The sequence below is a fragment of the Nymphaea colorata genome, chromosome 10, assembly GCF_008831285.2.
Source record: "Nymphaea colorata isolate Beijing-Zhang1983 chromosome 10, ASM883128v2, whole genome shotgun sequence".
NCBI classification, from domain to species: Eukaryota; Viridiplantae; Streptophyta; class Magnoliopsida; order Nymphaeales; family Nymphaeaceae; genus Nymphaea; species Nymphaea colorata.
The window spans coordinates 10,179,302-10,241,255 of NC_045147.1; the positions used below are offsets into that span (position 1 = coordinate 10,179,302).

The window sequence follows — 61,954 nt, forward strand, 5'->3', positions numbered from 1 at the left end:
TTGATCATCGGTGGAATTATGGTGAGGAGCCACTTGATATGCTTTTGGTGCTGGTGGAGGATTGTTTTGAGCATAGGAGACAAGTTGATAGCATGTGTGCGTAGAGTGGACAGGTTTTTTGCTGATTTGGCAAGTAATGCGATGTTTATCATTTTGAGATATGCCTCCATGGCCTCTAAAGTTGCTACGATTTCCTCTTCCACCACGATAAACTAATCCTTCATGTTTTTGATTTTAAGAATTGAAATTAGTCTTGTTTGTCAAATTAATAGAAACATCCAGCTGATTCAACATCATATCTTTCTATCATGTTACATTTTTGAGTCGAGCAGACCATGAAGCTCTTCCAAAGTTACTGGTGTAGATCAGGTCTCCATGGAAACCCTGAAGGCATGATACTTATTTGGTAATTCTTCCAACAAATGCACGACAAGATCATCCTCATCAACAGGTTTAGACGCAACAGTTAATTGATATCCAATAGATTTTGCATATTGAAAATATTCATCTACTATCTTGTTTTCTTTTTTTCATATTCTGAAGTTGGCCTCTAAAATGAATTATGGGTGAACGAGAATGAGAAGCATATGATTTCTTTAATGATGACGAAACTTAATATGCAGTTTCCAAACCAATAACTTAACTCAAGACAGTTTCACTCAACGAGATAATAGTCAACTCAAAACAAACTGATCATGCTTCAACCATAAGATGTAATCAAGATTAACATCATCAGAGTTTCCAACAATTCATGAACCCATAACTAATCAACAACAATTTTGGATGGACAGGGGTTCGTCCCATCAATATAACCCATGAACCCATAACTAATCAACAACAATTTTGGATGGACAGGGGTTCATCCCATCAATATAACCCATGAACCCATAACTAATCAAGATAGACTTCAATTGAGCAGTCCAAAGCAGATAATTGTCAACTGATAATAGTTTGATGACACCTAGTTAAAGTTGAAGCTGGCGCTCAGAAATCTGTTTGACATTGAAGAAGTTGACGATGAAGAAGATGCTGCCATGGATGCTGGATGATGCCAGATGATCAACAGTGCTGCACTGATACCATACTAGAAAATGAACAAAAAAAGAACAATTAACGAGTTGCGATGCTGAAACCACCTACGTCTTTGAATTTTTCCATCCTCTCATCAACATCTTAGCGAGAGGTAGAGCTCCACTATTTAGAGAATATCAATTACAACTTCAACTCCTAAAATGACGGACTTGATTTTTACAAATAATTTCTTCACAGAAATTGCCTCTACTTGTGTTGCCTATTTTATCTTTTTCCTTAGATAAAGAGATTTGGGTGATATTCTCTTCAACGGTACCATCTTTTGATTTCACGGCAGCATCCTCTGATTTCTTGCCAACAAAATTCTTTGCCTTATTCCTATGGCCGTCCTTCACTGCATAAGCTGGTTCTCTACGAGGCTCTTGGCGTATGCCAGTGTTAAGGCTGGATTTGGTGTCGACCTTCCTTTGCTGTAAGTACGTTCATTTCGTTTCAATAAAGGGAGGAAGCCTAACTCCCAAGCAAGGGTCATACTTCAATTATCAAGTAAAATGTACCAGAAGCTTCGACTCATATGATTCAAAAATATAAAACCCGTGACTTATCCATGCTCCAAATTAATGCAAACATATATATGCAAATGTGTATGTTATGTAAAGGAGACTTGATTCATGAAGTGGACGGCGTCAGCTAATAAGAATCCGGCTGAAAAGCACATTTCTATTACATTTTTTTAAAGAGTACTTTGAACTAATTAAAGGAATCGAAAATAAGAAAGAGAGCGCATGATTCGTCTTGACCTATTTCGGTCTCGTTAAGCCGATCATACATTGAAATCAGTCTTCAGACATTCATTGCATTTTTTGGCTTCCTTCTGTCAACAGTACTCGTTCTCAATTGGATTAATATAAAAGAAAATACAACCGATTATGCATTCTTTTTCACGTTGGCCATATCCGTAAAGTACAAATTTGAAGCCAGAGTTCCATTGAAGATGAAAGATAATTATAATTCCTATAAGATCACGTAATGGACTTGACATCAGTACAAGTTCATCGAGTTTATCTGTGCGTATACTATGCATGACATACATGCATCATGCATCTAGTGAACCATCTCCATGTTCTTGGTCATCATCACCATGAATTCTTGAATATCAACCTTGCCATCCCCATCTTTGTCAACACCCTTCACCATCCTCTTACATTCCTCCAAGCTGCATCTCTCCCCAAGCCTCTTCAGAACCTGGAACACCTCCTCCCCACTGATCTTCCCATCCCCATCCACATCAAACACATGGAATGCACTCTGCATATCACTCTCCTTCACCCCACCCCCCTTCCCAACCACCGCCATGAATTCATTGAAATCAATGAACCCATCATTATCTGTGTCTGCAACCCTCATCATGCTCATCACCTCTGCCTGTGAGTTGTCCCTCCCAAGAGCTTTGAGCACACGCCCAAGCTCCTCTGCAGATAGTTTCCCATCTTTGTTGGCATCAAATTTTGCGAAGACTCGCCTCATTTCCTCATTGTTAGATTGAAACAGCTTAGTGGCACCAGAAATCGTGCCATTTTGCCTGGAAGACTTCCTGGAGAAGGGCTTCATGCTCCTAAAATGAGAAAAGAAAGAGAGTCTTGCCATTTCTGACTTGAGATGAAAAGGAAAGGCGTCCTGTAGTTGATTGTTAAGGTGATAAAAACTGAGATGGGATTCGAAGAAGGGTGGAAACATAATTTATAGATGTTTGTGGTGCACCTGATTCCAGATTGAGGAATAAAGGTAAGGATTCAAAGCAGTTGAGCGGAAGGCGGTGGATGCCTTTCTAATACATGCATGACATCTTCTTTCATTTGCTTGGTGTCTGTTAATTTATATGCTTAGCAACGTCGGTGAATGCCTTTCTGACACATAACCTCCTCTTTCATTTGTTTAATGTGTGTTAATCAATATGTTAAGCATCTTGGAAAGGGAGAAGAAATGAGCCCAACTATAAAAGCCAGCATCCAGCACAATCACTTTATGGAAAAAGAAACTTTCCGGCCAGCCTGTTAAAATTTAAAAAGCAACGTGCATCCACAGTTTTCTGGCCAGTTTTACAAGTGGTTTAATTTGTAGTCATTCGCTTCTTGGCGCAATTTTTTTTTTTTCTTTCTGGTCAACATAGCAGTAGTGGAATGGAACATGTTTAACAAGATACACGAGGTAAAGGTGAACAGAATTTATTCTTCAAAACGAAGTGGAATCAAAATTCTTTTAATTTAACTTCATTTAGACAGGTAAGCGACCATTAGGAAAACCATCCTGGCACTTATTGTAGATTATCACGGCCTCTTTCGTTGTTAAAAGTTTGGAGGTCGGTCTTCCCGACTCTCCAGCTTCTGCCTTATGGTGATGGCTGCATGTTTGCAAAATTTAAGGGGCGCACGGCACCAAGAATACTAACATAGTGTTTCATGAATCTATCTCCAAGATTAAAGTAGATTTATGAAATACTAGAACACATTGTTTCATAAATTTACTCTAATCTTATAAACATATTTATAAAACATTATTATACTGTTTTTGTTGCCAAAGGACCCGCAGATCATTTGACAGTAGCCACACTATTTAAGCGTCTCATGAATATGCAAAAAAAAATTGAGGCAGATTCATAAAACACATTAGAACTAATGCTTCATGAATCTGCTCAAATACTTAGGACATAATCATAAGAAACTCAAAATTTTTTCCTGCCGCCAGCCAAACGACCCTTAAAGTCGTTTTATGTTTTAGTTTGCTAGAAACATGTGCACCTGTCCTCTGTTTGGTGACTGGAGGCCGCCTGCACCTGCAACTTTGCCCATTCGAAGTGGGGACTCATAGTCCTTGGCCTTCATCCTCGAGTACCACATTCCCCTGAACCTAAAGTGAAGAATTGAGGATTAAAAGTAGCCTGCTTGGACATGTCTAAGAAAGGTTAAACAAGTATCATTGTGAAGGCGATGGGGAGACTCTTTGGGTGGGCAAGGAAGGAGGACCATCTACGGTTTTACGGGAAGCCACGGCCAAAAAACAGGGACTAGTAATATTCGATTCATAGGCCGGAAAGCCTACTGCACACTCAAAAGGTAGGCACCTTCCTCCTTCCTTGCCAAGAGGGAAAAAACAAAGATGATAACTCATGACATGCATCTTTCTGAATGCTTTCTCATGTCACGCAGGCAGCCTTGTTCATCAATTGATTAGACATGAATCTAGCTGCAGCCTTGTACATCAATTGATTATACATAAATCTATCTAGCTGTATAGTTGGCAAATTCACCGGGTTGACTTGAGAATAACCAGAGTCAGCCCAGATCACTAAAAAACCCAGGTTGACTCACCCCTGACTCACCCTTGACTCAGCTCGACACGGCCCGACTTGCCCTTGACTCGGCCCAACTCACCCCTACCTGACTTGCCCGATTCAACTGCACTGATTTACATTCAGCTCGCTGACCTGGTGACCTGGTCATCTGCCAATTTGAGTCTTGAGTCATGGGTTTGCCAATTATGTCTAACTGCATATGGGTGGTACTATTATATTATAAGCTGCCTTAGCCAGCAAGTTCCCCTTGCAGCCGTGTTTTTGTCCTCGAGTGTAATGTTTCAGTTCAGTGCCCAGCACAGGATTAGAAAACTTTGCTACATCATTCTTTTTTCTTTTTTCCGGCGTGAGAGGTCATTTTTCCACGGGACCACTGCCCCAAGAGGCCATAGCTCCTTCCTTGCCTCTCACTCTTGGGGTTCACAGAGCATGTTTCAAGACAGTTTTACAGTCCAATAAGGTACTGCACTGGGTTGTGACAGCGACCATGGGCTTTGTAACACAAACTCTTTTTGGAGTCGACTGCCCCAGTTACGCTAATCCCTTCAAGGCAAGTGGCTGTGCCGCTTACCTACAGATTTATACGCACAAATACAAACCTGTCTGATATGATCTTACTGTAATTCAATCTATCTTGTTCACAAAAGAACTTTCTGAAAGTTGTTGCAGATCTTTGAAATCGACAACTTTGCTAGAAGCATTGGCCATATATAGCTAAGAGGATCACTTCTCATAGGATTTGTGGTCGCACAAATATTTTCCCTGAAAGGAGGGCATGAGCTAGTTCGCACATCCTCTGATTGCACTGAAAAATTTAAAAAGCAAAGAACCATCAGCATCACACGAATAACATATTATATACATACATAAACATGATCTATATGCGCGTGTGATGTAAGTGACGAAACATAACATCTGCAATCAGGGATGATTGGCCATTTCTATTGCCTAGAAAAGAATGTTTTACTAATTACAGTCTGGATTATGAGTTTTTGACATTTTCCAGAAGGGCTATGGTTTGAACCATAAAATTATTTATATACGGTTTTGTTAATGGTAAAACCAACTATACTAACAAGAGCAAAAGTATATGATCCAATAAGTCACAAACTACTGAGATCTAAGGGAAATTAATGAGTTTCTTAGAAAGAAAATGTCAAGTTAAGTGCAAATTAGCACAAGTATGCAATAAATAAGGGAAAAGGAAAGGTTACCCCTCTGATTCTTCTATCACATAAAAACCATGAAACGATCATATGGACAAGGTTTTGAGATTTTGTTTTGCTTTTTTGTTGTTACCAACTCTTTTTTGTGCCTCAGAATTGTGAGACATATTGATTGTAGATTTTGTTATTTAATTTACAAAAAAAAAACTTAACTTTCAATAAAGGTTGAAAAATATGCAGTCGCAGACATCTGGATATAAGTAACAATAGAAACTGTGAACTAAAAGAAAACTAATCCACCTATTCCAGTTATGCAAGAAAAAAGTAGGAATACTCTGATTACAGCATTATAGTAATACAATTGTGATAAAATAACAAAAAAAATTGCAAAATATTTTATTTGAAATTAAGGTGATATTGTGTTCGCCTTTTAATAATGACACAATTTTTTCAATGTTGTGAAGCATCTGCTGGAAGGAGACTTTTGTCATAGCTATTCTCCTACCTAAGCTTCTGAGGGAATTCATGAACATGGGGGTATAGGAGTGTAATCAATATGAACTATAAGAGCAAATTAGCATGTGAATCAAGAAGTGAAAACTATGAAACTCATGAGAGTTGAGAATACCAACTGTAATTTTGTTGAAGACGGCCCAGCAAGAGCAGCTGCCAATCCTGTCGCCTTTCTGATCTGCTACCCAAACATGTCTCCCCACCGCCACAGTACATAATGGCTGTTGAGTTTTTTCTTCTATGATAACCACTCTATTTGCAGTGCATGCTAATCATTGCAAGAATGTTCTCTCTCTCTCTCTCTCTCTCTCTCTCTCTCTCTCTCTCTGCCACTGAACCTTTCTGCTATAAAGTCAAATGGGTGCCTCATATTTCTGATTTTCTTGATACATATGTTTCTCATTTTTCGGAAAACTGAAGCTAAAAGGAGAACATACTCTTGTATCATATCTCAGGTTACAACATTGACTAGAATGATAACAAGACCTTATGCTTTTGGCACTAATACTTCTGATTAATATTCCAAAAGTGAGGCACATGTGAGGAAAAAGGAAGCAAGTTAAGCCTATTTTCACGATTATCAGACATGGTGGGCATATAATAAAAAGGAAGTGTTCGCATTTCGTTCTTGCTTGTCTCCCGGAATCGTTGCCCTTTGCAATAATGCTGCATGACAATTCGTTGTGGCAATTTTCTTTTGGTACTGGAATTGTGTTAAAAATTAAGAACACATCACTAAAGCCGTTGAAGAACTTGACTCTAAAATGATCAATAAAATTTTTGTTTCCTATATATATTATATTATATTATAAGAGTCACTCAACTCACTTATAAGGGTTAAGGGTTGTTCATTATCCATGATAATGGATGGTGAAAAGAAAAATAAAGAGAAAAAGGTGTAAACTAAAAATATTAGTTATCTTTTTCTCATTGTTTTTTGTACGATTGACCAACAGCCTTTATGAGTGAGCTGGATAGTCATAGTCACTATTCAACGCACTCTTTCCAATCCAATAAAACACACCCCCCTATATTCACTGCTAAGATTAAAAAACAAACCCTTGATTATATCATAGATGCAATAAGACATGAGAGTGGTGATTAAAAGGTGAAAATGGATATTAAGTTGCAAAAAAGTAGGAAGTTGAGGGCTAAGTTCGATGGCATCAATGCTTTCTGTTATTTGTATGTCTTTTGCTAAAGGAAGGAATATGTCATCCATTGATTACTTGCAAAGCAGAGCAAGTAGTTCTTGTGCTAAAGAGATCAGGTTTTGGGGAATAAATTGTACAGGCATCAATTCTTTGTAAAGAAAAAGTGTAAAAAGAAGTTCCTTTCTTTACTTCATTTAGGCCACGATTCCACTGTAAAAGTGGAATTGAGACTCCAAAACCTTGGAAAGTTATATGGCATAACAAACATGATACATTAATCTGGTATGTTTTTCCTCAGTTCTGGAATTTTTGTTCTAACAAAAAAGTTCCACCTAAATAAGTAGAGCTTTTGAAACAGAGAGATGTGGTCATTAAAGTTCCACCTAAACAAGTGGAACAAAAGTTCCAAGTCACCACACAAGATGTGATAGGTGGAACCTGAAACTTTTGTTCCACCTCATAACTACTCGGTACTAAATGCTTGGCATCTTATTGCTGGACATTTTAATACCATATATCCAACCTGACCTTATAGTATCAAATTACATAGCAAAGAAATGTATAGGTTTACAAGTTACAACTCAAACGCACTCCAAGCTTGGCTTCCCTGCAATCATGCGGACGTGGTCAGGTCTACATCTACTATGTGAAAGTAATACAAGGTTATTCTCTATTCTGGCCTGTATCTGTTCTGTGAAAGTAATACGACATTACTCTCACACGATAGACATAGACCTGATCGCATTTACATCATACATCACTACCTTTGAAATTCTTGTACGGATATTGCGTACTTGTTTTATGATTCACAATAATGTTGCCAGCATAAAGTGAGTAATATCTTTTACTGTACAAATCACCAAGAGTTCAATCTGTTTTAGGGAGGTAGACTCAAAGTGCTAAAAAATTTAATCAATTCAATAATATCAATTTGAAGTTTTGAACTATTCTAGGATTTGGTCGCGTCAAAAGCTATGTTTGAGTTCTTATAGCCCTCTTCAATACAGGCTTTTTCACTTTGCAAGTGCTTTGTTGCTTCGCGAGTGCGTGTACAAGACTCTTTTAGAGTGGTACATCAAATTCCTGAAATCCAATCCGCTGATTGCATCTTCTTTAACAAGAAGACCTCTCCAAAGCTGACCTAACATCAAGAAAGGTCAACCACCATTTCCAGGGGAAACGGAATTACCAAGTCTGCATTAATTAGGGTTAGCTAGTTATGCTAACTTAAAAGATATTTCGATGAACCCGTCCTCAGTACATCATGTTTGAGTTGCTCATTATTATCTTCGGTTCTTTAGACATCCCAAAACCGGTCTAGTGAGAATGGTTAAACTGTTGCTACAAGTTTTTAGCGATTGATTTTGTTTGGGTTTTTACCAACGGATCGTATTCTCTTGTAGTGCAATAACATATTGGGGTTTGGATTTTAATCTTACAAGTGAATATATTTTCAGGAAAATGTAATTAAAACACAAGTATAGCAACAATTGCTGTCAAGATACGCTTTTCAAATTCACCGATGGAGATGTCAATTTTGAATACCAATTGGCATCCCAGGCATGTTTATGAGAACTTGTGTATGGCATTTTTTGTTAGAATGGTATCATGAGGTGGCTTGGCTTGACCAGGAGATGAGTTATTGCTTACTCTGGCAAAATCTCAAGAGTAAATGGTCAGAACGAGAACTGCAGAATAGGAGACCACCTTATAGTTTTATGTATATAAAGACTGCAATGGACGAACAAGCAGGAAGGAATATGACCCAGCAAAAGTATCAACAGCTTGGTTTTGAAATTTATGACAACCAAGTTTTTTATAATAAAACTTTTAATAATTTGCAGATGATTGGTCAGACTCTCAAACGATTCATGAACAAAATTTACTCAGGCACAATATATATTTCCTTGAAGCTCTAAGAAACAATACTATTTTTAGATCCATTTCGGAAGCTAAATGTAAATCTGCAGCCAAGACTGCAGCAGAACTGCACAAACATGTGAACGTAGATGTTCATTTTTATGATCGAACCACCAAATACAAACTTCAAGTCAATCATCCGGAGTGTATGCTACAACTTGCTGATGCCTTCCTAAACCATCAATACAAACCTGGTTTGAATATGTTAGATATATACAAACTCAGTATTCTTCCAGGAATCATTGGGTTGCAGGGGAATGATAAATAAATATAAGCAGGACACAGAATCAACAGCCATATGGACAATAGAAGAAAGTTAACTGCAATAGATATTCAAATCTCGAGGGTCCCTGTTTACATAGATTCGTTCATAGGTGCAACAGTTTTTGTTGCAATTGTTATGTTTTCAATTTCACAAAAACCGTTTTCTATGATATTGAGAACTGACACAATTTTCTCATATGAAAATGTGAATTTTTTAACTGACTGTTGTTTTAAACAAGAGAGTTAATTTTCATAAGATCATGTTACGAATCACATTTTATTTAGCAACTTGTGACCCTGCGCAATTGGGGGAATAACTCTAAGCAGCTGCACAAATGCTATAAAGATAATGCTGGGTATTTCCACTTTTTTTTTTTTTCCTGTAGTTAGATGCAAGTGAGGTTTAGATTTCTGGCTCCAGCCTCCGCCGGAATATATGGTAGATACAGTTCTCTGCCAAATTTATGCTTGTGCATGTGTATTAATCTAATGCACGATTTCTCTTCTTACATAGGACACGCTAGCACATCTACAAGCTTACACTGGAATAAACGGCTAGGCAAAATTCGATGTCAAGTAACAAATGAAACCACGTATTATTAAGGACATGCTGAAGGGCAAAAGAAATAGCCTTACATTAAAACAAAAAATCCAAGCAAATGTCTATATCGGCTGCATTCTTCATAAGCATCCGCTGCTGCTACGCAGCAAGACAAATAATCAAGTATCAGGGAAAAAATAACCAGAAAAACAAAAAAAGAATTGAAGACAACAATCCAATGGCATGCATATGCATATGAGTTCCAGAACAGCATATGAGCGCACAGAGTAAGCAGAAAGAGAATCAACACTAACAAAGCAAAATTTCTTAGCAGCTACCCATCTCAAGCCTTTGATTTCTTGAGAACTTTGACGGTCTCCCATGTGAAATCTGGGTCGTCCCTGCCAAAATGCCCATAAGCAGCAGTCTTCTGAAACCTGAAATTGCCCCCTCTCTTGAGGTCCAGATTGATAGAGATCATCCCTGGCCTGAAATCGAAACTCTCCTTGATCAGCTTCAATATCTCCTTGTCAGGAACCTTCCCCGTTTTATACGTATCAACAAAAACAGACAGTGGCTCTGGCACACCAATTGCATAAGAAACCTGGACCAGGCAGCGCCGAGCTAGGCCGGACGCAACCACACTCTTAGCAGCCTGCCTCACTATGTAAGCACCACTTCTGTCAACCTTGGTCGGATCCTTCCCTGAAAATGCACCACCACCATGGGCACCCCACCCCCCATACGTATCAATAATGATCTTCCGGCCGGTGAGCCCCGCGTCGCCGTGCGGCCCGCCGATAACAAACCGGCCGGACGGATTCAGGTGGAATATGGTCTTCTCATCAAGGTACTTTGAAGGGATCACCGGCTTTATGACATGTTCCATTAGGTCGGCTGCGATCTTGTCATTAGTAACTGTTTCATCATGTTGGGTAGAGATCAGCACAGTATGGACCCTAAGCGGGATCATAGCTCCACCATCATTTCTGTACTCAACAGTCACCTGGGTCTTGCCGTCAGGCCTGAGCCATGCGCAGGTCCCATTTTTCCTTACCTGGGTGAGCCTGGCACCCAGCTTGGTTGCTAGCACATGGGTGAGGGGCATCAGCTCAGGAGTTTCGTCTGTGGCATACCCAAACATGTGGCCTTGGTCTCCTGCTCCGATCTCTTCCGGCTTCTTGGTCAGGTGCCCGTGCACGCCTTGGGCAATGTCAGGACTCTGCTGCTCAATGTTCACCAGGACCTTGCATTTGTCGGCGTCCAAGCCGACGTCGGCGGAGGTGAAGCCGATTCCCCGGCAAGTGTCCCTGACAATTTTCTCATAGTTAACTTTGGCCTTAGTGGTGATCTCCCCAAAGACCATCACCATGTCTGTCTTGGTGCAGGTCTCACAGGCGACTTTGCTTTCAGGGTCTTGTTCCAAGCAAGCGTCAAGAATGGCATCAGAGACTTGATCGCAGAGCTTGTCAGGGTGACCTTCATTGACGGACTCGGATGTGAAGAGAAAAGTATCCATCTGAAGCGATCACAACAGCTAGAAGTTTGAGAGGGAACCTACATAAGGCATAATTCAGTTGCTCTATACGGTTAAAAATGAACTTGAATTGGCTGATTATATGCTGAGGGTCACGGTAATTCAGTATTTCTTCTGCAAATTTTACACTATCAACCAGTTCCTTATAATGAACCATTCTTGCAACATTTTTGGTTTGCGATTGTCGATCTAAAATATTCGTGAGGAGTTTCAGCGCTTCATGTTTAATTGCCATAAAAACTTATATTTGATCACAATCAAGCCGCAAAAGTGCTAATTTTGATGTAATTGTGTATTCTAAGGAAAAAGAGACAGTATTTGAATAAGATACTGCTGCTGCTGCAGATGAATAAGATCACCTACCGACAAAGAACAAGGTGAACGAATATAAGACAACTTGGAGATTTTCGCCTCATTCTGTAATAAGACTTCTAGAAATTGAGAAACTTTCTTCCCTCTCGTGGGAAAGCACTTGGCTCTAAAGAGAAACTTCTTGAGAACGCTTACCAGTTGAAGCATTGGAATCTAACCTTTCTTTCTTAAAAGGAGGAACATTTGGCAGAATTGAATCATGGTTTCTAAAACATACCTCGTGAAGGAAGAAGAAGATCAGAAGGCCAAAGGGGAGATCCTGCTGCTACTGTTCTAAAAGGAAAGGAGAGTAAATATGAGGGAACTTGGTGATTTATATAACACTATTTTCTATTGGCCCGAAAGTTTTTAGTTGTCTGAATTGTTCAACCATCCCGATGTGAACGGATCGCCTCGTTCCCCACCTAAAAATGGAGACATTTCCTCCACGGTCTTAGAGGAAAGCCCTTAGTTTCAGGGAAGTGAAGCAAACGTGGCACTCGAACGGAATGTTCAGGTGATTGCCCGTCCATCTGACTGTGCCATGTGTTCCGAAGGCGGAGGAGCCAATCCAAAAATTCACGAGACAAGAGGGGTCCGTCCGTTCGAGTATGAAAGGGACAAGGAACGAAGTAAATTTTCACAAGTGAATGTTTATTACTTTTATGTTGGGACGCTCCGTAACCTGATGGAAGAAATCAGTTTATCTTTTGTGCATTTTTTCCATTTGCCTAAAGAATTTAATAGAGTTAGTTTTTTATTTGAATCTGTCACCGTTATTTGGAGTTCGTGTCCATGACTAGGGATGTCAATGTGAATAGTTTATTATTTTAACTATATCTGCTGTTTTTTCAGATGTTTACATATTATTTGGATTCGATTACCAATGAAGAAAAGTCGAGCTCAAATTCAAAGTCCTATTTTACAATGTGAATTTGACCTAAATTTGACATTATTTAAATTCACTTCTGAATCTGAATTTTAAATTGAGTCCATGTGACTTTAAAATTGTGATGGCATTGGTAAAGCCTTCCAATTTCTTTTTTTTCATAAATTTGTGAAAAAATCAAAAAGTTCATCTGTAGTGCCTGATTTAGGTTAAAATGGCATTTATGTAGTATCATATATAGATTAATTTTACCTGCATGTATGTGTAAATTCTAGAAATTTAACTAAAGCCTGCATAACTAATAAGGACATAACTAGAGTAGGTTATATTTTATGGCCCATAACTAAGAATCATGTGTTATGAGTTAACATTACCAAAATACCCCTCTTTGGTTTTGTGTTAATAGCATAGCAAAAAAGTCACCTTCAACCCTTGTGAAGCTTAAATTAGTGGTTGAATTTGTGCAGTTTGGGTCCACAGCCCCACGAAACCCAAGTCACCATGGTTAATTGAAAATTTGTTAACTAATAGATCCCCGTTAAAAGAAATCTGGACTGTGGGTCTAAGATTACTTGTAGGGAGAGAAAAGTTAAAAAACTTACTGAAACCTCTCATATTTTACCAGCCAATATCCCCATGTTACTATTTCGTCTAAAACGAATCTAAGTTGATATTATACCTACAGTCTCCCTACTTCATGTGAGTGCACGCGCACACACATACATACACAAACAAATAAAGTGATTTGACATCTTAGAACCCAAACTTTAGTACTCAAGGCCCACAAGGTTTGGGGCAGCGAGGTTACTTCCATGGTGGTGAAGGAATGGGTCCTTGTGGCCTCTTGTGGCCTCCATATTAAGGACATCAATAGATCGAGTCAAAAATTTTATTTGAGAGGTCATTTGGTAGAAAAAAACATTGAGAGAGTACCGAATAAACCAACCTCAAATATTGCAGAAAATTTGTACAATACTACTTTTAGTGTTATACAAATATACTCCATCCACTTCAATATTTAGGCAGATTCAGTCACTAACTACCAAGTGGAATAGTTTGTACATGCTCTATGAATTTGTTCTAAAATTTTGGTTTAGGTCTATATTACTTGTTAAGATATTCAGTGAATCTCTGCTTACATATTCAGTAACATACTGTTTTGTTTTTCAAATAGACCATAAAGGTAAGGTCTATTTGAAAATACACATTATGTTATTGTATGTATCTAATCCAAAAATTAGTTAGATTTATTGGACATTTTAAAAAGTGTGTTATGAATCTGTTATATTTTTTGAGGTAATACATGAAACAGTAACATACTGTTATTATCCTCAAACAGCTTCTAAAGGGAGATGTCAGTGGAAGTGGAGCTGTCAAAGTAAACAAAAACAAGATAAATGAAGAAGGACATAAAAAACTGTCTATGCCATATATCAAAAAGTTTGTGTTAAACCCGATGATAGTTGCACCAACTCGAGCCTCAATTTTATTTGAGCAATGAATTAGATCATTGTCCAAATACCCTATATCTCTTGAGAATGCAGTTGTCTATGAGCCAACTTGCCAACTTCAAGACAAATAAAGTCTCCTTGAGCTTGGCTTGGGTCCTTACATGGCCTGAACCCACCGTCAACCAACAATGGAAGATACCGAGGACACCAAAGAGGAACACTGACATAATGACAAGTTAAGCCTGAGCATCGGGCCAGTCTGGCCCGATTAAATTAAAAAAAAATATATATTTTTTAATACAAAATAATATATAAATATAATTAATCATAATAAAAATATTATATATATATATATAAATTAATAAAATAAATATAAAAAAAAACATTATTGGCCTCACCCGAGCTTACCGAGCCAGCCCGATAAGGAATCAGGCCAGCCTAGTACCCCTTTTTTCGGTCTCGAGCCAAGACCAGAGTCAAGCCGGGTACGGGGTACCCACCGACAGCCCGACCCGATGCTAAGCCTTAACAAGGAGTGTATTGGAGCTCTTCTTAGTCAAACCTTGGTAACTCAACTAAACTTAAATTAAGTGAGCTCATCTTTTCACTCGAGCCAACAATTTGACCAATGAGTGGCGCATATACAAATTGGTCTCAAGTTAGTCAACCATTTGTAATCTTGAGTCGGGTTGGGTACCGGGCCTAACAGGAATGTTAGTATAAACTGCTTTTCTTCTCTCTGCCGCTTTGGGATATGAGTAGAAAGTTGAGAACATTGTACAACCCTAATCGAGAAAGCTCATAAAGAAGCAAAGTGTGAGACTTGTGTCACTCTGTTACGGTGACCTTCTCTATGTTTGAAACTAAATGGGTGTCCCTTCGAAACTAGAATGGATGAACTAGCTAACTTCTTCGGCTCGATTTAACTTGATAAACTGAACTTCGAGAATTGGTTACTATTTAATCAATCTTGCCTTTCGATAACAAAGTTTTAACTGGGCGGTAGTACAAGTAGAAAATCACACACCTAAGATGAGAAAAATTTGCACTTTTTCTTTAGGCAAAGCGGGATCTTGTATACTTTCCAGCTAAATACATAGCTTTCATCGATGTTATACCATTCTTAGGAAATATTCAAAAGGTAAATCACGCTATTCTCATAAAGAAAAGGCTTGGATGATACGACTTTAACAATAGAAGGTGACTTTATCCAACAGAAATAAAATGATACCCCAATAATTTCCTGGTTTTTTAGGTTTCACTGACTCAAGATATCACCAGAACAAGGCTGTAGGGTGAGAGCAGTGACCGCTTAGGGCAGCTTCCATTTTGAATTGAATTTCGCCCCTCCCCATATTCCCTTCTTCTTCCAATTTCCCTCAAATCCCAGAAACCAAACGCCTCGGGGGGTAAAAGTAAAACAAAAAGAGAAGGGAAAACCAGAAAAGAGAAAGACTCCAAAAATCCAGATATTGTCCAAAAGAAAGAAAGGAAATGCAGAAGGCTTCTTCGTTCCCTCTCTCGGCTATGGATTCCCGCAAAACCCCGAAAGCATCATCTTCATCCCCTTCGTCGTCACCGCAACCGTTTCCTCATTTTATTTCTTCTATCTCTGGCTTCATCCAGCTCTCCCTTTCCAGAGTATTCTCTCTGTCTCTTCTCTGTCTCCGTCTTAATTTTTCTCTCTGGTTTTCTCTGATTGTTGTTCTTCTTTTGTTTGGCAAGTGCAGTTTCGCGAGCAATGGATGCAATGCGAAGCGGAGGCGTGTTGCAGAATCGAAGAAGGCAAGAGGCGGATTGGGAGTATGGTGGGGAATCTGCCCATCGGTCGGAGACCTGTGCGACCGTTTGCTGCAATTTCCCATGAGCAATTCCAGCCGAAGCGCGCTTTTGATATAGCTCTAAGCACCGAGGAGGTCGCCAAGACACTCGCCGGCACTGCGGTATACACGGTGAGCAATGCCAACAACGAGTTCGTCCTCGTTTCGGACCCCAACGGACAGAGGTCTCTTGGGTTACTGTGTTTTAGGCAGGAGGATGCCGAATCCCTTCTTGCTCAGGTGACCCATTTCTCCTTTTCGCTCCCTCTCTTCACTTCTTCTCTGTTTCTTTTTATTCGTCCTCTTGTCTGTTTTGGATTCTCTAACATTCCCATATAAATTCATGATTGGATGGGAAATATGGCTGTCTCTTGCAGGTTCAATTGCGCCAACCGGTTTTAGGAAAGGGTGCAAGGGTGGTGCCCATCACGCTTGACCAGGTAGGCCAGCATTGCTTCAGGTGTCTGTAAAATTTAATTTTATATGTCTACTAATCTGAAAAAAAAAAAAAAAGATATGCTGGTGAATTTTGATGGAAATGGAATCGTTTCAAGTTTAATTTTGTCTCATTTAACTGTGGATTGAAATTTGGAGCATTATTAAGAGAATCACGTCGTTGGAGTCTGCTAGGTTCCAGATGGGTAGGAAGCAATCAGGAATTGTAACTCTATCCTCAGTAATGTCTATTTATCAAGTTCAGAGTATTCAGACGTTTTTGTTGCCAAGAATATGTAAATTCACGATTTCACATCCATCTATTACAAAGATTATGAAGTTTAAGCTTTAAACTACATTCTGTGGGAACTTTTTATATGTTGGTTTAGTTAATGATGTTGTGCGTGGCTTAGCTGTTTGTGTTAAATGTGCCAACTTGTGTTGCTGAAGAATGTGTTCTTGATTGAAAACTTGAAGTTACTGCAGTCTTGGCTGGTTGTCCTAGATTAGGTAAATGGCAATAACCAGTTTTTGGATACCACCAATTATTTTTGGAAAAAAGGAAACTCCCTTTCTGCTTTTTGATTAGGCGTTCTCTTGCAAATGTGCATGTTTCATTTCTTGTTACCGACTGGTTGTACACTAAGCAGGTAGCATGCAACAAGATTGTTGTCGGTTGTTACCGCTAGAAGCAACAAATATTTGCTTGTGGCATTAACAATACCTTTCATTCTTCAATGAGAAATGAAAAATATTAACTTCCTCATAAAGCGTGAGAGTACTCCTTGCACATGCAAGAACCTTGCGTTGTTTAGTCCTAACATCTTTGAGAGTGTGCATTTATATAATTATGATATGAAATGAGTATATATATCTTGTGGATAGGAGTGAACTTGGAAATGATAACAAACTAGTGTTGCTATTATTACTGTTGTCATTATTGTCGTTGTTGTTGTACTTTTCTTTGCCTCTTCTTCAAAATAGAAAATATCATGTAACATTTTTAGGTCGGAGCTGTAGTGAAACAAGTAACATCTTATATTTGTGTGTAAATGTATTTGTGCATGTAATGATGTTCCAACGTCCTAATGTTTGTAGCTGCCATCCAGATCAAGCATATCTTTATTTTGCCTCATTCTCTTGTTTGAACTTTGAATACCTGTGACATAGATCTAACAGGTGCCATTTTCTTGTTCTTGCAGGTTTATATGCTAAAAGTTGAAGGGATCGCATTCAGGTTTTTACCTGATCCTACTCAAATAAGGAACGCTTTGGAGGTTAGATTTGTATATTATTTAAAGGAGATTCATTCATCAATCTTTGCCCTGTCTTTCTCTTTAATTGACCTAAATCAGTCTTCATATGTTTGAAGTTTGAACAAGTCAACAGTTGATCATTTCATTTAAGTTTCCTGATTGTGAAGCAGTTGTGGATCATATCAACTCCATAGTCACAAATGTCTCACAAAACTTTGAAACTATCTCAATACTTTTACTACTTTGAAGCCGACACATAATACTGGCTACCCATATTCTCAGAATATCACCAAAAGTAAAAATTTCATAATGTTGTCATGATCTTAGCCCGAGATATTCCTTTTTTTTTTCCTTGGCCTCTAAAAAGTCTTTCATATTTTTGAGCATGCATTTTTTTTCTTTATCTTTCTTTTGTGTCTTCAAAAAGTTCATTTTTTTCTATTGTTTCTTTATATTTTGCCAGACAAATGCTAGAAAACCTATTATCCATTTTTTTTATTTTTATATTTTAAAGTTTTGAAATGGCCCGTTAAGAATATCCAAGTCTGAAGAATAAGTAATGTGCTAATAATGATCTTTTTTTAATGCCTGGAATGCTTGTTCATCAACCTCTGTATGTCTGTCTGCACAGCATATACCGGAGTATATTTATGTATATACATGCATGTGGTCTTTCATGTTTGCAGATGTGCATTCATGCATTTTTGTGTGTGTGTATTTGTGTTTGCATCTGTGCATAGATGCATAATGTAAATCCATGTATCTGTACCCGCATGGTGCATCTATGTGCATTATTTTGTAAATAATCACAGTGTCATGTGCCTAATTGTCAAATTCAGAAACCTGACACAGGATCAAGACCCTAAAAGCCAAAAGGACTAGTCATGACTAGAGTCTATATTGTTCAAGTTGGTCGACTAAACTAAAATCAATAAGTAGGTGTATAAGTATATAACCGTACATTTAAAGTGCCAAAATTAATAAAAAACATAAAGTAACATTATGAATCATGTAAATCACATAGTTCACCAACCTGCTTCCTCTCTTTCTTTTCCATTGGACGTGGGTACCTACTTTCCCAATACTGGTAAAAGTTTTCACTGGAAGTGGTTTTAATCTTTTATTTTCATCTCTTTCTTACCTCATTTAAGTTTTTCCCAGTGAATACTAAATCCAAGTTGAAAGGAGGAGGAAGAACAGTGGTTAGCATCAGGAGTCTTCGAAATAAAATTGTTCTACTGTTGAATTTCATTTTACTTTAGGTAACATTTAATAGATGATATCTGAACAACTTTCACACGTTGAAAGTACTCATTAAATTCTAGTTAATCAGTTTTCTATTTGTTCCTGATAACTTTCATGATGTTCGAATCTATTTGTCAAATATCAAGAATATCATTTTTGAATTATTTATGCTACATATACTATGTGAAATAATTTCTTTGAAGAAGCTTGGTGCATTAACATGAGGCTAAGTGTGAATAATCTCCATTCAATATTGTATAATTCATATTTTGTTAACTACTTGTCTTCCTGACAAGAGGTTACATGTAGTTCATGTTTTTCCTGCTTTTCAGTTGAAAGCTTCAGGGGCCACGAAAGCATTTGATGGTGTCCCTGTGTTTCAGGTATGTCTTCTGCACTATGCAGGGTTCAGTGTCTTTTTTTTTTTTTTTTTTTTTGGTGGTCTTCTCATTTTGTGGCCGTCATGCTCTCTTCTGTTAGCAATTGTTAGCCCTTGTCTCCTTGAGCGTTTCCCAGCAAAGGATGCAGCAGGAAAGCAGGGAACAAGCACTTTTTCTTATCGTTTACTAATGATCATGGATAGCAAAGCTCTTGGTACTGAATTCATCTCTTATTAGTGCATTAAACAGAACCCTCTCAGTGAGTGATTCTTGGGTTGGTGTGCTCTTAGCTGAATCTTAGGTTTGACTTTGTGCAAATGATATGGACTCAGACATTGTAGGGTTTGTAAGGGACTGCTTTGAACAACATACCTTTTATGAGGATATTCTGAGCTAGATAAGCATTTCATTGGCATATGAACTGAAGAAGCTTTCAGGAGTTTCCTTATTCGATGCATCATACATGGAATTTGATAACACAGGGGAAAGACATGCTTTTACTTTTTATATTGATTTCTAGATTTTTAGGCATGGATATCACATCATGCTATTAATTTGGTTAAAAAAGACTTATGGATGTAAAATAAGGTTAGAATGTAATGTACAAAGTGTGTGTGTGTAGGTGTGTGCATTAACTGGTATATCTGATAGATGGTTCCATGTACCTGTAGTATTTATGTGATTTATTTGGTTCATCAGTATTTTATGCAACTAGTTGCTCCTGTTTCTTTTGTTCATACAGTCAGACCCTGTAGTTGTCAAAGAAGTAAGAACAAGTGCCATGTGTATATTGCGACTCAGTTATTTCATCTGTATTTTTCATAATTGGTCACTGCTGTTTCTTTTATACATGCAGTCAGACCTTCTAGTTGTAAAGAAGAAAAATAGGCGATATTGTCCAATATACTTCCAAAAGGTTTGCCAAATCTTCTCTGTTTCATTAATGCTGATGTCTGAAATTGTGGTGAGGTTACTGAGAAAATCAGAACTATATTGCCAATCAATTGATCAATTGGCTATGATACTTGTAGGAAGATATAGAGAGAGAGCTCTTAAAGGTCTCCAGGGTATCAAGAGGTGTAAGCTTGTCTCAGCATATCATGGTATTCAAAAAGTTTTCCATTCTTAGCTTATTTATTCAGTTCTAGTAGGATCCTTTAATCTATGTTACGCCTTTATCTGTCCTGCAGGTTGGCAGTCTAGAAGATGTTTTAAAGAAGATGGAGGTGAGATCAATTTGTTGATCCCTAATCCTCCAATAAAATTTGTTAATTTCATAAGAAGTGACCTAGAGTTCTTGAGGTCATACTTGGCTGAAAATTTGTCAGGGAAGTGTTCTACATACTGTGATCGTGTCTAAATGCATTTTATGTGTTGATTCATAAAGTAGATCAAGATGCTATCATTCTGACATGACAGTAAAATTTACTACTAATATTTTCCAAGAATGCCTACTCATCACTAGAGATGCCTCCTTTCGATATTGTGTTTGTTGGCAAAGCCAACACACACTGCTATGAATTGTAGAGGAGTGACTGCATGGACTGCTTAGGTTTGCCTTTTGTTGAGGAAAAGAAACATGTTAATCTCCACATATGACAGTCAATTGTCCACACTCTAATGAGCATAAAATGCATAAGGTCTTTCATGTGGTTCATTCATCAGAGCTTCTTTTTGGTGATGTTCATGGAAGAGGGTGGGGCTAACTAGAAGATTGACAGATCATTATCCTAAAGAGGAAAATGGGTCTTTCTCTGGGGCCTTGGGCACATAAGGATTGAGCATGTGGAGCACATAAGGATTGAGCATGTGGAGGAGATAGTGTTGTCTGGTGTTGTGAGGGACTCAGGAGCACTATTACAACGAGTGGGTGTAGTTTAATGGCTGGTTTAAGTTGGTTACAGGAGATTTCTAGGTAACATGCTATGATCTTCCATTCTTGTGAGCGCAGAGAGTAATATTACTTCTTTATTCAGTTACTCGATGTGGTAAGACGGGCATGGGTGTGAAGTACAAGGTACATAGTACTCTATGTCACACAAGTGCTGGTGCAGCGTTTTTCCCAAAAAAAAAAAACCTGGGTGTGGGTGTTGCAACGATATAGTATATATGTTTGTACGTTAATTGTCCACAAGCAATAAAACAAGCAATTAACAATGAACAAGCTATAGTTTTATTAATGTTCAATGGAAAAGAAAGCAGTGTGCTTGTTGTTGTGCCCAAATCGCACCTGAGCCACACTGCACCTGCACTGGAGCCACACTTACACCTGCACCTGCACCCAGGTTGTGTCAACTTGGTTGTGGCAATCTGTTTGGAGAGTCTGTCTTACTTACATATTACTTGGTATTTGCGCATATAAGAGTTGTGGATGTCTCAATATTAAACTCGAAAGGGCAGGGGTTTCAAGTGGGCAGTAGAATCTAGGAGACTCTTCATGCCCTTGTATTGGACGTGTGTTCATATTTGTATTTCAACAATCAAAGGAAAGCCACATGACAACCTCATATTTCGTTGTACAATCTGCATGAAGCCGGTTGTCTCTGGGTTGGTTTTTGTTGGATCAGCAAAGGCCTATCATAGGCTGTTCAAAGGCATGTGTGAAACATAAAGCTGCATTGACACTTCCATATGTCCTTGTTAAGTAGCCTGCAGTATAACTTGCTTTTTTTTCATTTTTTGCCAGTTGAGTCCATATCTGTTTCTAAAACTCAAGTTCCAGATTGGTTTGTCTGTGGCACATTTGCCATGGTATCCGGTTCAAAATATCTCCAGCATTGTTTTACTGATGACAAGTTGGTTTGTTCTTTTTACTGCAGATTAATAGCAAGAATTCTGGCTGGGAAGATCTGATCTTTATCCCACCTGGTAAAAGCTACTCCCAGCATATAAAAGTAGAAGCTTGACAATTAATCAATCTTTGGACACAGATCTGGCTAAAGAGTAAAGAAGTTTAAAAGCGAGGTGGTAGTTTTATTTTTCTCTCCAAGCAGGAGCATGGCTGGAGTGCTGTATAAAAGGGAGAACAGGTGCCTCTCCCATCTAGGAACGAGTTTCCTGATACCAAACTTAGCGAATGATACCGAATAGAGGCTTATAGAAGATGGTAAGTAGCAGCACAAAAAGAGACTACTAGGACGTCAGATCTTTTCCTGTGGGGTGATGAACGTTCATGTACAGGAAACCCTTATCAGACTTAATGAAATCTTTGAATTATGCTTTTCTAGTCTTCGTTACAGTTACCATCATGTAGAGAGCGACTTGTTACATAACCACATCAATTTTCTTGAAGATCTGTAAGTGATCAATCCTTCTGAGTTTGCAAGAGTTGATGCATCTGCGTTTCCTGCTGCTTATTTCAGGCTCAAAAGCCACTGACATATCCACCTTAACCGGATTTTATATCATGATAATTGGATTTGAACCCATACTTTCCTGAAACCGCATTCATATTCAATTGGGTAACACCGACTCAGATTCAACTTCGGTTTTGAATGTGCACACTGAATTCAAATCTGATTAGTAACCAGATCTGGATTTCCTTACCGGATCTGACTAAACGGTTTTTGAAATCAGAAAAGTAGTCGGGTACAATCCATGCATGTGCCTAGGCCTTAGGCACTTGCTTGATGGCATATCAAAAGAAACGGTTTCCATCAGTGCTTATGTTTTGGAAGAAGAAGGTGCCAGTTTCAAACGAAACGAATGATTAATCTCATCACTTGAGCGAGAGCCAAAACAGTTCTCCTTACTCTAAGCTGTGTTGGTATCAAGCGGTGAGATCTCCACATGCTTCATTTTGTATGGAGGATCTACTCCTTTTATGATACAGGAACATAATCCCCGGTGGGTCGAACTAGAAGTAAAAGAAAAGAATAATGCAGTTGGATAAACTGGCTTAAAATTGAAGACGGTCTCCTTCATATCCATTTGTGTGTGTGTGTATAAGGTTAGCAATCATTTCATATGATTGAATTTTTTTTCCTATTTAAGATCCATCAATATAGAGTAAAGTCAATGATGCAAAGAGAGAGAGAGAGAGAAAATTTAGACCAAAAGTAAAAGTAGAAAAACGTTCTGAAAATGGAGTGGTTGGTCTCTGTGTGTGAAATCAAACTGGATTTACTACTCTCTCTTACACACACACGTTTTTCTCTTCTCGTTCCAACGCACGTGGCTGCACACACACACACACATGTACCAGTAGGATGAGCCGACTGTTCTGTCCAATCACATATTTTTATATTTTTTAAAACTAATTAGGTAGATGCACTCTGAAAATTAAACATGAAAATTTCTTTTGACATAGAAGATGAGTTTTATAAGTTAAAATACTCTGACCCTTGTTTATTAAGCTTTATAGAATCTAAGTTATATTCCTAAAAACTATCAATTTTTTATGATGTTTTGGTTATGACAATCACATCCAGACAGTTCATTTTGCAGGAGAAAATGAATCAAGTATGCAAAAACTAGTTGTGACTGATCTATCCGATCGAAAACAGCAACTGTCCAATGAAAAATACACGTACTCTACTTTCTTTTCTTTTTTCGCATGTGTGATTTCATTTTTCAGAAAGTAAAATCATGTTTTCACACATATATCAAAAAAGAGTGCTCGGACCAATGTCATCTACTGGACAACCCAACGCACTAGAATCTTACTTGTATCTTTCCAATTTATTAATGATTTACAATTCAATAAGGTATTTGGCACCATATTACATACAGCACCGCCTTTCAGGTGAGAGGGTTTTTCATCGTGCTCAGAATGCCGAAGCACCCCATTCATCCCCTTATCTTTATAAGCTACATGGTCTACTTTTGTTACATCAAGTGTCAATGGTCTATGGTCTTCCTGTTGCAACACATAAAAGTTGATGTTCGGAGCATTAGAAACGGAAATTGGCCGCCTGCCAACTTCTTTTTTTCCATCCATTATGTCAATCCCTTCAGGGATGACTGCTGCACGTCTTTAATAATCTATTTCAAATTAATCTCATGTTAAGATGTGCGGTGATGGAAGGGAGAAACAATTCAGCTCTGCATAATAGTGTGCCCCTCACAGATATTCTCAATTAAAGCTCATTTGTTATTCACACTACCTACTATTAATGTATGCTACTCCTCAATCGTTTTGGAAGTAAAAGAAAACGGAATATTTATTAAGACATGAAGTTGAAACTACACCCAAAAAACGGGTTATCCAAATAATATTATGTAATGATCAAAATTATATAGAAACCTATTTGATGCTCGAAAATATTGGAGGCTGTGGTGGATGGGAAATATGATTATGCATGCTAAATACGTGGATATTTTTAATTTGGCATGATTGGAACTGGTCGCGGTCAGGTGGGATTATGCCTGGGCATTGGGCCGGCTTGACCCAACCAGATAAGAGCTGGGCTCGAACTGGCCCACAATCCGAAACCCAAGCTCGGGTCCGTTCCGACAACCCGAAATTCAAATATTATAAAATATATTTTTAATAATAAATTATATATTATTATTAAAATAAAAATAATATTAAAAACATATCAAACGGAAAGAAACCTCGTCGAATCAATTTGAGTAAAGTTATAGGGCTGACAAGAACAAGAATTTTCAACCCAAACTTGCGCCCAATGGAACCGATGCCTTGTAAGATTCGATCGATTGTTCGATGGGTTGCTAGCAGGGGCGAAGGGAGGGGGTGGGTTACTTAGGCCATGGCTCTACCCCAATTATTTGGAAAAAATACATTGAAAAATTTAAAAAAACTTTAATTACAATGTATTTTTTAGATTCGAGTTTAATTTGACCAAAAATGAAGTGGCACATGCTAATCCAACGGAAAATGTATTTAGTGTGCACTCTAATGGAGGTCTGTCAAGCAAGCCTTTCACTTAACCTCCAGAAATGGACTTTTGAACTATAGAAAAGCAAGTCACGTCACGTCTAAAGCTGACGGAAGAAAGAAGAGGCGGTTCAGTTTGTCAAGATATGGTCACAAACTAATTTGATTTGGAAGGCTGTTGTAAATGTAATCTCTTGTCAATGGAAACTTAATATAGTTATTATCATAGTTATTATCACTTAGAATGTTAAAGAGGTATTGTAAATGTAATCTCTTGTCAATGGAAACTTAATATAGTTATTATCATAGTTATTATCACTTAGAATGTTAAAGAGGTATGCAATTATCATCTTTCACGAACGAACGAGTGACTAATTCTACAACCTAAGTGAAGGCTACTGGTGCACTCCTATTATGCATTATTTATGTATTGGTGTTTCTATTTTTGCAGGTTATGGAAGATCGAAACGTAAATTGGCCACCTATTAACCCTCGCACCAGCCATTACACCAACTCCCCTGAAAAAAAGTGATTGCGATCTTGGAGCCCCCTAATAACAATGATATGTTAATGAATTAGAGAGAGGTGCCGGATGGCGTTGATTTTGAAAAGATGAAGCCTTTAGATGGGGTTTGGCTGAGGGAGGGGGTGGAATTGAGAGGATGATGGTAATGCCTGGTAAGGAATGGATTAGAAGAATTAGAGGTCTGTTGGAAGGGAGCACAGATTTGGAGTTCAAGGTAGAGATGAACATAAAGAATAAAGAAAGCAGCTTTGTTTTGATGAATGAGCACATCAGCATGAGAGTAGGTTTGGTGGTCATGAACGGTTGATATGATTTTGGTTAGGAGAGCCAGAAATTCATTGGAAATAGAAACATATTTAATCATTTAACAAGGAGCAGGTAATGCATGAAAAGTTTTAAAAGAAGATGCTAAAGTGACCATGAATCGTATGCTTACAAACTTTCATGACCTCACAAATCCTGATTTCACTTTCGATGGACGAAGTGGGAACATCATTCACAAGAAACAGTAATCGATGACTACCAGCAAGCTCAAGATTAGTTCCAATGAGAGAGATGTTCTTGACCAAGGTGCAGAATTAGTGAGTTCATACATTACGTTAATGGCGTCTCAGGCTGTATATGTTTTCCTAACGACCCCTTGCCGAGTGGCCCCTTCGCAAGCGGGTCAGATGTCCAAACCTACCTGCCACGCATACATCAAATGCAGAAGCCAATTCCATGATAATTCTGATGAACGAACTGTTTTTTCCTGACCTATGACAAAACATGACACAGTGAAGTTAGGTTCTAACCATTTTAATGGCAAAGTTTTTTTTTTTTTTGGTTTTTAACAGCAAAGTTGTTTCTTTTTTTAAGAAATCTTGAGAAAAACTCGTATTTTTTTTAAAAAATTGGTATAAATGAAATAAATGAGAAATTAATATGAAAACATAAATAAAAAACTATATAAAAGTGCTAAAATGAATGTTTTAATGATAATAAAAATGTTGAAAATAATTTACCTTAAGTTTATATTTGAAACCATGACAATATCAATGCTAAAAAATAGAAAAATGAAAATATCGTGATAGCAACACAATAAATATTTTTCTTTTTTTTTTTAAATATCACGATTTTTCCCATTTTTTGGTTTCTCTTATTTTTAACGTTAATATCACCACATATGTTCGAAAATATCACAATATCTATGACACTGGTTCTAACTGCAAAGAGGACACCCTGGTTTAAGAGACTGTGCGGTATTTATTGTTTCATGATGAAGCGATTAAATAATTTAATTTCTTATCAACTAATATTCACATATTAATTGGGCTTTCATCCAATTGGTCCAGACAAGATTCACCAATATCCAGCTTTATTCACAAATCGTTTACCCACTTCACCTGCCAATTCATACAGATGTCAACTGATTAAGTTCAAATTTTGAATCAATTCTTTACTGCATTCCATTGACCAACACACAAACTTAATGGTTTGGAAGTAAAAGAAAACGGAATATTTATGAAGAGATGAAGTTGGAAACAGAGTTTTCTACCAGAAACCCCATCACCCAAATAATATCATGTAATGATCAAAATTAAATACCTATGTGATGCTGGATAATATTGTTTTGGAGGTTATGGTGGGATGCGGAATGTCCATGACAAAAGGCCGGGCTCCTGTATTGAGAACGTGAGATTCTCTATCTTCCGGCGAAGCTTTTCATTGGAAATGGAAACCAACTTAAGCATTTAACAAGGAGCAGAGGGCACTTGTGAACGAAAGGTCTTAAAAAGATGTTAACATGACCATGAATCGTATAATTAAAATTTCAAACTTTCATGATATCACAAACCCAGATTTCACTTTTGATGAACGAAGTGGGAACATCATTCACTTGAAACAGTTATATATGACTCCCAGCAAACTCAAGATTACGTCAAATGAGAGAGATGTTCTTGACCAAGGTGCAGAATTAGTGAGCTCATACATTACGTAAATGGGGTCTCTCTGTATATGTTTTCCAAACGAACCTTGCTGAGTTGTGCGTCGAATATATCCTTAATCATATCTGCTTTTTTGGATATTCATATATTCAGATTCGAAATCAAATAAAGAAATGTCATATCCGATTCCAAATCCGATTTTTATATTTATATCAGAATCCAATTTTTGAACCAGTTTTTACTAATTTTCAAAATGTAATAGCATTAGATGCAGGATATTTGTCTAAAAATGAATCCGATCTGAATATGAATCTGATCAGATGTCAGTTATTAAATCTGAATCTGATCTGATTTCTTAATTGGATATTAAATTTTTTTTCATACCTGATTTTCTCGAATCAGTTCCGCCAGATATCCAATTCAAATAGAATATATTGACATCCTAGTTGTGCATTTACAAGCAGGTGATATGTCCGAATGTACTTGCCATACACGGGGGTAGAAGTATGAATTTTTTGTCACAGACGAACTATAGTCTCAAAATTTTAATAAAAACCAAAACATAATTTTACAATTTTTTTAGATAACCCATACATCATATGCAGAAAGCCAATACCATGATCATTGCTGATGAATGAACTGTTTGATTTCTCTCTTCCATGACCTACGTGAAAATGCGTTTCTCACCTACAAACTAATCTCAGTTGTCACTAAGATCAAGTTATCAGAGCTTCTTCCATGACTTCTAGTTGGTGAAATCTTAGAATGATAAAATCAGCAAAGTTAGGTCTAACTGCAAAGATGACCTCCTGATTTAAGAGAGCATACGGTCTTAGTTGTTTCGTGATGCAGAGATTAAACAATTCCATTTCTTATCAACTAATCTCCACACATTAATTGGGTTCCATTCAATCAATCCAGACAAGACTCGCCAATATCCAGCTTTCTTTTACGCCCGCACAGTACTCGGAAAATAGATTCTCCCAAACACATGAGGGAATTAGAGTCTTACTTGGTGTAGGTTCTTCCAACCAGTAGGAATAATCCGTACCCATGAATGAAGGAGCAGCTATGAGTCGAAGATCGCTTACCAGCTATGGGAAATTTGATGCGATTGTACTGGAACCAAGTTGGTTGGGCCAAAATATTTCATGAATCCAAAGTCAGTTCTTATATAATTGGATATTTAATTAAAAGAGAGTGTGCACACTCTAAATGACAGGGATGCCCTTCATAAGGAAAGCTGCCAAGCCTAGACACTGTCATGAATTGCATAAAGAAATCTGGATCTGGGTCCTGACTGGTTTCAGGATATGGGTCTGCATCCAAAATGGCAACTATTTCACATAGATACAGATTGTGTCCTTTTTCTTTCGTTTAAAACAGGTCTGGATAACTTTTTTCGAAGGAAGAAGAGAATTCCCTTCCTGTATGAAGCAAACACGGTCATAAATAAATCCAAGTGGGAAATTTGGATTCAACTGAAGGACAACTCCACCATGATCACTTGTCCCTTCATTTTGTGACACCAAGCTGCATGTTGAGGCATATTCTCATGAGACTTTGTTGTCTAGTAATAAATCTTAGCATATTCCCCATAATTTAGTCATGCACGCCACATTTATGTATATGGTAAGTTGTTAATTTTATTAAAACGCATGCATGCCAATGATCAGATCTCGCTGATTTTGTCAAGTATTTATCAATTGAACTTTCACGACTTAATACCTAAGTCATATTTTGCTAACAATAAAAATGGTAGGTTAGTGCAATTATTTGGGGCTAGTAAGACTACTTACCAATATTCATTTGATTATCATAACGATGGAGGTGAAGAATTGAACGTGGAGGGTCCATGACATGATCTCGTAAGGACCTACCTAACTCTAGTTTTTTGGGTAGATATTCACTTAATGTTGCCAGATGAGTAATAAATTTAAAAATTCATTCCTGAAAAATAGTCACTAAATTTTCATTAGCAGCAATTTATGTTGCAGCGACTGTTTAAGATAGCTTTAACGACGTTTTATAGTCTTTAAGACGTGTATTCTTAAATTTTACATTATATATATATATATATATATATATATATATATAAATGATGACTCTAGCTATTTGGAGTAGAGCAGCATTGTCTATTTGAAACATATGGATGATGGAGAAAAAAAAAAAGAGAGAAAATAATATTAGATGATTAAAATGTCTCTCACTTTTTTTTTTATATATATATATATATGGGGTGAGAGAATATTTGGTGGCGTGAACTAAGAATACAATTTTTTTGCTTACCTGACATGCGCGAGTAATAACAAGTTCTTTCCCGCTTGCTCTCATTGACTAATTCGTCTATGCCTTTTAGCTGAGATTGAAATTAGTTCTTGAAACTAAAATTGCACGTTAAAATTGTTATTCCTTCCTAATAAAATAACACCAGGCAATCCTATATATAATGATAAAGTAACGAAGAACCTATGGACTAGCAAAATGGCCTTTTTTCAAATGGCATATGAAAAACCACCATGTTTGAGAACATGATAATTTGTAGCAGGCCGTAGTATCCGTTTTATAAACGTAAACGTGAGGGTGGTAAAAAAGAATGTCTCAATTAATTCCCAGAAAAATAGTTATCACGCAATGGTTCAACAATATGTCACAGCAATATTAAAGAAGAAAAAAGATGGAAGACAAAGGCTGTGATTCAGGAGAGGTGAAACTAAACGTATGAACGCCATTTCCTTTTCAAATTTTGTACATATCCGCATGTGGTGGGCTGGTGTGGCTCTTTAAAATTCTTTTATTTTTACATTGGTAAAAATTAAAATTTATTTTTATAGATATATAAGAGCCCCCCAGATATAAATGTTTCTTAATAGGTGTGGCCGTCCAGCTAAGTTTTCTGGGTCGGTCAATGTGCATATGTATACGGGTTTAGTTGTACCATATGTTGGATTTTGATGCTGATGTAAAAATTTGAAAATTTGCTGTTCAAAAACAACTCCTATATTAGTATTAGTGACAGTTTATGGTATGACAGTAGTTTATGGTGGCTTTAGTAATGACATATGATCCTTTCATTGATGAATTTTTAGATTTTAGCATCATATGGGGCATCCAACAACATCCGCTTTTTCTATATTAGAAACTTTCACAGCATGACCCTCAATGCAATATATATATATATATATATAAGAGCTGAAATCCAGCCATTCGGACATTTGTTCAATGACGGCTGTCCGATGCCGGCCGAACTACTTCATATATATATATATATATAAGCTGAAATCCAGCGACATTTGTCCAATCACGGCTGTCCGATTCTGTCGGCGAAATGTTTGTTTCACAATGGTGTTCCTTATCAAGGGAAATTTCCATGATCGATCGTTTGCATTTGGACGTCGAAAAACGTGCCTTCTGTCAGTAATGCCATTCAATCTTCTTGCGCATGATTTTGCCACTGGAACCAACCACATGACTCATTAAACAGAGGGATAAGGATCATTTTCATCTCTGATCGGTTTAAACGTTGCGTTGGAAGGAATCGACATTCGTTGGTTAACCTGCTCTCATCAATAGGAAGATGCACTACCTAACTCATCGAATAATAAATTATATAGGCCTAGAAATTGACCAAACAAGAACCTTCTCTCTCTCTCTCTCTCATATATATATATATATATATATATATATATATATATATATATATATATATATATATATATATATAGAGAGAGAGAGAGAGAGAGAGAGAGAGAGAGAGAGAGACGCAAAAAGTTGAACTGTAGAAATAGATGACTAGATTTGAGTTGCACCCCCTCCATTATTTAGAACCTGATCATAGATAAATAAGGTGGTTAATAAAAGACTGGGCCAGAAGTAGGGGTAGAGGCAGGTGTATGCATGGTGTGGGTCATAAAAAGCCTTTATTTTTATAATGAAACATTATATCAGCTTTTTTCATTTACATGTAGATGTTTCTTAAAAAATTTAAAATTATATAACTAATGCTCTTTAATAAAAAATTTTTAGCTTTGCCCTTGGTAGGACCCATGTGGTCTTATTATTGTACAATGTGCAACTGGGTGCAAGCCAGTTCACTGAAAAGCTTTGGGTTCAGATCAGTCAAATATAAAAGTAGTCGGATTCGGACCAGATCGGTGCAGCTAACAAGGAAGATATTAATTTATATCAAATCAAGGCTAAACTGTTGTCACCCTTGGAGTCCATTTGGCAAATGAAATAATTCGTAACTATTCCATGTTTGAGGCAACTTCATAGAACACTTTTCTTAAATCTGTTCTCATCTTTGGGTCATATTTATGGATCGGACCCGTAGTTTTGTGTCTTGATACAATTCAAAACCTTTTTAAAGGTTATATATCATCTATTTGTAATTGGGATATTGACCCGATCTGGCCTCTAAGGTATACGTATGCTTTTCTTTTGTGGCAGAGTGGAAACCAGTTCAGTTGCTTTAGTACCGGACCTAAATCGACCCCAGGTCCAACCCGCTAGCGTTGGATGACAGAGATGTCTAGAAGACCAGTACGTGGTAGAAGGCATCTAGATCCTCGTCAATATGTTTGGTGAGAAATACATTCCCCGAATTCCTTTGTTTCCGCTACTTTTCTTCTGTTTCTTGCTTCGTTTTCACAATGTCTTCACTAAAAGGAGTGGTTTCTGTGTCATTAGAAGTATGACGACACAGCACCAACCAAGTTGGTAAGCGGTGCAATTCAAAGACCAATTGCATTAAAGGAGCAACTTCGGTTAAGCCACACAACAATATTGATTGGTGTTACCATTAGAAATCCTCAATGGTTAAGAAAACTGCACATTTTGAGAAACCGGCCGGAAAAGCCGGCCGGAAGCACGCTGTGAGTCTTGTTTACAGAAGATTATACCAAAGCGGCGTAGAGAGTTCTTTAAAATTGAATCCAAGATAAGAAGCGGCTCTTCAGACACATGCTGACCCACAATAGGGGCCTTGGGCTCCTAAGAGCCGAGAAGAAGGTCAAGAGTTCAATACCCAAAAACTAGCAACACATTTTGACATGATCGATCACATCTTAAACGTTATATTAGCAAAATTGGTATATTTCCATACCACTTAAGTAAGGAACAAAAACCAGACTTCTTAATGAATTCTTACTAAAAAATTACCGTAAAAAAAACATTGACATTCTAACATGCATGTTCAAGAGCATTGACTTGATATAAAGAATGTTTTACTTCAACTTACTTTTTTGAAAAATATTGATTTTTCTACTACCAAAATTTGGATCGTGTTATAAGATCCGCATCTTTTCTAGTATTATAAAATCAATTACTAAACTCAAAAAGTAATTTCGCATTCTTAAGATCTTTTAGATCCACAAGGATAGGTCGAACAAAGAAGCATTTTAATGATCAATTTTAAGGGGTGCTCCAGTTGTTTCTACCCCTGACCCAGTGGTTCAAATCCATTAGTCACCTGCCATGTAACATGATATTTGTGCCCTTACATATATTACAATTTGCATATAATATCATCTCATAATATTTTGGTAAACTTCATAAACAGCAGGCGGCAATCGTTTTAGCCCGATTGATCAAAAGGAAAAATGATCAAATGATTGTAGTTCACGCATGCCTGAAACATTGAAGAAAGAAAGAGCTGTGCAATAATTCAGATGTTAGGTGGCTCCCAGTAAATTATGGAGAAGGGTAAGGTAAGATATTGTTAACAGGCCATTTTCAAATCCGTATCTTTACATCAAAGTGACGTATTGGTGAGAAGCTGTAGCCGCCGTCCACGAAGGTCATGAATTTTTATTCAAATTTCTCCAGGAAGATCACATGCGAAGGGTATAAAGGAAGCCATTAGCGCCCTGCGTTTCCTCTGTGCTTACCAAACCCCAAAAGGATAAAGACACCAGTTGCAAGTTCAATAATGAAATGATAGAAAGAGAGAAAGCCTGACAGTTTAATATAAAAGGGCTCCTTCGACTTGGTGGTGATTGCTTTCAGTTCCACACTGTTGTTGGCGATTGAAAAATTATGAAGGCGATGTCGTCCAAGGCCGTGGTTCTGAGGTTCAATCTGGTCTTCATCGCACTGTTCCTCATCTTCTACACCGGCCTTCTGCTCACTCCATCCATCGACCCTCAGGGTCGGCAGATGATGGTCAGATCATGTCCATCTGATGGTTGTCAAATGACCAAGGTAAGGTGAGTACCATGGTTGAGCATTAGCAAGAAGAAATCCCATGTAGTTTCTCTTCACAAAATCCATGTTTTATTTGTTTCAGAACCAAAAACTTAAACCTCCTTTTAATCTCTAATCTTTGACTACCCACAATGATTTTCAGCTTCAAGGTTGCACCTCCAGTAGCAAATTCTTATTATTGGTGTCATGATGATGAACGATTTTCTTAAAATTTATTTGCCTGAATCATGTATCACAAGGAAATTGAATTGTATACAGTTGAGAAGCATTTCTTTTCAGATTGATAATCAGAAATGCTGTTGCTTGTACACCATTTTCTGGTCAGTTAACTAGCAACTTTGATCTTCAGGTGATTGGAAATAACACTAGAGTGAAGCAATCCAAGTATGAAGGCAACAGAAAGCTCGAAGCCTACAGCAATGAAGGTGAAGGGATGATGGTGAAGGTGAAGCCTGCAATAAATATTTCCGCAGTGAGGAAATCCAACGTCCCCAGAGAAGAAAGGGTGGCGAAAGAAAATCGAGGGGCCAGCATCGCGCCAGTGAGGGAAGTAGTGAAAGTGAAGCAAAGAATTTTGGGCGTTGCTCCGGGGAAAGGTCTTGTGGATGTGAAGCCAGGAACGAAGATCGCGCTCGTGAATTTGAAAGACACCGAGGTGCAACAATGGAAGAATGCAGGTGAGGCAACCGTGATCGGATTCGACAAGGTGTCGGAGCTGTTCCGGTGGGATCACCTATTCCCCGAGTGGATCGACGAGGAGGAAGTGAACAAGGAGCCGTCGTGCCCGGAAATTCCGATGCCGGATTTCGGGAGCTACGGCCGGGATTTCGAGTTGGTGGTCGTCAGACTGCCGTGTAAGTTCCCGGAAAAGGGGTGGAAGAGGGATGTGCACAGGCTGCAGGTTCACCTCATCACTGCCAACTTGGGAGTGAGGAATGGGAAGGAAGGGCTGTCGAAGCTAAGGTTCCTGTTCTTGGGCTCCTGCATGCCGATGGTGGAGATGTTCAGGTGCGAGGAGTTAGTGAGGCGTGAGGGCGATGCATGGCTCTATGACTCAGACTTGCTCAGACTTGAAGAGAAGGTTTCCCTGCCAATTGGCTCCTGCAAATTATCACTGCCACTGTGGAAAGAAGGTAAACCATTAATTTATTTATTTATGGCAACTATTTATTTATTTATTTGCTTACTTAGGTGGGAATAATCAATCTGTCCTGTAACTGCACATTGGCTGGTCTCTGGTTGGTATAACCGCTCCTACCCACTGAGTACACCTAAGATTAGTGACAACCCACTTGCCTGGATCACCTGATTAGTCAGATTTGATGAAGGAAAAAGGAAGAGGCTCTGGTTTCTGCAGTAGAGTCCCAAGAAGAAATGTTGTCTGAAAAAAGCTTTCAAGCTCAGATTTTAGCATATAATCCATAGGATTCAAGATTACAATTAGGACAGTAAGCATCCAGTTGATGTCTGAAAGAAAATTAATTAGATCGAGATCAGCACTTAAGTTTTCAAAAAGCTGTTGATCATTCTTTTCTGTTCTATGTTATCTAGAGTCTAGAGAGAGAGCAGATTCCCTGCATACTAGCTCTGCTTTCTCTCTCTCTCTCTCTTTTCTATGCTCCATTCACCTTGTTCTATAGGTTTTTTTGTTTATTTTTGTTGTTTTTTGCCGTCCCTTTGTTTTCTTTGTAATTATTTGAAACTTGATTTTTGTTAATGAATTCTCACTTTGTCGGCTCTCACTTCAATTGCTGAGAGACAGAATGAAGTTAGCCTCCTGGTTTTGTAGTCCCATCTGTTGAGGACATTTTGGTCATTTAAGCATGTAAACATTCTAGAACCAAGATAGAATCACAAGAAAAATTGGCAAGAATATTAAACAATATATTAATTCATTATATATACACTTTTAGGTACCAACCCACTGTGAGAATTTTATTGTTGGAAGCTTCTAAATGTCTGGCAGAGCGAGACTCAGTGCCAGTCAAATTTCCAAAAATGCCCGTGAACAGGATGAAATATAAAGCCGTTAGTTGGACGACTCTGAATAATGGTTGTCCATTCCGGCTCCCAAATTCCCAGTCCCGAGTCGACTGTTTAAGTGCAGTTGATCCGAGCCTGACCACATTGCTGGTTCTAATGGTCAATGCAGGAACCAATGAGATTGCTGATTTGTGGAAGAGGGGGACTGCCTGGGCCAATGAAGGTCGGACCAGATGGCGGCACCAGTGGCGGCCGCCGCAGCATCCGAGACGGGAGGCGTACGTAACGGTTCTCCATTCATCGGAGTTGTATGCATGCGGTGCGATCACCCTGGCTCAGACCCTCCTCCAAACAAACACAACCCGGGACCTGGTCATCCTAGTGGACAGATCCATTAGCCCTCAGACCCGTCTTTCTCTCCAGTCAGCCGGGTGGAAGGTCCGGGAGATAACCCGGATCCGAAACCCGTTTGCCAAGAAGAACAGCTACAATGAGTACAACTACAGCAAGCTCAGGCTCTGGCAACTGACCCGGTATGACCGGGTCGTGTTCATCGACTCGGACATACTTGTCCTCCGGAACTTGGACGTCCTTTTCGACTTCCCCCAGCTGTCGGCGACCGGCAACGACGGCGTGATCTTCAATTCCGGCGTCATGGTGATCGAGCCGTCCAAGTGTATGTTCAAGAACTTGATGAGGGAGACCAAGAGGGTAGTGTCCTACAATGGAGGGGACCAAGGGTTCCTCAATGAGGTCTTCATTTGGTGGCACAGGCTGCCTAGGAGGGTCAACTACTTGAAGAACAAATGGTCAACCAGCACCATGGAAGGGAAGATCAAGGACCAACTATTTGGGTCAGACCCACCTAAGCTCTATGGGGTGCACTACCTTGGGATGAAGCCATGGCTCTGTTACAGGGATTATGACTGCAATTGGGACATGAAAGGCCAAGAAATATTCGCGAGCGACGTGGCGCACCGGCGTTGGTGGATGGTGCATGACAAAATGGCACCTGACCTACAGAAGTTGTGTCTGCTAACACCAAGAAGGAAGTTTGAGTTGCAATGGGACAGGAAACTGGCCAAGAAGGCTAGGTTTGGTGATGGGCATTGGAGGATCAATATCACAGACCCTAGGCAGTCCTTGTGATAAGTTAACAACTGCGCCATTTTGGCTTTCTTCTTTGTCATCATATTCTTTTGCTGGTTAGGCTGACCAGGGATGGTGTAGTTGGAGTATTAGACATTTGTTCTTTTTGTGAGGGAATAAGTTTTTTGGAGATTCTTTTCAAATTTCTCAGACTATCAATGTGCAGATGTTTGATGATAAGTTATATATAGTGTATTTTTGCTGGTCATTATTTGAAAGTAGAGCCTTGTATGTTTGATGATAGCCTCAGCTCTGGTCTCAGATCTGCCGGATAACCACCACTTGATTTCTGCAAAATTTTGGATCCTATATACGTCAGAGGTTTCGGTCGATCTTTTGCTTGGTACGCAAATGTATATGAAGTCTATCGCTATAGACTAATTGATCACGTCAGGTCCAGGGATTTTAAATTCAAGGCTTTCTAAAGACACCTTTTTTTTTTTTTTTTTTGAATTTGAATCGAAATAGTTAGTCTTTTATTATAAGTTTGAAACATGTTTGCATGGCCGTATAGATAGGGAGAGACAGGTCACTCTTTGGTGTCCCATTTTCATGGGCATTATGCTATTGTGTTGCATGGGATGACAAGTTTTGATCACTGGTACATAGATTTTAAATTCAAGGCTCTTAAAAGACACCCATTTTTTTATTTTGAATTTGAATGGAAAGACTTAGTGTTTTATTATAAATGAGAAGCGTGTTTGCATGACTCGATTTCTATAGGCATTATGCTCGTGTCATACGGGATGCCAGGGAGTTTAAATTCGATGCTCTTAAAAGACACCAAGTTTTTTTTTTTTTTTTTTTGAGCTTGAATTTAAAGACTTAGTGTTTTATTATAAGTGAAAAACATTTTTGCATGGCCCTATAGACAGGAGAGACAGGTCATTCTTTTGTTTTTTATTTCCATAAGCATTATGCTCCTTGTGTCATATGGGATCATCTGGGATGACAAGCCTTGATCACTGGTCCATGGATTTTAAATTCAAGGCTCTTAAAAGACACCTTTTTTTTTTAATTTGAATTGAAAGACTTAGTTTTTTAAAATAAACATGTTTGCATGGTCCTATAGACTGGAAGAGAGATGTCACTCTTTTGATTTCCATAGACATTATGATATTGTACAGTATAGGATTTAGTATGTTATGAAGGTGAAGGTATGCTGTCTCTTAAGTAGCCACCAATATAATCTTGGGGAAGGATTCGTTTCGTTTTTTGGGCGGTGGATCGTAATTCTCTCTCTTGGCGTGTGTGTGTGTGTGTGTTAGAGAGAGAGAGAGGGCCTTGAAATCTTTTGAAAACTAAAGCAGCACTCTTTGCACACAGGTCAGGAACTTGAAGACCTCTTTCTTTTGGCAAGCAAATGAAATCCCACGCAACATGATGCCTTTTGGATGTAGTAGTGAGCGGATCATCCCACAAAAACTTTTTCGAGTACTTGCTAATCGATCTTTGAACAATAATTAGCATCAGCACAAGAGACATTAAGTACATAGGAATTGTGGGCAACATATGCTTGATAAGGGTCAACCGACTTGCTATCGAGAGATATTTTCAGTGAACTTAAGCCTATTAGCAATCACTTCAGCTATCAATCTTCGAAGAAGAGTGAATAAAAAAATTTGTCTGAACTTAGAAGTATCAGTACCATCATCTTGATTTGGACAAGGGAGACGATAGAACGATGCATAGACGAAGGTAGGCAGGCATTGTGATAGAATTCAGTGAGCACTTGATGAAAGTCCGCATGAAATAAATTACGAATGCGCTAATGAATATCAGGTTGAAGACCGTCTGGACCTGACGCCTTCCAACCACTCAGTTGTTTGAGAGCCTCGTTAACTTCAGAAGGACGAAAAGGACTCCGCAAAAGAAAGGCCTGCGAGGGAGACAAGACATGAAAGCCCAACTCACCAATAGAAGAACCAGGGTAGAATATTACTTCCTGGAAAAGAAAGATGCTGCAGTGAGAATATCCGGTCCTTGAAATGCGATCCCATCCACCAGTATGTATTGTTATCTCTCAACTTCAACTACCGAACCTTCGACCGCTGCTTCCAGTAGCACTCGTCAAACACACAGAGTTGGGTTAATTTGATAGTCAATGAGACTTGCTGAACACGACACTCATCCAGTTGCCGCTCCACCGAAGAGGTGGAAGAAGTCAAGCCTTGCAGACTATTCAACTCAGTTAGCGTTCACCCTTAAGACTTAATTGTTAAACCTTCTTTTGAAGGAATCTTACATCCCCAATATTAGTTGGTTTCATCCAATCAGTTTCAGTATAGTTGGTGGAGCTCACCGAAGCACATGGATAATGCTCTTAAGACTCTGGTTGCCTACCATAATTTAAACAAAGACACTGCTGACCATAAACCTCTGTTACAGAGTGATTTGGTAGATGGTTTGATCAGCTGGTTGAGCAAATGCTCCCTCTGGATCTCATCTAAGATCTGCTGTCCTCTATTGCAGTGTTTTGCTTGCCATAAGTAAACCTCGGGTTCACATTTTTTTTTGGGACAATCTTGTCTGGATTTTAAAATCCTGACTTGGAATTTCAGGCTGTAACTGAGACTGAAACAAGAAATTTCGTGTGCGCTTTTTTGGCCCTTTAATGAAAGATGGTATCATGTCAGGTTGCATTGTAAGTTAAGAAATGGCACCAAACAGATTCCACCATTATTAGCGCCTACGAGAAGACCTGCTAACCTCCTTGATGCAGTTTTTCTTTGCATTGAAGTTTACCGTCTTAATGTTCAGATACTGGAGACGAGTCCCACTTTTGTTGTGGGTTGCTCTGGTTCGTCCCCAATAAAAATCCTTCCTGAAGTAAAAGGTACCCTTTCTTTACCTGCCGAGGAAGTTCCCATATTGCTTACGCTTTTTCCCGCAGAACGAGTTCAAAATTGAACTTCAGAAGATAGATGCCAGAAACTTTTATCTGAAGCAAAATCTTGATTCATCTGGGTGAGCGATTGATGTCCAGAGAGAGCCAAGCTCTCTCCCATACCCTTGTCTCATGGTCCTATGCAGCATATGCGTCTGGAGTTACATTGGTGTTACACTCTGCTAGTAGGGAAGCCACATATAGGCAACACCAACCTCACAAGAAATCTTTATTTTTATGTTGGTGCTTTAAAAAAATTGTATATAGTAGATCTGTAGGACTTTTAACTAGTGTCCCTCGGCCCAAAGTTTCTGACTCCACCACACCGTTTTGCTCCACCACACCGTTTTGCCTCATATGACTTAACACAGCATAACACTCATGGGAGTTGAAGTGACAATGTGAGATCTAAAAGTGGGCATCATATGCCGGGTACCCGATGGGCAGTCAAGGCTGGGCTTGGACCAGTTATTGGCAGTGGTTTGACCTCCACGGCCTGTTAAAAGAAACTCGTTGGGCCAGGGTGGCCTGAGTTAGGGTATTAGGGGCCTTTTTTTTGTTCTCTCTCTCTCTCTCTCTCTCTCTAATAATATATATATATATATATATATATATATGACCAAAAGTTTCTAATATATTAGAAAAGAAGATGTTAAGGACTTTAAAAAATGATAGACATCAAAGTGGGTACCCAGGGGTATGAATATGAAAATCAGGCTTAACCCAATAATTAAGCGAGCCATGCTTGGATTACCAAGAACATCTTCGAGCCTGCCCGAGCTCAGCTTTGTCAAAGCCTTGAGCTGGCTCTGCCAAATGCCGAGTCCTAGTGAGAGCTTCAAGCCTACCAACCAAACCAGTTGCTTATTGCCTCTTCAGAAGTACGTTACTAAGCCAGAAAGTTGATGTTATCAAAAAGAGAAAAAGGGAAGAAAGCTTGGAGAAGTTCGTTACGCTTCGTTGAAATGAAAAACTCTGTTCTCAAATGTTTTATTTACACTTTTATCACCTATTATTTCAATCCTTTCTTCGATTGATCTATATTTTTTACTCCACGTATGCTGTGCTTTTTCAATCATACAGGCACATGCTATTATGACTATATACTTAATTTTTCCTCTTGTTTTCATTTGGTTTGGGAAGCCCTTATGACACCTTAGGTCCTCAGCTCGCCATTATGAAGATGGAACGAGTGGATGGCTGTCCAGAGAGAGGAATCCTAATGATGTCAAGACCATGTTTCTGCACATTATGTAGGTTCTCAACTACAAACCTTACTTGGAAATAATGCCAGACCAGTATACGTGGTGAGCAAGTGGTAAGAGGGAAAACCAGTTGAAACTTTTGGAACAAGTCTCAGCTTGTTTATCTTGTTGCCTGAATATTTTTATGTATCGCCCTCATAAGGTTAGATATCGGAGCTCACCCTCATGAAAATAAAAAAGAAAAAAAAAAGGTAGAAGGCTCATAACCAAGCATTCATCTCTAGCAGGAGGAAGAGCTTGTACAATCTAAAGAAATAACAGCAACGAACCCAAGTTAGAAAAGGAAAACCAAACAAAGACGGAAATGAAAATGATTGCCTTTTATTTTTTTTCCCCTTAGTATCATGCCACTGTGTTGTGGATGAAAGAGATGCCAATGTTAATGATGAATTGACCACTGAGCAACATGCTGACAAGGTAGCTCACCATCCAAAGTGAAACAGGGAACCCTTGTCGCGAGTTACCTCTATTGATTTTGTTTCCCAGCATCACGATTTCTGTTTTTCTGTTTCAAGGTGGCAACACAATTCAATACATACCTTTCAAATGAACTAATCAGCCCACTTCGAAGCATCGACAGACCGATTTTTGCCTACCCTGATCTATGTACTTCATCTTAAGCAAGCCCAGACAAAGCCAAAGTGGTTAGCATAAGGGGCCACGGTCATGGTTAAAACTTCAAAACACCCCACGCGACCGCTTTGCAGAAATTCAAGCTATAAGGTGGCACATTTTAATAAAGTACACTCAAGGTTTTGCTGCTGCCTTCAACAGAATTCAAAGATTGGGCTCCTCTTCAAACTCGTTTGAGAAAAGAAGTGATACTCATAAGAGCCCCACCACAGCAAACCAGGTCAACCCTTTCGGCACAAAATGCTCCAAGCTCAACCCAGACCATTCGTAAGTGGAACTTCCATGACAAGACTAAGCCTCGACTACCAAAGCCTCACCATTCAATACCATAGAAAGCTCAGGCAACACAGACTCGCATGGTCTAATACAAATGCCATGGTTTTCCGGAGCTAACCTGATTGTGAAGTGCCCGGATAGGTAATGAAAGATAAAAAGCTCAGGCCCTAAGAGCTGCTGATTCTCATGAAATGGCAAACTTCATGCAAAAAGACCTTTCAGTAATGTCATCTGTGCATCCCTGTTAGATAACATTTCATTCAAAAAAGAACGCCACCAAGCATGAATGACATAAGCAGCAAAAGAGGTCATCTAGGAATGGTTTCACTAAATACAATCAACTGGAATTTTTGAAAATATATGATAAAATGATTATCTTAAAATTATCTAGTTTCTTTCCTCTGGGCTAGGACTGATCTTACCAGCTTCTGTTTCCACTTCTTCATCGACCCTTCTAATACCATTATCGTCAACCACAAGGACATCATCCATCATATCATCTTCTCCAACATCGTCTTCAACATCTTCTTCATTATCATCACCACGTGGGATTTTAGAAGTCTTAGGTCCGTGAGCTTGTCTGTGTGTCTCCAGTTCTTGATCCATGGTCTCCTGCAAATTTGCTTTATTATTTGCCTTCCATGCATTCCTAGCATTTTGCCATCTTTCAAGCTCAGCTTCCACATTTGCAAGATAGTTTTCGGTAATTTGCTTCTGATATTCAGTCAGTTCCTCTCTTCGTCTTGCCTTCCACTCAAGAAGCTCCTGAAAAAATTCAAAGCAACAAAAATAAAGGCTGCTCCATGGATCATATTATCAACACAATCATTTTCATCCTCCAGGCACAAGCCCCAAGCCTTGTCATTCTGATTTGTGTTCCCGTACGCAATAATACCTGGAGTTCTTAAGGAATGACATTGTTCACAAAAGGAGACTACCTTTTCTTTCCGTTGCTCAGTTAAGGCTGCATCATCTTCCAATGGTTTGGCTGGCATGTAAAAAATTGGAGGTTCTGCTTTCGTTCTACAAACCAAAGAAACAAAAATATGTCAAAGATGAATCGGCAGATAGAGCAGCAAATCTGTTATGTTCTGTAAGTCTGCACCAGTTGCAGCTTCTCATTCTTAGAAGCTAACATCACCATGCACATGAACAGAAACTTATCTTTGTTCTCAATAAAATTGGGAACATGGACACTTTTGGACCAAAAGTAGAAATAACCTGCAGAAAGAGAAACAAGAGAAAACAAGACATTAGGAAAAACAAAACGCGAGAGAGAGAGGGAAGTATAATGGAGAAAATAATAGCTGGAAACAGGTAAACAGCTCAACACAAAAAAGATGCAGAACATAAGCAGCATAAGCAAGCGACAGAAAAAACCTAAATTGGATACCTTAAAAAATTGCACAGTTTATTATGGTGCTCAGCCCAGCGAAGAAACACCAATTCCAACTTCTTCTCTTCAGCCTTTGCAGCAACTCTAGCTCGAAGAGTCTACTTAAGCAAAGATCAAAGTTTTGGTGGTAAGCTCATGGCAAAAAAATAATCTGTAAGGCATTTCCACAAATAACATTCTCAGGTTTTTAATGGTGAGACTTTTTCAGGTATTTTTCAGCAAAGTTGTTCTTTTGGAAAAACTAAGAAGCAAATAAAAAAAATAGGCAAAGATGAAAAAAAAATGAGAAACTAATAAGAAGACATTAAAAAAACTAGTTAAAATGATCAGGATAACGCTTTAATGATGACAAAGATTATGAAAAGCAATTGAATTTAACATGAAATTTAAATCCATGATGATATTAATGTAAAAAATTTTAAAAAGGAAAATGATGGGAAAAAGTGCAAAAAAACATGATAAAATTATTTACACATTTCTTTTCAAAAAAACACATTTTTTTCATTTTTTTGTTAATATTTCAATATTTTCAAAGATATGGTGATATCTGTGACAATATAAAGCAAGGTAGCATAAAGAATAAAACCCACCAAATCACGCCTCCGCTTTTCAGCAAGCTCTTCACGCTCTTGCTGACGTAGTTTCTCACTTTCCTCACGAGCCCTTTCTTCAGCCTGCACAAACATGTTTTAACTAAGAGTTTGAAAAAGAATCATCTGTATACTACTTTGTTGAAATTTACATCTGTTATAGAAAAATTAAGGAGAGAGAAAAGTTCAACAGGACCAAACACCAAATCCTAGTTGATAGAACTAAGAAAGAATGGAGTCCAAGGACAATGCAAGGTTGCAGCAAATAAAAATACTTAAGAGTCAAAATAAAGAAGCAGCTATCTACATGTCAGTTCTACAAGTTCATGTCTAGTGTGCCATGACAAATCTTGGTAAAGGAGGAGGCAAGTTCCTAGTGCATCAAACAAACCAACAGCAAATAAATTCAGCAGAATAACTCTAATCCTGTCAAGTAGCATGAAAGAACAAATGAATTTTACAAACACAAACAGTCACCAGAAATACCTTTCAAAATAGGTGGCCTTTTCTAATATTGCATTGTTTCCAACAACAACCACAATAGTATCATGTTAAGACTTAAAATTGTCACATTCCAAAATATTAACCACATTCGTTGCAGACAAAAATTGAAAAGAAATACAAAATTCATTAATACACTGCTCACACTTCACATATCTTCTATGTGCTTGTCTTGACTCTTGTTTTTTGATGAATATTGGTATCACCAATTACTTCCAACATTTTCACCAAACAGTGACCCAATGGCATCAAATATTTCCATTATTAGTAACCATTCTTCAGAACAATCTGTTTTGCACCTAATGACAAATGTTGCCATTCTCCTAACCATACTTCATAACAATCTGTTTTGCACCTCAATTTCACTAAATCCTGTCAACACACAAGTTTAGAAAAGCCAAAGAGTACTTCAGACCCCAGCAAATTCTTCTATAAAAGCGAGGAGCAAAACAATGAGAACATCCATTTTGATAAGAATATGGTTGTGAACTTCATATGAGACTGTTCTCTTCTCCATAAATATTTTTGTTCGATTCACCTCTATGTCAAAAAAATAAGAACAAAAGCAGGATACATATGAAACCTTACTTTCACTAATTTTTTCAAAGTTCCTTTTTCAGTTTTTAATCATTGTTGATGCGCCTAAGAAAATAGACTTATATTGTTGATTACAATGTATTGACTTGTTTAGAACCTGAAATGGCTGCCACCCCAAGGGTATACTTCTGAATCAGTTAAAAAAAGTAAGGGTTCTCCAGGAACCTAGATAAGGCAGGGATATCTTTGTCCAAAGCTACTAAGGCAGGAAAATGAATAGCTATTTGCCTATTTCCCGTATTTAGATCGGCCCCACCAACATTTTTGAGAAGTTCAAAATCAGAAATTATCTATAAATTGAACACACCCAACAAATGTTCAAGCACAAGTAAGACCATCCAAACAATGTTGGGTATCCTTCCAGTGATTTCAAAGATTCCCCCCACCAAACCCCAAACACACACATGGCCACATACATATGTACATCAGTACATGTGCTCACAACTTGTAGGAAAAATAAAATCCAAGGCAATTCATGTATCTAGCTAGTCAGAAGACTCAGAACAGTATAAGATGCTAGCAGTTTCGCTTCTCCAAAGTAAGCATGTCATAGATATCATTGGTCTCTCTCCATGAAAGGAATAAGAAAAAAAATCTTAAGAGCACATTTGCTTTGCATTAGTTCCCAACTTTTACATGTTCCTTCAATTCTTTGCCAGAAACAAAGAAAAATGACAAACTGTAGTAATAAAAGATTTGTAGCCTATCAACTCCCATGACGTTTGAGACCATTTGAACCCATGAGCAGGAATCATATGACCCACTGCTTCCCCCATTCTTTGACCTAAACAAAGTGTGCTTTTAAGATCATTTCTGCTTATGTCATGGCTCTTAACAAGCGAAAATGTAGTAACTCAGCTTATCATGAAACTAAAGATGGAAAGCAATTAGTACTGACCCTTTTTAATGAATCTGATCTGCGCATGTATGCCTCTGTAGATGATAAATGCTTATCTTCCTCCTGGAATTTCTGAAAACAGCAACATAATCATATGAGAAAATGAGACACGAAAGAAAAGTTGACCATGAATTATAAATAAACCCATCATTGAGAATGTACCATATTCCCAATTATATTAAACAAACTTTACACACATGATTATTAGAAATTGTCTTAGATTAAAAGGACTGATTCATTTCCCTGCTAAAGACCATTAGGGATGGTATAATCCTGGCTGGAAAGCTGCATGCGTAGGCTAAACAAAGTAAAATAAAGCATAAACATGAAGTAGATAAATAACAGAAGATCTACGAAACCGTCCAGCCTAGTGACCAAAACTGACCAGCAACCAACCATCAACGCAGGGAAAATATGTCAACAGGGCGAATGCCAACAAGGCCAGGGTATCCAACCCCTGAAACCCACGTTACAGAGTGAAGCATCTTGTATCTTCTCCAAGACAGCGATGCATATGCAAGAAGATGAAGTTCTGAAGAAAAAATTAAGCTAAAAAACGCTAGCAACTAAGAAACACTAATGCTTGAAATTAATTACATCTACGATTGAAGGAAAAAAAAATTGTTTTTTTTTTTAAATTCAGATAGAGGGGGTTCAAAAAAACTCACTGTCAATGTCCCTAACAATCGGTTAAGCATTCTTTTGTTCCTATTTACTAGAGTTGGATCTTCATCCTTCGGCAATACCCTCGGGACAGGCTCGCCCGTCGGAATGTCATTTCCCTGAAAATTCAGATGCATCTCCTGAGTAACATACTCGAATCCACAAAATAGAATATAGCAAATAGTACAGAAGATGACCACTCTTGGTACACGCTGATTCGCGTCCCTTCTGAATCCACCAAAACCACGTCGCGCATTCTCTCTCTGCTCGTCATCCCGACCGCCCATCTGAACATCTTCCTTCTTAGGTTCCTCCTCCTGCGTCTCCTTCGTTCTACCCTCCTCTGCCACTTCTCCATCCTCCACCTAGGGGTTTCCCAAAATGAGCACTTCCCTTCTTTATAGTAACCGATTCACAAGTACCAGACTAGTCTAACAGCATACCTTCACAACGGCGGACAAGAGACGCCGCTTCGGGGCAGGCTGATCTTCAGGGTCGATACTTTCTCCCTGCACCAATCAAAAGCAGAACCAAAACAGTAACGAGTTCATCTCCAACATGAACAACTACAACATCTACCGACCGATCTAAAGTTAAGATAATCACCTGACGGACAAACCCTCTCTGAGGTCCGTTTCGCCCGAATCCACGGCCTCCGTTAGCACCGAAGTTTCGCGGGCCAATGCCAGCGAGACCACCTCTCCTTATTCCTCTGGGATCCCTCAATCGCTCCGTTATCTGACAAAAAGATAACAAGATCAACGCTAATAGTGGAGTCAACACAACGAGACACACACAAACACAGAGAGAAAGAGAGAGAGAGAATAGAACCTCCCGTTGCTGGCGATGGAGCTCCTCGATCTCCTTGCGGAGTTCTTCCGCTGTCTTCTCCATAGCGGTGGTCGCCATGGCCTCCGCACCTGCAATTACTCGGCTACCTCTTCCGGGGACACCCAAAAAAATTTTGTACCCTCCCTAAACCCTCTCTCTCTCTCTCTCTCTCTCTCTCTCTCTCTCTGCCTCACCCGTACAGCTAGATGAACCGTCAGATCGTGGAGATGGACGGTCCATAACAGTCAGAGGAAGGATGCCCATAGACTCCCTTGAGACTGGGAGTCCGGGATGTTAGCACATTCATACGCTTAGAAGCAAAAAAGAAAAATACTTCTCTGTAGATTTTAGGGAGTCACCATTACGAAGTTAATTAGTAATAAATTGAAGCTGTTGCTTTTTATTGAAAACAGTTTTTACAATACCTATTTGTATATTTATGATAAAATTGCTTAGCTTTAAGTAGAATAGCATAGTTGATCTCAGCTATTCTCCTGCATGTTAAAGTAGTAGGGAACGACATCCAAGTTAAATGATGCATCACAATCAGTAACAACATTGGCGCAGCTTAAGATTTATGAAACAAATGATGCGGCCTTCGAACTTTATTCAGAGTGGTGTGGATGAACTTTTTGCTCACATGAAAGATAGAATTACTTGATTTAGGACTTGTTTTCACTTAATAACTTTCTACATCAATAGTTACAAAATTAAATGAACAAAACAATCAACTTTCTATAAGTTTAGGTGCATCTTAGTGCATTTGTCTATGCACGTAGGTGGCCACTTGCTTTAGTTGACTTGTCGCCTAGATTGGTTCAATGCCTTCCATGACTTGAACCATTCAAGTAGAATTACCACACTTTCCATTTACGCAAAATTCATGTTCAACTCTTACGAAAGAAAAAATACTTAGTGAACTTGAGATGGTAACTTGTCCTCCTCTTCCCCTCTCTCCCATTTGTATTCTAATTGATTTTCCTTCTCCCTCTCATTACTTTTCAATTGATTTTCCATAAAATGCACCAAGAGAAGAAGACTGAACTAAGAGTATTGTTGTTTTCCTTTTATTAGTTTAGTATCTTTTACTTCCCCCTCTCACTTTATCCCCTGGGTTCTCTTACACCTCTTCTTCTGACTTGATTGAGGACATCTGCTATCTAATTGACTACCCCCCACACATAGAGAGAGGATGAGGATATCCCAATGTTTGAATAACTAAAATAACTCATTGAGAATTTAAATAAGGAGAAAACAAATTTTTCTCTTAGTTGTTCAAACATTGATCAGTTCTAATGACCTAGTTCTCTATGTAAATATGTGTTTGTATGTGTCTATAAATAGAAATTAAATCTTGGTCTTCTAACATGTAGTTGACTCTTTCTTTACCCATTGAATATTCAATGTATGGAGTATTCAAAGAGAAAATAGATGGAGAGAATGTAAGGATCATTAGAATTATAGTCATTAGTCATGTTGTGGCTATTGTAGGCAACTGGAGACACAAGTCTACAAAATTTGCCTTATTTACAAATTCAAACTTTATTATTTTACTTGTTTATGTATGAGTGCCCCTTCAAGTTTGAAACTTAAACTGATAGTGCCCTTTAGCTAAAAAATTGTGGCTTCACCATTGACAATAGTTATAGCGTAAGAGGGTGAGATATCGAATGAGAAAGAGGGTCAGGGTTGTCATATCTTCAGTAGTTGAACTTCAAATATCCTACCTGATCAAGGCCAATATAGTTGTGAAAAGTCTGTTGGGAGGACTCATAGTATTGAATTAAATGATAGATACAAAAAGAACAAACCAACAAAAGGAGGATCATAAAACACTATCTATAGATAATAAACCCAAAATTGATTACACCAAAAACTTTGAGGTAAGAGGCCTATGGGGGAGATGCACTACTCCATCTTGTTAAGCTGACTAGTATGAAGTAGCAGAAGATTATTAGCCTCGATAAGTGGATAGAAACTAACAAACCTAATGTAGAAGCTGAGGGTGGATGCAGCAATGCTTGTCATAATTCAAAATTTATTTTCTTCTTACAACCAAATGTAAAAGTAATTCAGCAATAAGGAAGCAAGTTCTTCCTCTACTTTCTTGTCTAATTGTATAGTTTTAATCTCATACAACTCTTAATATGTAATTGTGTAACCCGGCTTTGAGGAATGGACTTGCTCCATTCTAACGGTCAAAGAAGAGAGTCCTCATATCATGTTGGTATACAAGGTAGAAAAAAAATTTGTCTACAATATTAAAACAGTATTTCAAAATTTTGAAAAGAAGGTTGGCCTCCATGTGAATGTAGCAAAGTTCTCTATAATTCCTTTTAGCCTTGACTTTTAATAATGCATTTGCTCCATTCTAATGGTGGAAGAATATAGCTATCATACCATATTGGTGTCCAAGGTGGAAAGAAAAACTGTTGCAATATTTAAAGAATTTAAAAAGAAGGTTGGTCTTCATATGAATGCAATAAAGCCTTCTATAATTCTTCTATCCTCAACGTGTGCATCATAGCTGGCTAAGCTAGTGGGCTGGTAAAAGTCTAGTCATTAATTCGATTTTTGTGGGTGCTACTCATTTGTACTACAAATTGATAAGAGTGTACAACACTCTACCCATACCTCAAAGTAACCTTGGAACCCAGAAGCAAGGGAAAACAGGGAGGAGCTTCAGCTTATTCGAGGTATCGTTTCCACGTCCCCTCCAACACCCTCCCCCCTTCAAAAAAAAAAAAAACTTCTTTTTACAATTCATTTTCATGTCAATGAATGAAGTTGTAACAGTTTAGTGCAAGTTTTCCCGTCATTTACCTAGGACTTCTACTTTTTACAAGGAAATTGAAAGCTTATTACAGTAGCAGTCTTGTACCTAAAGGATAGTAATCTAGTTGGGTGGAAAAAAACTCTCCTCTCTATTTCAAGAAGAATACCCTTAATTAAATATGTTCAATCAAGTGGTTGGATACAAGATGCTTTGTTTTTGGTTTCTAACAAAAATAATAAGAATAATTGATGTGGCTCATTGTCATTTTTTTGGGGAAGATATTGATTATAGTTACAAGATTCGTTTGATTAGCAAGGCACTCTTTGTGTAAGCTTGTTATGCATGGGAGAATTGGTCTATTAAATTTGTACTAGTTCAACGTGATACAGATGATTTTTCTGGCATTTAAGGTTTACCATTGTTAATCAAGTTGGTCTAACATTACCAATAAAAAATACTGTGTTTGAAATAGTTTGTGATCACATAAATTGAAAGCTAAAACCTCTTGGATATGAGAGGAATATGTTTGGGCAGGGAAGAGATTGGCTACATGGTTTGATGGATTGTTGCGAATAGTAAATCTACAAGGTTTTGGAAAGACAACTAAGGATGATGCATAATTTCTTATTTACTACGAGGAGGAGATGTGGAAGTATGCATACATATGATGGGGAAATCATTTCAACAAGTCAGAATTGAATATTTGCACGAGATTGAAAATAGTTCATTATCCCCTTGGATCAAACATATTGTAAAATTTTCCCATCTAAGCTAGACATAGGATGTCATGGGCAATGAGAATGATTGTAATATATATATATATATATATATATATATATATATATATATATATATATATATATATATATAGTATATTGGGCCTATAGATAAGGTGGTAGCTGATATGGAGATGTGGAGCCATATTGAGAGTCTGCTGGATGTTATATTTGACATCGATTGGATAGGTTGCAACACTTGGGAATCCAACTTGCAAATAGATATGATTCTTGTAAAGCACATGCAGAATCTGGTACACCTATTTTCTATCATTGTAGTGCTACAAAACTTGCATGGAGACTATTGGGATATAAATTTGACACGAGTCAGTTAAAGATTTGTGTGAGTAAGGTAGAATGTTCAATATAAAGTTGCTGAATCATGTCTGTAAACTATCATCGGTAGTGGTAGTGTTGGTGGATCTGGAAGAGTAAAAACTATAACTGTCATGATGGATTTGAAAGACTAGAAACTATTGCCATCATGATAGCCACGATGCTAGAAAGTGGAACTTGCAAATGGCTTTGTGGAATGGTATATGTAATATGGTTTGCAACTCAAAATGGAGAGAGAATCATAAGTTGTTGATTGTTGAATGGATTGGAAAAGGAGTTAGGGGAGACACTTGGCCTTCATTTAGAAGGTGAAATGATTGATTTTTTTTGCCAGCATAATGGTGGGTTATACCCAAAATGTTGTGATTGTTGTTTTCACTTTTAATAAACAATATGCTTATGCAATAGTTAGATCTATACCTAATGCTTGTGTTATAGCAGGGGATTTACTAGAAAAGATTTTAACAATGGTCTCTCATTTGAATGGGAAGGTTGGTTTGATTGGAGGCCCTTTCAAATGGAAACAGTCTCTTAGACGTGTGGTGCTACATCTTTTTGGGAGAGGAATGAGAAATTTCTAGGTCTGCCCAAGAAAATGGATATACCTTGTTGAATGAGTTTCAGATGAGAGATATTATTAAGCTACTAAATATTCATATCATTACTAGATACACTAAAAAATGAGGTTGGATGCCTAAAATCTAAGAGTTCTTACATCATGATCCAGTAAGTGTTATTTTTTCTTGTGTTCTATTTGTTTTGAGTTTTATTTGTACAACATTCTTTCATTTTTTATGAAAGGGTAGGGAGCCCATTTCCCAATAGAGTTGCATCAGAAGAATAGAGTCCTCTCCTTCACGGACAAGTATCCAGTTAGTATTGAGGAGAGCAAACTAATTTCCAGTGATATTTTCCTTCACAATTCACTCTCCTTATTTAGTTTATGCTTGAGAAAGTTCTCTTTGCAGGAACTGCAAATCAAGGCTTTTGTCTTCGTAATTGAAGGTTTCTCTATTAGATTGGTGACTCTTTTTTGAATTACCAAAGATTCTATATCATTATTAGCCCCATCCTCTTGGTGTTGGGATTTTGACATTCGAGCTCCTAGTTGCCACCTTGACACCTTTCAAGTACCTTGGAATTCCACAAATCAATGGATCTATCTCTCCAACTTTTCAAGGTGGAAAGATCCCTATTCCACATTTATAATTGAGCAATATAAGCTATGAAGAGGTTGCTTTTTTTTTCCTTCCAGTTAAGTATAGTTGATGAACTCGGATCAGCTAAAGACTAAGTCATTTAGTCAAAGAGTTGACCTGGTGATTGACCTGGACTGGTCTCGATTAGGTCATAAATTTTTACAATGCATTTTTTCTATAAATGGATTAAGAAGGTATAGCTCATAAAATTGATTCATTATGCAAGGCGAGTTGAGGGAGTAAAATCCAAAGGGATCCACAATGACTCATGTATCCTTATAGGTCTAGGGAAAGTCTAGGAATTTGAACCTTAAAAAATTTTAGAAATTTTAAAAAAATTGACTCTTGAAAAACTTTAAGAATTAAAATGAGATTTCTTTTCGGAAGATTGAAATGTTATGAACATAACTTTTTAAGTTTGAGGAGCCTACGTTACAAAGAAGTGCTTCATTAATTTTTGTAGATAAGTGCAGGACCTAGTTCTCTCATCCTTCTTTTTTTGCTGTTAAATTGACTAAATAAATGTAAAAAAAATCATAAATGCACAATATTCATATTTCTTTGTTTAGATCAAGATATTAACTTCAAGATATAAAATTTATAAGATGTTACAAGCTCCTTTTTTTTTGTTTTATTTTCTATTCGTTCGTGTATCAACAATTAATGCATGTTGAACACAGAGACGAATTTTTTGAGAAAACACTCACATTTTATGAACTACAAGATTAAGTCTATGAAGTATAAGCATATACGCCATAGCTAGGCATGCATATTTTGGGGTGTTCCATCAATGACTGCTAGATACTCTCACCAACCAAAGGATAAATATCCTTTTGTATTTAAGATCAGAAGTGATCTTCTCATAGAAAAACAAATTTTTAAGTATAGTTATTTAAAATGCTAAAAAAATGCAGGGCCAACTAGCTAAATCAAGCATGTCTCAAATATTAGTTGTTTGGTTTGCGGTTGGCTGGAATGTACAAGCCAATAACTACAGTTTGAATTTTAGTTATTGAATTGAATGAATTAAATGAAAAAAACTATTCTAATAAAAGAAGAAACTTATGCCCCTTACATGATGATGAAGTCTTAATATATAAAGATACAAAACAATGCAAATATTATATTTTGATTGGTGTTACACTTCCATTCACATAGTGCAGAAGGTTTTCTTTTGCCTTCTTTCTAGAGAAAGGAAGGCACTTGTTTACCATAAACTGTAATGTTAAAAGCACAAATGGAAAGATAAGAACACCACTTAAGTTTAGCAAAACTAAGACCAATATAGTTGCACGTTGAATATATCATTTCTTTAGTTAAGAAAGTAAAATCAGAATCTATTTTAAGGACACTTCAATTAAGTCAATGTTTTCTTAGTGGAAGAAATTCACCTATGGCTTAGTGAAGAAACCTGTTACAAGAATTTTCACCCAATAGGTAAGGCTTGTGAGCCCCATCCTTTTTACCTCTTCTCTTGTTTTCCTGCCTTTCTTATTTTCTTCTTTCCTTGCAAGGTTGGAATATCTTGATAGATACCCGTTAACTAATATGATTGGAGTGAGAGAAGGTCTTCTCATGGTCTATAGACAACTCAAAAACCAATTGCATATATATTCCAAATCAACCAACTATTAGTGACATAAATGGAAAATGACACCTATTCATTATATTATATGGTCAGCATCATCCTAATGTAATATAATCCGGATGAGCAAGAGAGACCCATTGCCCGACAAAGAGCTGGAGCTCCTATTCAACCCCTTCTCTCATAGGGTACAGAGCCTACTTTTAATGATCTGCACTTCAACTTGTGCATCATTGATCATAGAAGGTTGATGCCTCTAATACTCGAAATTAGGAATGACAAAATATCCGATTTGGATCAAATATCCGATCGAACCATTTCAGAAAAATCAGATATGAAAGTAAAAAATAATATCCAATTAAGAAATCAGATCGAATTCAAATTTAAAAAATGACATTCGATCAAGTTTAGATTCAGATATATATAAATATCTGATTGGATTCGAACCTGAATTCAGATCGGATTTATTTTTAAACAAATATCCTATATATAATGCTCATACATTTTGAAAATCGATCAAATTCAATTCAAATTCGACTTCAGATTCGGAGTTGAATGTAAAAATCAGATTCAGATTGTGAAATCAGATTTCGGATTTGGACATGACTTTTCTTGTTCGAATTCAAACCCGAATATGTGAATATTCAAACAAACGGATATGGTTAAGGGTATATTCGATTCAAATCCAATCCATTGATATCCATACTCGAAATGGAAACTGGCTGTCTACTACCTCCATCTCAAGTTGTTGCGCCAACCCTCTTGGCAACTATCCTCACGTAGTACAGTCATGGAAAATGTTCTTAATGGATGTCCATTTTAGGGTTGCATTTTCCCATTAAGTTGTTAAACTCTTGATACTTTGACTTATTTCAAACTCATCATGTCATTCTGTGTGGATCTTTTTTAACCTTTGGAAGAAGAATTTCTTGACTCAAGAGAATAAGGAAGAATTTCTAGCAAGTGAAGAAGAAAGCATTGCAAGTATTTCAGCCATTAGAGATGTGGGTCAGCAAATGTCTATAGCTGTGCCATCAAACAATGGAACAAAATGCCAGACATTATAATTTCACCCATCACTACGAACTCATTTTGGAATGTAGATGGAAATCCTTGTCAACTGATTAGAGGATTAAATCGGATTTTAATCCAGGTGCTGTGAAACGTTACCTAAAAGTGAAAACTGAAAACTAATACCATTTTGGAGAGCAGCCATGAACATTTTGGGTCTGAATAAGCAACAAAGATCACATGATAAAAACAAGTTATCTTGTAAGTTTTTGACTCTAAAAACATAGTGCATAAGTCAGTTTCTGAAGATCAAAGACAACATAGTAACATATTTTTAATTTTTAATTTTTCTTATAAAAAATGCATTTCATTTTTAAAATCCACAGCCAAACAATTGACAGTTGCAAATACATAGCTTTTTTTGATAGTTTTTAATTAAAAAAATAACTGTTCAACCATATAGGTAGCGTGTGATTTTTATAAATTATATTTATAGAGCATAAGCTTGGACGGATATTTTGTGACATGTTTGACTCCTTGTTGCAGGGGGAGGTCACGAGGGCTTTTCCCATTTGGGTGGTCCAGAGGTTTGTCGTCATAAACTACAAGAAAAGGAATTGTTTGTGGCACGAGAAAATGACAAATATTCCAAAAAAGTCTCACGCAGATATTTCGAGAGAAGACAGACTGGTATGGTTGTGCTCGGACCCGATCCATCAACAGCCTCGCCTTCTCCAATCTCCCCCACAGACCGATGACGACGACGACGACGATAACCATGGAAACACAAAAAACAAAAATATCTGCAATTTTTTCCCCCGGAAAAAGAAGGGCCAAAAGGAAAAGGAAGAAGGAGAAGCCCCCATAGGAAGAAGGCCAATTGACCACTCTCTCTTTCTCTCTCCTTCTCTCTCTCTCTCTCTCCCGCCATGGTTTCCCATTGCTTCATCTCGTGGAGCCCTAACCCTAACTTGTGGAGGTGGCGCTCCCTCTTCCTACGCTCCCCCCTCGATGTCCATCCCTCCCCTACTTTTACTTCCTCCATTGTATGCTTCCGCGAGGACGATGATTCCCCTCTCTCCGACAACCCCTTCCCAGCCGACGCCGGCATCCTCGTTCCCCGGGCGCTCTCCGGTCTCAAGTACGGTCCTTGGGCCGTTGGCATGGTCCGGAGTCTCGGTCGGCCGCCGCTCAAACCATCTACCGGCGGACCGGGGAGCGGCGGAGCTGATGACGGCCGGGGCGGTGGCGGTGGAGGTGGAGGCGACGACGAGGGGGATGGATGCGGGGACGATGGCGCTGGCGGCGAGGACGCCTATCTCCTGCCGATGCTTACCGTCGCGCTGGCGTCCGTGCACATGGGGTACTGTGTGGGCGTCTGGGCGAGGGACGAGGCCCTCGATGTTAGGTTTCTGAGGACCGGAGTCGGGCTCTTCTGTCTGCTCCTGGTTTCCGCGCTTCGGCTCAAATGGTAACTACATAAAATCCCGTTGTGGGCCTTTTTATGTTTGTGATTAGTTCATTTCTGTCACGGCAGTCGCGAATTTTCTGTTTGGTTGCTAGATTTTCTCTTCTTCTAGGTGGCTTCTTTTCTTCGTTCTCTTCTTTCGCCGAGTTTAGTTCATGTAATCGGAAAGCAAGGACCTTGTTGTCGAATTGATATATAGTTCAAATCAATTCTGTCACTAGGAATGGATATATTTGTCTGAGACTTTGTGGTAAGAACTCTAGGAAGTTAGTACGGTGAAGTGTTTTGAGATAGCAAGTATTTTGAGTTCCGAAATATGCTGAGTGTTGCGCCTCTATATGCGTTTACAGTTGAAGTTAATCTCTGGTAGGTTCACCAGGAGAACATGGCAGAAAATGAGTAGTAGTGTCTCAATTGGTTAACGAATACATACAGTGAAAGAAACGGGAACCGCCATTTCTTCGTTCAGCAACTGCCAACAGGTATCATCTGTTTCATGCTGTGGAGTCCATAACTAATACTCAAGGAATCTCCATAGGGTGCTAGAGTTCTAGAAAGTAGATTTTTTCAGCAAAACTAAAGGATTTGCTTTCTTGACAGTAGGTTGATTTAGCAAAATTTTTCCCTTTATCAGCAAACTACAGGATTCTATTCGTCCATTAATGAAGAAGAGATTACACTACGCTTTACAACGTCAGTTGACGGTCATGAGAACTACACGCCACATGGATATAAATATATTTGAAACGTTTAGTAGACAACGTTCTCAAATAAGTGCGATCAGAATATCTTGTTTGTTGGACAATGACTATTTTACTCATGGAACCGTTTACTTGGGATCTCCAAGCGCTTCTGCCCTCCAGCTAGCTAGTGCACGTACCAGTTTCAGCATTCAGCCAAAGGTTTCTAACACTTTGCATTCAGCTTCTTGTCCTCCAGCTAGTGCACATACCAGTTTCAGCATTCAGGCAAAGGTTTCAAAATCTTTAACATCCACCATTCCTGCAACTTGGAGTCCCTGACCGTTTCAAGCACATTTTCTTATAAATTTGCAAATGCAAGACATGCCAAAGTCTAGGTTAGATGATGCTTAGCTAGAGGGAATTTTTAAACACAAAAGACAGTCTAATGGATGACAAAGATGTAAGCCTTCTTGGAGAACTGGACTGTTAAAATGGATTATTCTCTTCAAGGTTTATGGTCGACAAAATAACTGCAGTGATCAAGGATGGCATCAATGAAGTAAGTCTGCAGAACAACTCTGTGTTTCTAAAATGGTTATATATTCTGATTGGGCATCTTTTTTTTTCCTGACATAGAAAGATGGATGATAGTGGGTCACCAAAATCAGCGCATGCATATAAATATGTATGAAATGACTCTGGGAACACTCAATAAAATTTCCAGGATTGAATTACTGATTGTTGTCTGTGGTGCACAAAAAAGAGAGAGTCAGAGAGATAATTGCAACTTCATACCCTATATTCTAATTTCTAAGATTGTTTAGTGTGAACTTGTTGGCCATGCGTGTATGTTATAGCTAACAGGATGATATGTTCTAATGCCATTGACCTTGTAGACTTAGCAGTTGAAGGATGAAATTTCTGTTTCCCTCAGTTACTGATAGACTGCAATAGGTCATGGTGGGTTTAGTGAATAAATGTTTTTTTACTTAATAATCAATCATGGACTATGCAAATCGTATTCTTCTACTGGAATTTATCCAAATCATTTTGGTTCTCCAGTATCTGAATTGAAAACTTTAATCATATTTTTCCACAGGTGTCCTAGTTTTATTCTTTACTCGTTAGCATTGTGCTAGACTTACATTACATGAGAAGAAGGGGCTGAAAGTTTATTCTGCAATAGTAATATGCCATATTGGCTCACTACTTTAAGATTTGTATTTGTTGTGGGGTAAATGATATTTTATTTTCTTCTTTGTATTTCGTTCTTGTTCAGGCCTTTCATGTTGGTTAATTGTTCAATTTGTTTATTTGACATGTCTATGTTCTTATAGTTAGTTTTGCGAATGGAAGCTATTCTTAAGAAGAAGCATGAATTGGGAGAAAAAGGTGAAATATGCTAGTATAGTAATATACTTTTAACTATATAAGGAAAAGCACATTGATTGGTAAAATTGTACCTTAAGTTCTGCATCATTTGTGAAACATTCTCATAAAACTGTTTGTGCAATATGTTTTTCGATTTATCTGATCAGTTATTAGTCATAGTTTTAGCCACAAGTTTCTTAAGTGCTACAATACGTTTAGGCCCTTAGGTAGTCAAAAGCACATGTTTAGCCACTTAGGCTGACTAGGTTGGGCCACCTAGGCGCTCAAGTGGAAAAAAATGTTGTAAAATTCTTTTCGATCTTCTAGTTTTGCCTTCCTTTATCCCTTTTCTTCCTTCCCGTCTTGTTTTTCTTTTTCTTTTTCTTCCTCTTCCTCCTCTTTCTCTTTCATTTACTGTTTCTGGCCTGTCTTGACCCTGCCTATATGCTATCTAGTCCTTTTTGAACATCTACTGCTTAGGCTCACCTAGTGATTTTGACTGCTAAGTTGGTGTAGAGAGAGAGAGAGATCCAATTGTGACACAATCATCGCACTTTCTGTACTAATTAAGACATTGTAAATGGTGGGGTTGGAGAGAGCATCATAATGGTGCTTACCAGGTCACTTTTCAAATGCTTTGTTGGTGTCGTGCTGGTTAAACTTTTTAAAAATTTCAAATATTTTTACTGTTTTTTTCTTAGTCATTATATACGTGTTATTTTTTAGTTTTTTACCATGAGGAATATGCTGTTTGTACGTTTTACAATTATCCCTACACACATTTGGGACTTGACAGGATATCTCATGGTCTGCTTGGGATTTGTAAATAGTGAACACTCTTACACTAATGTGAGATCTGTAATCTGTTGCATTAGTGGACAATTATTCTCTCTTAATGTCATTGTCTTTCTGCGGAGAGTTGCTATATTATTGACGAATCGAGCTATTCTTTTAAGGGGATTGATTTTGAAATATTTATAAATATTTTAAGTTGCATTTGTATCCATAGGGAGACGCTGAGAACATTGTCATTATCCTAGAGAGATTCTCTTGCTGTTGTTGTCTTTGTAATACTCAAAACTTACGCATGATCTGCATTTCTAACAAACTCCTGTTTTTCAGTTGGTTGTTTACAAGATTTCTCCGTTCGTGTTAACCATTTTTTCTTTTTTCCTTTCACTGAAGCCAATCAGGTTTGGATGCTTATATTCTTGGATTAGGGGCATCTGCAGGAGTGATGATATGGACAGGTTTCTCTCTCTCTCTCTCTTTGTCTCTCTCTCTCGCGCACGTGCTCTCATTTAGTCATATTCATATGCTTGTGAATATTATATGCAGGAGAGAGGTGCTTTGTGAAGAAGGAATCGACGTCTGCTGGTTTTGTTTCTTTACTGGCTGCTTCCATGTCTTTGATATTCTCCGCTGCGCTCTATAACAATGTATGATTGCAAACTCCAAAGTTGTACAGACATATCATTCATGTGGATCTTGGTGGCGTTGGTGGCCTGTATGTACAGTTGACTGGCATTTGCTGCTTATCATCTTAGCGGGTCAAATTTCACTGTCGTCCACAAATGCTCACAGAGCATCTTCTTAATAGGATCGTCTTGTCAAAATAGAAGGGACAGATACTGTTCCAGCATACATAATTTGGAACAAGTAGAACATGAGTGACAGTAAAGCGGGCATTATCTGTACATGTACCCGATGGCTATCTCAATCCTTAAATGTCCTTTGTACTTTTTGTAACAGTTTACGTGTAATGCACCGGGTGCTTGATGTTATGAATTGGGAGAACAATTTTACAGTTTGAGGCAAATATCTTTCTTGAAGACCAGTTTTATTGCTCTTAATAAAGGCCTTTCCTTCATAGTTTTCAATAACGAATAATGAATTTCTAGTTTGGTTCGTTCCTTATCTGGGCATCATTTGCACACTAAACTTTCATCTGGGAGTATAACTTTATTTTCAGGAGCAGAAGTGGAGATTGCAAAGTTGGTGACTCCATAAAAGTTCAACAAAAAGAATCCGAGGAAGACTTTCCCAGGTTCGATCTTGTGTAAGCATAAATCGGTTCTTGACAATAGTATTTAACATGGACTCAGTTGCATTCTTGGCTTTCTTTTTATGATATTCATGCAATACTGGCAGCCGTAGCTGCGGCAGTCGATGCACCCACCCCATGACAGGGGGGAGGATGGGTCCTCCTTTTCACCGTCACAGCCCAGGAGCCCTCACGAAAAACCCTTGTCGAGAACGCCTCTTTAGGATTCTCATTCTAGCATTATGCAAAACTCCTGTCGAGGTATATATATATATATATATATATATATATATATATATATATATATATATATATATATATATATATGTATAGAACATGGATCACACACTGGGATGAGTACATGCATGAAAGACATTAGAGATCTCAAAATAGCCTTTGCCATGTCAGTATCTAGAGAAGACAAATCCAAAACTTCAGGCGTTTGTTCAGGAAAAAAGGCTATCTTACACTGGATTGGATTCAACTTCAACACCCCGAACCGACAGTGGGAAAGAGTACCTGACACAATGGGAGGGTACACGGTGAAGACCATGCTCTTACAAGCACGTTTCTATTGACAGGACTTGCTTTTGAGTCTAGTTCTAGTTGTGGATCTACGAATTCTAGTGGCCCACAAGTAAAACCATCTATGGTATGGAAGTACAATGGACATCGAGGTGCAAAGCAACTTCAAAAAATGGATCTTTGCTAGGGAACCATGCTTTTTCTCACTGATATCGTTGACGATGAGGCGAAGGTGCACATCACTACAATGTTTTGTCCTACACCTCCATGTTATGTTGAGGGCAATATTTACCAATATATTGAGAAGGGTTTGGCTCTCATGGGCATTTGGTGCACATTAAAGAAGGAAATGCATGAAGGAAATGCATGAGTATTTCCTCCCACGGAATGTTGAATGGCTGTCACATCCAGTCGATCAAATGAATTAAACAGGATCGGTTCAGGCTTATATTCATGCTTTCACAACTCTCACGCTGCATGTCAAGAACATGAGTAATGGGAACTGCTTGTTCTACTTTACAAATACGTTGTAGAGCTAGGCACCCAACTAGAACACGAGGCCAGACCCGTTGGACCTGGTCATGACTCTTAACTTGGCTGAGTGCCTGGTAAAGTGGTGAACTCTATATATGCAGAATAGCTGAAGACATGTTAGCTTCTGTGAGCATGTAGGCAGGGTGGATCAACCTAATTTTCGGTAGAATCAAC

At 38.1% G+C, this 61,954-nt stretch overlaps 6 protein-coding genes across 11 annotated transcripts; 3 read left to right on the top strand and 3 right to left on the bottom strand.

The window, feature by feature from the left end:
* Window positions 1–1,892: 1,892 nt before the first annotated feature.
* On the bottom strand, window positions 1,893–6,335 carry LOC116261843 (probable calcium-binding protein CML18). 2 transcript variants are annotated; one of them, XM_031640736.2, is made up of 2 exons: window positions 6,183–6,335; window positions 1,893–5,189 (listed from the first exon to the last, which is right to left on the bottom strand). In XM_031640736.2, exon 2 carries the CDS (start codon window positions 2,767–2,769, stop codon window positions 2,137–2,139), a length of 633 nt encoding a protein of 210 aa, XP_031496596.1. In that variant the 5' UTR covers window positions 2,770–5,189; window positions 6,183–6,335; the 3' UTR covers window positions 1,893–2,136. The 2 variants fall into 2 exon arrangements, with proteins under 2 accessions (XP_031496596.1, XP_031496598.1); XM_031640738.2 differs by having other exon boundaries at window positions 6,179–6,335.
* A 3,638-nt stretch (window positions 6,336–9,973) lies between these two features.
* Window positions 9,974–12,151, bottom strand: LOC116261807 (S-adenosylmethionine synthase 3-like). 2 transcript variants are annotated; one of them, XM_031640684.2, is made up of 2 exons: window positions 12,069–12,151; window positions 9,974–11,461 (listed from the first exon to the last, which is right to left on the bottom strand). In XM_031640684.2, exon 2 carries the CDS (start codon window positions 11,459–11,461, stop codon window positions 10,286–10,288), a length of 1,176 nt encoding a protein of 391 aa, XP_031496544.1. In that variant the 5' UTR covers window positions 12,069–12,151; the 3' UTR covers window positions 9,974–10,285. The 2 variants fall into 2 exon arrangements, with proteins under 2 accessions (XP_031496544.1, XP_031496545.1); XM_031640685.2 differs by having other exon boundaries at window positions 9,974–11,499.
* Window positions 12,152–15,442: 3,291 nt separating this feature from the next.
* Window positions 15,443–22,532, top strand: LOC116263375 (protein TIC 22, chloroplastic). Its single transcript, XM_031643093.2, has 9 exons — window positions 15,443–15,811; window positions 15,901–16,230; window positions 16,368–16,430; window positions 17,628–17,702; window positions 19,259–19,309; window positions 20,163–20,222; window positions 20,338–20,409; window positions 20,497–20,532; window positions 22,126–22,532. The coding sequence occupies exons 1-9, from the start codon at window positions 15,665–15,667 to the stop codon at window positions 22,210–22,212; spliced, it is 921 nt and encodes a 306-aa protein (XP_031498953.1). The 5' UTR covers window positions 15,443–15,664; the 3' UTR covers window positions 22,213–22,532.
* A 10,937-nt stretch (window positions 22,533–33,469) lies between these two features.
* Window positions 33,470–37,144, top strand: LOC116261945 (UDP-glucuronate:xylan alpha-glucuronosyltransferase 2). 2 transcript variants are annotated; one of them, XM_031640900.2, is made up of 3 exons: window positions 33,470–33,800; window positions 34,153–34,936; window positions 35,956–37,144. In XM_031640900.2, exons 1-3 carry the CDS (start codon window positions 33,636–33,638, stop codon window positions 36,933–36,935), a joined length of 1,929 nt encoding a protein of 642 aa, XP_031496760.1. In that variant the 5' UTR covers window positions 33,470–33,635; the 3' UTR covers window positions 36,936–37,144. The 2 variants fall into 2 exon arrangements, with proteins under 2 accessions (XP_031496760.1, XP_031496761.1); XM_031640901.2 differs by having other exon boundaries at window positions 33,671–33,805.
* A 4,248-nt stretch (window positions 37,145–41,392) lies between these two features.
* Window positions 41,393–47,631, bottom strand: LOC116263429 (uncharacterized). Of its 2 annotated transcripts, XM_031643190.2 has the most exons (11): window positions 47,473–47,631; window positions 47,248–47,379; window positions 47,085–47,150; window positions 46,839–47,006; window positions 46,647–46,760; window positions 45,979–46,050; window positions 43,983–44,066; window positions 43,390–43,490; window positions 42,935–43,019; window positions 42,419–42,761; window positions 41,393–42,237 (listed from the first exon to the last, which is right to left on the bottom strand). In XM_031643190.2, the coding sequence occupies exons 1-11, from the start codon at window positions 47,548–47,550 to the stop codon at window positions 42,224–42,226; spliced, it is 1,257 nt and encodes a 418-aa protein (XP_031499050.1). In that variant the 5' UTR covers window positions 47,551–47,631; the 3' UTR covers window positions 41,393–42,223. The 2 variants fall into 2 exon arrangements, with proteins under 2 accessions (XP_031499050.1, XP_031499049.1); XM_031643189.2 differs by lacking the exon at window positions 41,393–42,237 and having other exon boundaries at window positions 42,289–42,761.
* Window positions 47,632–55,857: 8,226 nt separating this feature from the next.
* LOC116262773 (uncharacterized) lies at window positions 55,858–60,509 on the top strand. Of its 2 annotated transcripts, none has more exons than XR_007574501.1 (3): window positions 55,858–56,626; window positions 56,994–57,105; window positions 57,258–59,856. XR_007574501.1 is itself a non-coding variant. In XM_031642266.2 (3 exons), the coding sequence occupies exons 1-3, from the start codon at window positions 56,085–56,087 to the stop codon at window positions 60,120–60,122; spliced, it is 714 nt and encodes a 237-aa protein (XP_031498126.1). In that variant the 5' UTR covers window positions 55,862–56,084; the 3' UTR covers window positions 60,123–60,509. The 2 variants fall into 2 exon arrangements, 1 of the variants encoding a protein (XP_031498126.1); XM_031642266.2 differs by lacking the exons at window positions 56,994–57,105; window positions 57,258–59,856 and adding exons at window positions 59,863–59,927; window positions 60,016–60,509 and having other exon boundaries at window positions 55,862–56,626.
* Window positions 60,510–61,954: the final 1,445 nt, after the last annotated feature.

Excerpts from the sequence above, each read along its gene's own strand:
- LOC116261945 (XM_031640900.2), top strand. The coding sequence starts at position 33,636 with ATGAAGGCGATGTCGTCCAAGGCCGTGGTTCTGAGGTTCAATCTGGTC. Across the intron at positions 33,801-34,152 it reads ATGGTTGTCAAATGACCAAG|GTGATTGGAAATAACACTAG; the intron begins GTAAGGTGAGTA and ends TTTGATCTTCAG. Across the intron at positions 34,937-35,955 it reads ACTGCCACTGTGGAAAGAAG|GAACCAATGAGATTGCTGAT; the intron begins GTAAACCATTAA and ends TGGTCAATGCAG.
- LOC116261843 (XM_031640736.2), bottom strand. The coding sequence starts at position 2,769 with ATGTTTCCACCCTTCTTCGAATCCCATCTCAGTTTTTATCACCTTAAC.
- LOC116262773 (XM_031642266.2), top strand. The coding sequence starts at position 56,085 with ATGGTTTCCCATTGCTTCATCTCGTGGAGCCCTAACCCTAACTTGTGG. Across the intron at positions 56,627-59,862 it reads TCCGCGCTTCGGCTCAAATG|CCAATCAGGTTTGGATGCTT; the intron begins GTAACTACATAA and ends CTTTCACTGAAG. Across the intron at positions 59,928-60,015 it reads AGGAGTGATGATATGGACAG|GAGAGAGGTGCTTTGTGAAG; the intron begins GTTTCTCTCTCT and ends TATTATATGCAG.
- LOC116261807 (XM_031640684.2), bottom strand. The coding sequence starts at position 11,461 with ATGGATACTTTTCTCTTCACATCCGAGTCCGTCAATGAAGGTCACCCT.
- LOC116263429 (XM_031643189.2), bottom strand. The coding sequence starts at position 47,550 with ATGGCGACCACCGCTATGGAGAAGACAGCGGAAGAACTCCGCAAGGAG. Across the intron at positions 47,380-47,472 it reads TCCATCGCCAGCAACGGGAG|ATAACGGAGCGATTGAGGGA; the intron begins GTTCTATTCTCT and ends TCTTTTTGTCAG. Across the intron at positions 47,007-47,084 it reads TCTTGTCCGCCGTTGTGAAG|GTGGAGGATGGAGAAGTGGC; the intron begins GTATGCTGTTAG and ends GGAAACCCCTAG.
- LOC116263375 (XM_031643093.2), top strand. The coding sequence starts at position 15,665 with ATGCAGAAGGCTTCTTCGTTCCCTCTCTCGGCTATGGATTCCCGCAAA. Across the intron at positions 19,310-20,162 it reads ATGGTGTCCCTGTGTTTCAG|TCAGACCTTCTAGTTGTAAA; the intron begins GTATGTCTTCTG and ends TTATACATGCAG. Across the intron at positions 20,223-20,337 it reads GTCCAATATACTTCCAAAAG|GAAGATATAGAGAGAGAGCT; the intron begins GTTTGCCAAATC and ends TGATACTTGTAG.